Consider the following 72089-nt stretch of genomic DNA (forward strand, 5'->3'; position numbering starts at 1 on the left):
CAAAAATCGATCTACCTAAATTTTTTATTTAATTTAAAATTCAAAATTTATTCACATTTTAGTTTCAATCAAAATCAAATACGGGAAAATCTGACATGTTAGGAATTCAAGATCTAAGTTTCGGTGTTTGAAAAATTACCTAAGTCATCAATTGAAGAAGAAAAGGCAGAAGAAGCAAGGAGTAGATCAATTGAAGAAGCAGAAGCAGATGAAGCAAGTATCAGATCAATTGAAGATTAGCTCAACAACCAAGGAGCTTTTTGTGCTAAAAGACAAAAGGCATTAAAAGAAGATTTGAACGTTACTAGCAAAGAACCAGAAAGTCAAGATCTGAGAGCAAATTAAGGAAACTTGTCAGACACCTTAACGGATACTTTCTGAAGGCTATAAATACAAGAGACAAGCAAGAAAAGAATGAGAGAGCTACAGAAAGAGAAGAGAATACACGATCAGAAATATCGAGTTGTAAGATTACATTAGATCAGTTGAGTGTTCTGTAAAACACTACCTTTGTAACAAGAAACAGTCAAGGGCTGTGTTCTTGAGTGTCTAGGAGTTCTGAGATAGGCAGAGGTGTAAGTCCAATCTTGGATCGGATCTGTGCAAATTGTTTGTATAAGATCAAAGTCTTCTAGAAGAGAGTGAATCCTTCCGAGGTGGAAGAAGGGGTGACGTAGGAGATTGAGCTCCGAACATTCAGAAACAATTCACCGTGTTATTTCCCTTCTGCCTAACACGTTCACTCACTTCACAAATTTAACCAATCCATTTGAAGAGTGTTCGATCTGTTAGTCAATCTCTTCCGCACTGATTTAAGTTGGTTGATTAACATAGACACATGAGAAAGACAAGAGTTCATTTACTAACCCATCTGAACTCCATACAGTTGAGAAAGACATTTTCGATCCTAACAAGTGGTATCAGAGAGAGATTCTTTCTCGTCTCTGAATATATTCAAATGGCCGCTATCAGTGATATTGCTAAAAGCTTCTCTTACACCACTGTGGACAACTGCACTGCCAAAACTATTGAGACATGCTCCACTGCTAAGGATCTTTGGCAGCAGTTGATCAAGCTTGGAACAGATGAGGAAGCTGAGCAGATCAGGAGTCCAATGATTGAAGATCTTACAGAACTCTACTGCTCAGATAGTTCCAGATCAAATGATGAAGAGAGCACAAGTCAACCAATTCATCCATCTGACTTACTCGAACATTGCTCAATTGAATCAATCGCTTTTATTGAAGAATCTTGCCATTCAGTTAGCTCATCAAGATCTGATGATTAGGAAGATAGCTGCCTCATGGCAAAAAGTGACCAACCATCTATCAACAATCAATCATAATATCAACTCTTCTCCAGTAATCAGGTATTTGATTTCAACTCATATGAATTTACACGAGAAGATTTAGCAAATGCATTACATGACATGAGTAATGAGTATCAACGACTGTGCTTAGCATTTGAGGAAGTTAAGGCCAAGCAAAATGATCTGTCGGACTGCTCAACTGAACCCAATTGGGAAACATCAGTTGAGAAAATCAGTCTAGAAGCAGAAATTGCCAAGCTTAAGACTGAAAATAATAAGCTACAAGTGGAAAGTCAGCAGTTAAGATCAGAAAATTTAAGACTAACTGAGCTGACCACCACCTGGAATAAGTCATCAGCATTGTTAACTGAGATGCAAGAGTCACAAAAATCTTTTGGAGATAAAACAGGTCTTGGATTTAGTGACAAGGACTGCAAACAAGCTGAGCCAATTACTCAATCCTGTCTGGACAAAAACACTTCAAATTATGTGAAATTTGTCAAGTCCAGCACGATATATGAAAATATAGAACCTGATAATCATGTCAGTTCACCTATATCTCAACCAAAAACTCTTTACAATCGAGGATTGGGATATGTGGAACCTGTGAGACCTCGGTTCTAAACATCTAATTAAGGAGTAAACAATAATTAAGCAACCAAGATCTAAGAACTAAAAGCAAAGCAACGGAAAAAAAAAATTTTTTTTTAAAGAGGGCCGCGCTCAGGCGGCCGAAAACCGCCGCTCGAGCGCGCCCTGGACAGAGGCGCTACTGATCTCAGAGTGGGGTGCGCTCGGGCTGCTAAAAATTGCAGCTCGGGCGCCCCCTACAGCAGAAACAGAACAGCAGAAAAACATGCTTTGCAACTCCATCTAAAACTATTCCAATGCAATCCAAATCAACACATACATTATAAATGCAGTTCCTCCAATTAATACATGAAGTTCTAGAGTTTAACAACTACTCCAAAATAGAACATGCCCTGATAACAACACGGCAAAGCTTGCATGTCAATACAACATAATAACGAAGTTCGATATCTAAACATGTTCTAACAATACTAAGTAGACATGCTGACACGACTTCTAAACCGAGTCTCACTGCTACAACTTTCTCTCGGAGCTAACCATGCCTCTTCTGACTTGATCCTGCCCCACCTGTTGCCAAGTACACATACAAAACAAAGCAACAGCCGGATAACCGGTGAGAACGACATTCCCAGTAAAAGAAACATAACAATTTATACAACAATCAACATGATTTCAATACAACAATTAAATTAATAACAACGTAATGAATGCATGTCTTTTAAACCGGGATATCAATCTGATAAACGAGGGATTGCTGTTGTGCTTTTGGGATCCCGAGGATAAGATCACGTAACAACTCACCGACCCTCCCAATCGAGGTGGTGCCACGTATCCCACTCCTCTAGACTTTGAGCAACCATAATGAGTATGCTAGCACTAGGCGAAATACTACAACCTAGACCACTCAATCATAGTTCCCAAACGTCTAAACAAAAAGGGCGGTTCTGCCCGCTGAAAACAAGATTGGCTCAAGATGAATGCATAACATAAATATAACACATAAGTCATTTAACAAAAGCCAATACAATCAAACAAGACACAAGTTCCTCATGCTAGAACAAGTGTAAATGCAAGTATGTGATTTCAAAGGGAAAACTCGAGAACCACAGTCCCGAGTATGCTATCCCGCTACGATGACTGCTTTTACCTTTCAATGCAGTAGCTTCCAACTCTGGATACGCTACAAAAGAGACTGTATCAACAACTATACAATCTAACAATGACAAGGCAACGGTTCAAGGAAATGCTCTATACCGTTCTTTGTTCAAATCTCGGAAACGATCAAACAACTGCTAACTCTGGGCTTGATACCTCCAAACGAATTTGTACGGAGACAAAAGAATGATCAATAACCAAGATCAACTTATAAGCCCAGTTCCAACAACTAAAAAACGGTTCAAAATCCCCAAAACTCAAACCGACGACATAACGGCTATAAACTGAACAAACCGGCAATGCAGACAGCAGTTCAATACCGATATCAACTCAACTCAATGCTAATACAAAAACAACAAGACAAACCCAACAAATCTCAAAACCATGATTTTCGAAAATGGCTTCCAAAAATCATAACAATTCCGAACGTCGCTCTATTTCAAAACCGACAGATAATAAACGATCAGAACTCCGTCAAGAACAACATACTAGAATCTAAATCGATTCTAACAACCTCCGAAAATCAAAACACATCTGATCGGATAAATACTTACGGTATGATGGAGCTCTCACTGCTGTGATCACTAATCTGCCTTCAGAATTAATTTCTAACGGCCGGATCGAGCTCGGGAGGAAATCTGGAAGCTTGAAATCCAAAAGGGGCGCTTCAATGGAGTCTCTCGGTTGTTGTGGAGGAGGAGGAGGACTTTGGAAAACAATTTCAAGTGTAGATAATATATAAAAATCAATATTTGCATTTTAGTCCCTGAAATTTCCAAAATTTGCAAAAAAGGACCCTGATCAAAATCGAACCGGCTCGAGAACTCTGTAATCTCTGATTAACTCAAATAAACTCATTTAAGATAAAAACGGAGCTTTACAATTCTCCCCCACTAAGAAGAGATTTCGTCCTCGAAATCAACGATAACCACAACTCATAAGCTAGAATAAAGAACTAAAGACAGTAAGAAGAACTCACGTCAACTGAATAACTCTGGAAAACGCTGTCTCATGTCAGATTCTGTCTCCCAAGTCGCTTCCTTGACTCCGTGACGGCTCCACTGCACTTTCACTAACGGGATCGACTTGGTTCTGAGTTGTTTCTCCTTTCGATCAAGGATCTGAATCGGTCGCTCAAAGTAGCTCAGCGTCTCATCTAACTCGGCTTCGTCAGGCTGAAGAACATGAGAAGGATCTGGATGATACTTTCGCAGCATAGAGACGTGAAAAACGTCGTGAATACCAGATAAATACGGAGGAAGTGCAAGTCTGTAGGCAAGATCGCCTATCTTCTCGAGAATCTCGTACGGACCGATGAATCTCGGAGATAACTTCCCTCTCTTACCGAATCTGACAGTGCCTCTGAAAGGAGAAATCTTAAGGAAAACACGGTCTCCCTGCTAAAAACTCAGAGGTCGACGTCTGACATTCGCATACTTTGCCTGTCTATCTTGAGCTGTCTTCATTCTTGTCTGAATGATCTTAACCTGCTCTGCCATATCTCTAAGCATTTTCGGCCCCAAATCTGGTGACTCGGATAAATCATCCCAAAACAGCGGAGATCGGCACTTCTTGCCGTACAAAGCCTCGAAAGGCGCCATACCGATACTCACTTGGAAGCTGTTGTTGTAAGAAAACTCGACAAGAGGCAAAGAATCCTGCCAACTAGTGCCAAAGTCTAGCACCATCGCTCGCAGCATATCCTCTAACGTCTGGATAGTCCGCTCTGACTGTCCATCGGTCTGAGGATGATAAGCTGTACTCAGATGCAATCGAGTACCAAGTGCCCCCTGAAGACTGTGCCAGAAGTGAGAAGTGAATCTAGGATCTCTGTCTGAAACGATCGACTTCGGCACACCATGCAATCTCACAACATTGCTAACATACAACTCAGCCATCTGATCATGACAATACGTCATCTTGTACGGAATAAAACACGCAGACTTCGTCAATCGGTCGATCACTACCCAAATGACATCGCATCCTCGAACGGATCGTGGTAGCTTCGTGACGAAATCCATAGAAATGTGATCCCATTTCCATTCAGGAACAGATAAACTGTGCAACAGACCTCCTGGTCGCTTCCATTCTGCTTTCACCTGCTGACAGTTCAAACACCGAGATACAAACCTCGCTACGTCGCTCTTCATTCTCTTCCACCAGAACTGGTTCTTCAGATCGTTGTACATCTTACGACCTCCAGGATGAATACTGAACCGACTGCAATGAGCCTCTCGGAGAATACGCTGTCTCAACTCCGGAACATCAGGCACAACAAGACGGTTATTCACAAACAAGACTTCATCTCTAACCTGGAATTCAGACTGATGACCCGATCTGACTTTCTCTACTGAAATCTGGATGCTCGGCTCAGACTTCTGTGCTTCTCTGATTGCAACAAACAACTCCGGTTCGTCTTGAATAGCAAACACTCTGATAGTCTCCCTATCTGTTTCAAACTCTAAACCAGAAGTGCAACAATCATCGATCAACTGAGAAACACCAATAGTAGAAAGAGATAAAGAACAAAGCTTTTGGCTCAACGCATCTGCAACTGCATTCGACTTTCCCGGATAATACTTGATTTCACAGTCGAAATCCTTCAACAGGTCTAACCATCTTCTCTGTCTCATATTCAGCTCTGCCTGAGAAAACAAGTACTTAAGACTCTTATGATCCGAAAAGATCTCGAAGGACTCACCATAAAGATAGTGACGCCAGATCTTCAAAGCAAAGACGATCGCAGCTAGTTCAAGATCATGAACCGGATAACGAGTCTCGTGCGGTTTCAGCTGCCTCGATGCATACGCCACCACATGCTTATGCTGCATAAGAACACAACCCAAGCCTCGGTTAGAAGCATCACAATAGACTGTGAAACCTCCAGTACCCTTCGGAATAGAAAGAATTGGAGCACTGGTCAGTCTCCTCTTCAGATCAACAAAGCTAGCCTCACAATCTGGAGTCTAAACAAAAGGCGCATTCTTCTGAGTCAGCTGGGTAATTGGCTTGGCAATAGACGAGAAACCCTTGATGAAACGACGGTAATAACCAGCTAAACCCATGAAGCTTCGGATCTCCAGCACTGAAGTAGGTCTAGGCCAATTCATAACTGCTTCAATCTTGCTGGGATCGACAGAAATCCCATCTTCAGAAATAATATGACCGAGAAAGACAACTCGATCTAACCTGAATTCACACTTAGATAGCTTGGCAAACAACTGCTCAACTCGCAAAATCTGCAGTATGGTCCTCAAGTGCTCTGCATGGTCAGTACGGTTCTTCGAGTAGATAAGAATATCATCGATAAAGATAATGACGAACTCATCTAAATAACGCTGAAAGATACGGTTCATCAAACCCATAAAAACCGCTGGGGCATTAGTCAAACCGAACGGCATGACTATAAACTCAAAGTGACCATACCTCGTCCTGAATGCTGTCTTAGGAACGTCTTCCTCTCGCACTCTCAACTGGTGATAACCTGACCTCAGATCAATCTTAGAGTAGACAGAAGAACCCTGCAGTTGATCGAACAAATCATCTATTCGGGGTAAAGGATACCTATTCTTAACTGTAGCCTGATTCAATTGACGGTAGTCGATATAGAGCCGTATAGAACCATCCTTCTTCCGAACGAATAGAACAGGAGCACCCCAAGGCGATACACTAGGTCTGATGTATCCCTTGGCAATCAAATCCTCAAGTTGCTCCTTCAAATCTCTCAATTCAACAAGTGCCATACGATAAGGAGCTTTTGAAATAGGTTGAGTACCTGGCACTAAGTCAATACTGAATTCGACTTCTCGAATAGGCGGCAATCCGGGAACATCTTCCGGAAACACATCCGCAAAATCTCTAACCACTGGTATATCGACCAAAGCTGGGCTAGATTTCAGTACATCAACTGCATACACCAAAAATCCTTCTGCACCTTTCTGTAGCAAACGAGTCATAGATAACACTGAAATCAAAGGAATTCTAGATCGAGATCCCTTACCAAAGAATTTCCACTCGTCGGCCATTTCAGGTCTGAACCGGACAACCTTCAGAAAACAATCGACTGTTGCCCTGTACTTGGTCAAAGCATCTATACCGACAATACAATCAAAATCTGACAACCCAAGCACAATACAGTCGAATTCTAACAAATTCCCCTCAAAACAAAGTTCACAGTTCCTGACTAGTCTGACAGAAACAATTCCTCCACCCAAAGGTGAAGTAACAGCTACTACTGTAGGGAACAATTCAGTTGGCAAAGCATGCAATAATACGAATTTCTCAGAGATAAAGGAATGGGAAGCACCTGTATCAATCAAAACATGAGCAGAATAACCGAAAATCGAACAGTTACCTGCTATGACATCGTCAGGTGCTGCCTGAGCCTGATCCTCTGTCAATGCAAAGACTCGTGCTTGCTGTCTCGGAGGCTGATTTGCACTAGAGTTACCTCCCTATCGGTTCTGCTGCTGAGGCTGGAAAGAGTGCACTGCAGAAGACTGCCTCTCAGGCTGAGCTGCAGGTCTAGACGAACTCCCACTCTGAGCTCTATCTCTGTTACGTTGAGGGCACACCTTAGAGAAGTGTCCCGGTTGCTGACATGTGTTACAATTGCCGAAGACTCCCACACACTGATCCGGTGAGTGTCTTCCTCCACACTTGCTGTAGTACAAGGATGATGACCCAGTACTCGGTCCTGAACCGAATTGCTTCGAACCACTGGAACTGGACGAACTGTTTCCTTGCCTCTTGAACTGTTTACCTCTTGCTTTGTACTGATCCTTTTTGTTTCCCCCACTGTTACCACCTTCATACCTCTGTTGCTGGTTCTGATGCTGAGGTGGCTGATTCTGGTACTGAGATGGTTGGTTCTGATACTGCCTCTGCTGCTGAGGTGCCCCCTGATTACCTCTTTGCCTCCACAAGCCTGCTTCTGCTCCCTTTGTGTAATTCATGGCATCCGCAAAGTTGCTAGGCCTGTTGGTGTTAACCAACGTGAAGACATCGGGGTTCAACCCATTGATGAACTGATCTGCCTTAGCTTCTTCATCTCCGGCAATTAGCGGTGCAAAACGCAACAGACTATCGAACTTAGCCACATACTCTTCAATGTTCAGATTCCCTTGCTTCAGATTTGCAAACTCTGCTCCCTTATCCTTACGATACGAGATAGGGAAATACCGCTTATAAAACTCAGATTTAAAAAGAGTCCAAGTAACCTCTGTACCTCTACTCTCAAATGCTTACTTTGTCATGATCCACCAGCTCTTAGCACCACCACGCAGCTGATGAATTACTAACCTGATTCGGCGGTCATCTGTGTAGTCAATGGAATCAAACAACTGATCCATATCATCCAACCAACTTTCACAGTCAACTGGATTTTCTGAACCCATCAACAACGGCGGATTGAACGACTGAAACCTCTTCAGCAAGGTTTCCATAGGAGTCACTAAAGCATCCAACTGATCAACTTCAGTGCTAGCTTGCTCAGTCGCAGGGATAACTGACGGTGTGTTTCTGTTTATCACTCGACGAGAACCCATCTGATAATTAAAGGTTAGGACACGAGATATCTCAATCGCTACAATCAGTGCCCTTACAACCGCTTGGAATATCGGATACCAGTCGATAACAGAAACAGTTATATTTCAAGTAGATCATGCTTTATAAATTAAATCACAAAACCATGTAATTCAATAACTCTCAATAATAAAGCATGCTCGCATGGAATTAAGTACATAGTTAAAATAATTCAAACACATGCGAGGAGCCAATACACGCAGACTCGATCTACCCACTCACTCTAGTTCGACCAAGAATATTAACGCTCTGATACCACTTAATGTGAGACCTCGGTTCTAAACATCTAATTAAGGAGTAAACAATAATTAAGCAACCAAGATCTAAGAACTAAAAGCAAAGCAAAGGAAAAAATTTTTTTTTTAAAGAGGGCCGCGCTCGGGCGGCCGAAAACCGCCGCTCGAGCGCGCCCTGGACAGAGGCGCTACTGATCTCAGAGTGGGGTGCGCTCGGGCTGCTAAAAATTGCAGCTCGGGCGCCCCCTACAGCAGAAACAGAACAGCAGAAAAACATGCTTTGCAACTCCATCTAAAACTATTCCAATGCAATCCAAATCAACACATACATTATAAATGCAGTTCCTCCGATTAATACATGAAGTTCTAGAGTTAACAACTACTCCAAAATAGAACATGCCCTGATAACAACACGGCAAAGCTTGCATGTCAATACAACATAATAACGAAGTTCGATATCTAAACATGTTCTAACAATACTAAGTAGACATGCTGACACGACTTCTAAACCGAGTCTCACTGCTACAACTTTCTCTCGGAGCTAACCATGCCTCTTCTGACTTGATCCTGCCCCACCTGTTGCCAAGTACACATACAAAACAAAGCAACAGCCGGATAACCGGTGAGAACGACATTCCCAGTAAAAGAAACATAACAATTTATACAACAATCAACATGATTTCAATACAACAATTAAATTAATAACAATGTAATGAATGCATGTCTTTTAAACCGGGATATCAATCTGATAAACGAGGGATTGCTGTTGTGCTTTTGGGATCCCGAGGATAAGATCACGTAACAACTCACCGACCCTCCCAATCGAGGTGGTGCCACGTATCCCACTTCTCTAGACTTTGAGCAACCATAATGAGTATGCTAGCACTAGGCGAAATACTACAACCTAGGCCACTCAATCATAGTTCCCAAACGTCTAAACAAAAAGGGCGGTTCTGCACGCTGAAAACAAGATTGGCTCAAGATGAATGCATAACATAAATATAACACATAAGCCATTTAACAAAAGCCAATACAATCAAACAAGACACAAGTTCCTCATGCTAGAACAAGTGTAAATGCAAGTATGTGATTTCAAAGGGAAAACTCGAGAACCACAGTCCCGAGTATGCTATCCCGCTACGATGACTGCTTTTACCTTTCAATGCAGTAGCTTCCAACTCTGGATACGCTGCAAAAGAGACTGTATCAACAACTATACAATCTAACAATGACAAGGCAACGGTTCAAGGAAATGCTCTATACCGTTCTTTGTTCAAATCTCGGAAACGATCAAACAGCTGCTAACTCTGGGCTTGATACCTCCAAACGAATCTGTACGGAGACAAAAGAATGATCAATAACCAAGATCAACTTATAAGCCCAGTTCCAACAACTAAAAAACGGTTCAAAATCCCCAAAACTCAAACCGACGACATAACAGCTATAAACTGAACAAACCGGTAACGCAGACAGCAGTTCAATACCGTTATCAACTCAACTCAATGCTAATACAACAACAACAAGACAAACCCAACAAATCTCAAAACCATGATTTTCAAAAATGGCTTCCAAAAATCATAACAATTCCGAACGTCGCTCTATTTCAAAACCGACAGATAATAAACGATCAGAACTCCGTCAAGAACAACATACTAGAATCTAAATCGATTCTAACAACCTCCGAAAATCAAAACATATCTGATCGGAGAAATACTTACGGTATAATGGAGCTCTCACTGCTGTGATCACTAATCTGCCTTCAGAATTAATTTCTAACGGCCGGATCAAGCTCGGGAGGAAATCTGGAAGCTTGAAATCCAAAAGGGGCGCTTCAATGGAGTCTCTCGGTTGTTGTGGAGGAGGAGGAGGACTTTGGAAAACAATTTCAAGTGTAGATAATATATAAAAATTAATATTTGCATTTTAGTCCCTGAAATTTCCAAAATTTGCAAAAAGGACCCTAATCAAAATCGAACCGGCTCGAGAACTCTGTAATCTATGATTAACTCAAATAAACTCATTTAAGATAAAAACGGGGCTTTACAGAACCAGAGAGTTCTAACTCAAGCCGGATAAAAAATAGACCAGTTCGTTTTGGATATGGTCAAGCAAGACAAGACTCTATGAAGGTACAACATAGAACACCTTATTTCAAAAATAGATCCGTTCAAAAGATATATTGGAGGCCTAACTTGTACAATCAATCTAGACAGACATATCACCAGCACACACGACACAATATACAAACTTTATGAGACATTTTCAATGATCGACCTGTTAGATTAATCAAAGCTTGGGTTCCTAAAGGACTAATCCATCGAGGACCCACATAAGATATGGGTACCATAGCATATTTTATTTGTATTTGCAGGTGACAAGTACTGAGAAGAATTGAGAAAGGAATTATAGTACAACAAACTTCAGAAAATTACTGAGTATGTTAGAGAACAATATATCCCATCTTCACCGTTCATAATGAAGTTTAAGATGTTTTAAAGCTGCTGTCCAAATTTCAGCTTGATCCGATGGCTAGATTGTTAGATATGATTTTTTTGAAAATTGTCGCTCAGCAGAACAAGAAAGTAGCGCCCCTTGCTAGCGCGATAGCGCCCCTGGATAGCGCTTCTAGTGCCCCTCAATAGAGCGATAGCGCTACTAAAGCCCCATAGAAGCGCGATAGCGCTGCTAGCACTCCTTGGAAGCGCGATAGCGCTTCAGTAGCGCTCCTCCAAAGCGCGATAGCACTGTTGCTATGAAGAGCATGCGAGCCCGCACCAATCTTGGAGACTAGATGAAGAACTGTGAAAAATAAAAGCTCGATGGGATTTCATCTACATATAAAAGAGATTTTTAAGATCACAAGAACACGCCACACAACACAAAATATGGAGAGAAACGCAACAGATTGAGGGGGAATGAAGATTCTCTCTGGCATCTTAATTGAAGAAGAAAGCAGATCAGTCGAGAAGAAGAATAGAAAAACTGAGCAAAGCAGATCAATGTATCCAACAGGAACCAGATCAACTTGGAGGTAACATATCAACTCGAAGATATAGAGCAAGAGATAAGAATCCAGATAAGTTGGAGCAGATCAAATAACTTAAGCTGGCGCAGTTCAGTAAATCAATCATATCTCATAGCTTGGTGATCCAAATGACTTGAGGCTAAAACGGTTGGAAATATTACTCAAATATATAGAAGTCATATCTCAGGCCCGATGAGTTAATTCGGACGTTATCAAGGCGAAAAGTTGGTCGCAACATCGATCTGGATGCAAACCAGATCAAAGTTACAACAGCCAGATCAAACAGACCAGCTCTGGTATTTTGGCCATAACTTACAGCTCGCTTATTCAAACGGGATGATTAAGTATGCGTTACGAAGCTAAGACAATGATCTACAAATCATCTTGAATAAGTTTAATCTGAATCGGAGTGTAAGAAGCAGATAAAGCATGATGAAGTTTCAAGATCTGCACAGAAATTCTGCAGAACAGAATTTCTGACACAACTTAGTATTTCGAGTATATCTCTCACATACAAACTCAAAATCTAGCGATTCTTGATTCCGTGGAAAGCCAAGAGAAAGAGCTATAACTTTTATGTTTATCATTTTGCCCATAAATCAGTGAATCAAGAGCTATAAGCAAGTGAAAAGATCAGATCGAATCATAAACGAACCAGATCAATTGAAATGATGCAGATCAACTAAGAGGCTAGATCAACTATGAACCAGAACAGATCAAAGCTTTACCAGATCAAATTCGGACCAAACCAGATCAAATCTTGACCAGACCCGATGATTTTGACCATATCAACGTCAGATCAAATCAGATTGGACCAGACCAGACCAGACCAGACCAGACATATCAAACAACCAGATCAATCAATTCATCCAAATGAACACTTCATTTGGAATCACCTTTTAAGGGGGAACAAATTCAAAGAAAGTAAGAGCATATCAAAGAACGACTAAAAAGGAAAAGATCATTAGTTGATGTGATTGTCAAAAAGAGGGAAAATGACAGATAAATTGCTTACTTTTATCAAACACCAAAATGGGGAAATTGTTAGGAATTCAAGATCTAAGTTTCGATGTTTGAAAAATTACCTAAGTCATCAATTGAAGAAGAAAAGGCAGAAGAAGCAAGGAGCAGATCAATTGAAGAAGCAGAAGCAGAAGAAGCAAGTATCAGATCAATTGAAGATTAGCTCAACAACCAAGGAGCTTTTTGTGCTAAAAGACAAAAGGCATTAAAAGAAGATTTGAATGTTACTAAAAAAGAACCAGAAAGTCAAGATCTTAGAGCAAATTAAGGAGACTTGTCAGACACCTTAACGGATACTTTCTGAAGGCTATAAATACAATAGACAAGCAAGAAAAAAAATGAGAGAGCTACAGAAAGAGAAGAGAATACACGATCAGAAATATCGAGTTGTAAGATTATATCAGATCAGTTGAGTGTTCTGTAAAACACTACCTTTGTAACAAGAAACAGTCAAGGGCTGTGTTCTTGAGTGTCTAGGAGTTCTGAGATAGGCAGAGGTGTAAGTCCAATCTTGGATCGGATCTGTGCAAATTGCTTGTATAAGATCAAAGTCTTTTAGAAGAGAGTGAATCCTTCTCGAATAAAACAAACTTACTGGCGCAAACAATACGGAATGATTCCATAAGTTAAGATTGTCCTAAGTTCGGGAAAGATTTTCTAAGTGTTAGAAAAGGCTTCTCCGAAAACAACCCCGGCTGATGTAACTGCCGAAAGGTTGGCCGAACTAGAGAAATGGTTGGACCATGATCTCAAGGCCAAATGTTACATGCAAAATTGGACAAATCTAAACAAGTTTGCCATCACTGCAAGAAACCCGGTCATTGGAAACGTAGCTGCAAGGAATACCTCGAGCAGTTGCGAACTGCAAAGGGTATGTTTTACATTGAAATAAATGTTTTTCTTAATACTACTTCTTGGGTATTGGATACCAGATGTAGATCTCACATTTGCAATGAGTTGCAAATGATGACAAGAAGTAATAGGCTAAGGATGGATGAGACCCAGTCAAGGCTCGGGAATGGTTCCAGAGTTAAATCCATAGCTATGGGAAATATTTGTTTAATTTTGCAAACCAATTTTAAGTTGTATTATGAGAAAGATATTTTTTATTTGTGCCAAAGATTTCATTAAAACATTATTTCTATTTCTATGCTTGATAGAGATGGGTTTTCTTGTAATTTTGTGAATGGGATTTGCAATATTTACAAGAATGAATGTTTGATTTGAAGTGGACAATTTAAAACGATCTATATAACTTAAAATTAAAAGACGTTTCAATGAATTATGTCGATAAACCGGTAACAACAAATAAAAGGAAAAACGATAGTCAAAACCCGGCAAATCTTTGGCATGCTAGGCTAGGTCATATTTTCTCAAGGAGGATGAACAAGCTAGTGGGAGAGGGCATGTTTGATATGTCTGATATTAACTCTCTACCTACTTGTGAATCCTGCCTGAAAGGAAAAATGACTAAATCTCCATTCAATGGGAAACCTGAGCGTAGCCAAAATCTGTTGGATTTGATCCATACAGATGTTTGTGGTCCATTTAGAATTGGTACTCAATTTGGCCACACTTACTTCATTACCTTTACTGATGATTATTCAAGGTATGGTTCGATCCATGATGAGCTTCACTGAGCTCCCACCATCGTTTTGGGGCTACGCGCTTGAAACGGCGGTTTTGTTGTTGAACAACGTTCACACTAAAGCAGTAGATAAAACACCATACGAGTTATGGAATGGAAAAGCTCCTAAGTATTTGTACTTGAGGATTTGGGGATGTCCTGCTTACGTGAAGCAGACAGTGGGAGATAAGTTGGATAGTCGATCCATCTTATGTTATTTTGTGGGGTATCCGAAGAATTCAATCGGATATTATTTCTATCATCCTGCTGAAACAAAGGTGTTTGTTTCAAGGAATGCCACCTTCTTGGAGAAGGAATTCTTATTGGATAAGAAAGGCAAGATGATGGAACTCGAAGAAATTCGAGAAGAACCCGAAATACAAATTAACGATCCTACACCTCAAGAATCATCACAAGACACGCCTATTGCTAGAAGATCCGAGAGGACTTCTAGGCCTCCTGTTAGATATGGTCTTCTTCTTGAAGGGGATCAAAGTGAACCCGATATTGGATGTGATCCAAGAAACTTCAAGGAAGCAATTTCTGATGCGGATTCTAATTTATGGCTTGAAGCAATGCAGTCGGAAATAGACTCGATGCATTCAAACCAAGTTTGGTCTTTAGTAGATCCTCCTGATGGAATTGTTCCAATAGGATGTAAATGGATTTACAAAAGAAAACTTGGGCCTGATGGCAAGGTGTTGACCTACAAGGCACGATTGGTGGCGAAAGGTTATACTCAAGACAAGGAGTTGACTATGATGAAACCTTTTCACCAGTTGCAATGTTCAAGTCCATAAGAATCCTTATTGCCTTAGCTGCTTGGTATGACTATGAGATATGGCAAATGGATGTGAAGACTGCATTCCTTAATGGAAACATTAAGGAGGATATCTATATGATGCAGCATGAGGGATACACATCTGTGGGAAGCGAGCGTAAGGTATGCAAGCTTCAAAGATCAATTTATGGTCTCAAACAAGCATCAAGAAGTTGGAACCAAAAATTTGATGAAACAATAAAGGATTTTGGTTTCATCAAGAACCCGGAGGAACCATGCGTGTACAAGAAAGTAATTAAGGATGCTGTGACATTCTTAGTACTTTATGTTGATGACATCCTACTCATTGGGAATGATGTAGGGATGTTGCAGTCAACAAAGATATGGTTATCAGGTAGATTCTCGATGAAGGATTTAGGTGAGGCATCCTATATTCTAGGAATTCAGATCTATAGAGATAGATCTAAAAGAATGATAGGACTCACTCAATCAACTTACATCGAAACCATATTGAAAAGGTTTTCAATGGATGGGTCCAAGAGAGGACATCTACCTATGTGTCATGGAGTTTCTCTATCCAAGTCCATGTGTCCCAAGACTGATGAAGAGATAGAGAAAATGACACATGTACCATATGCGTCAGCCATAGGTAGTATCATGTATGGGATGATATCTATCAGACCGGATGTAGCATTTGCTCTGAGTGTCACGAGCAGATATCAAGCCAATCCCGGTCAAATGCATTGGAAAGCCGTGAAGGACATTCTTAAGTACTTACGAAGGACTAAGAATATGTTCATGGTATATGGAGGAAGAGAATTGAGATTGGAAGGCTACACCGACTCTAGCTTCCAAAGTGACGTGGATGACTCGAAGTCAACCTCTGGATTGGTGTTCATACTCAATGGCGGTGCTGTCTCTTGGAAGAGTTCTAAGCAGGACACCACAGCGGATTCCACCACTGAGGCAGAATACATTGCGGCATCAGCTGCTGCTAAAGAGGCCGTTTGGATGAGGAATTTCGTCCAAGAGTTGGGCGTTATTCCTGAAGCTGTTGGTCCAGTCCCGGTGTACTGTGACAACACGGGTGCCGTTGCTCAGGCAAAGGAACCAAGGTCTCATCAAAGATCTAAACACGTACTGAGGAAATACCACATCATCCGGGAGATCGTGGAAAGAGGAGACATCACTGTCGAGAGAGTGGCCTCTGCAGACAATATCGCTGATCCACTTACTAAGCCCTTGCCAGGACCATTATTTGACAAACATCGCGAAGCAATGGGACTACGTAGTATGACTAGTTGGCTTTAGGGCAAGTGGGAGATTGAAAGAGTGGCTAAGGGCTTTTATGACTCTATGTATAAACAATCTTTTGTTTAATATAATTTACACTTTTATAATGGCATTTACTTTATCTTTTATCATATTATTATGTTGTGACATACTATAAGATGTTTAGATGAAGACCTTGAATATACTATAGTGTATGTAAGATGTGGTGGCACATGGGGATGGCTATCATGAAACACATCTTATAGTCACTGTATATTCTAAACAGTTCCTAGTCGATTGAGCCGTCCGTTAATAAGGATAAGGATCGCTCGAGATTGAGACTAGAATTTGCGATGCCGAGTACCACGTTTCATTGGTATAGAACATAGAGATGTTCAAAGCATGCAAATGGATATTCATACGATGAATGATCGAACTACCCTATCCGGACTTTCCAAGTGGTTATCACTTATCGAGTGGATAAAGTCCGCGGTTTTGGTTGTACACCATTAGTCCTTACTACTTGAAACATCATTGAGACTCTATATGCTAGTACTGTACTTTGACTCGTTTACCGACTCTATTGGGGTCATCAGGTGTCGGGATTGGGTACAGTTACGACACATATAGGAGTCGATGCTTTGTTGTCAAGGATTCACCACATACTTGATAGTGTGGATATCCTATGCAATCTGAGGAGATATTAGTGTGACGAATCTCTGGCCAGAGTACATGATGTGTTTTTTAAGAAATGGTTTCTTAGTAGCACATGTGATGTCACTATTTGATCTTCAAGATGTATTGCATAGTTATCGAATCTCGAACGACTCTCGATTTACCAATGGTTGTTGATTCGATCGGGATATTTGGTTGAAGGGACCGTACTGTACGCTAACCAAAATCTATTGGTTCTTGCAGGCACTATCAGTGATACCTAGGGAATCATGGGGCGATGTTGCTAGGCGCTCTTACCATGATTCGATGGGCAAGTCGGAAATTGTTGTTCCGAGTCACAAGGAGTTGTGAGCCCACGGCTAGCTGTATCCTTGAACCATTGAGGGTCACACAAGTAATGGATTTCTAATTTCCGTTGAGATAGTTAAATTTAAAGAGTTAAATTTAATGAATAAAGAAGTGGGACTTCTTATATCAGAGTAGAAGAGTAAGATTTCCTAAAATGACATAGGGATGGGCATTTTTGGAAATCACTGAATTCGGATTCAGAAAATTTATCTTGACTTTAAAAGATGTAGAAATGGTTTCTGTGCACATTGGTGAAATTGGTTTATCAATCTGAGTCACGATGAATGTTATATTAATTTCTGAACATGCGGGCTTTGCTTGTCAGACTTGAACTTATGACTAATGGGCCCTAAGCTGTTAGCCGCCCACATTATAAATAAGTTATTGCAGTACAAAAATTACACAACAGAGGTCACAAAATTTTCGAAAACCCTAGCTGTTCTCTCTAGGTGTGGCCGCCCCCTCTCCTCTCTCTGTTCGAAAATTCCAGCCTGTGAATTTTGAATTTGCAGTCTGGTTTAACGGATCAAATTCGTTAATTCTCTTCGTAGAAACTTCTGATAGATTTTCTAGTGCAATCTATCAGAGGGATTCGAATTCTGTTCGTGGACCTGATTGAAGAATTGTTCGTCCATCAGTTTCTGGGATATACAACAAGAGCAGAGTTATCTGTTGGTGTCCATAATCTCGTTTCGAGATTCAAGGTAAAAATTTAATTGTTATTTAATTTTTACACGCACAATTTAATCGTAAAGTTTTGATACCCATGATATGGAATCGTTCCATATAAAATTTTAAAACTTCCGCTGCACCGGGTATCAATTCTGATTGATCTAAACACCGTTTTCCAACACATGCAACATTTCAAAGTGTTTATACGTTATTAAAATCTGAATTTAACATACATATCAGGATTTAAATAAACATTATGAATTATTAACTGGGAATTATTTGTTTTACGGAAAAATTTACGAGTGAAACTTATTTTTGTTTCCGAATATTAAAAAATGATGGATAATCTTTCAATAACAAAATATTTTTTTCGTTTGGAAGATTGTACAAATAACAACGTATATATTGATCATACGAAATGATCTATTAAATATGTTCAGAGAATATGTATTTATCGGTGGAAACATCGAATTTGTTTCAAAATACCAAAAAATTATAATCCAAGATGAAATAGATTTTATATCACAGATCTTTAAGAATATTTAGTCATCGAAAATTTAAATTTTTTATTTCAGAACAACGAAGCAGATTTGTACCAGCGAATATACATAGATCATTCTCTTGGTTTAACTTGAAGGTTGGAACTCCGGTTATGTTGCTGCGACACATAGATCATTCTCTTGGTTTATGCAATGACACTAGATTGATATTGACGAGGTTCGGAACCATGTTTTGGAAGGACAAATTTTGACTGAAAGTAATGAGGATCACAAATTATTTATTTCAAGAATGTCTTTGACACCTTCTGATCCAATTAATACTTCCTTTTAAATTTCAAAGAAAACGGTATCCTTTGATTGTATCATATGCAATGACAATCAACAAAAGTCAGGGTCAATCATTGTCTCATGTAGGACTTTTTTTGAGAAATCTCGTGTTTAGTCATGGTCAATTGTATGTCGCTGTATCTAGAGTTACCAATTCTAAGGGTCTCAAAATATTGATATGTGATAGCAAGACCAACCAGAAAAATTCAAAAACAAACGTTGTTTTTAAGAAAGTTTTCCAAAATTTATAAGATAATTTGTTTGTTTTCTAATTGTATGATATATAATCCATTTAGCTAATTTGAATTTCAACTATTTGTTCAAATGTTCGTTTTTACTATTTTTTTATCATTAATTATATAAAATAACATCATATACAACACACACGACATCTGTTTTATTTAAAGATTGTCTTTTATAGTTTTAAAATTATTTTCAGTAAAATTAAATTTGTTTATATTTTAATTTAAAACTCAAAAGTTTTCACATCATCCACCAATTTAATCATACAACACGCGAGATATAATCCGTACATCGCACAAGCACAAATAGAATACTAGTTCAATATAAAAAGATACTTGAGTTTTCTCATCATACGAATAGGCCGGTTATAACAAGTTACCAAAATCAACAAACACCAACCCTTTTATTTAATAAAATGTTCACTTTATTCAGCACACCATTCTTCTAGGGTCGGTGTCAGCACCTTAATTTTCTTCATGTCGAAGATATTTGCTGGAAGAGTAAATAAAAATATATTAGAAAATAAATTTTATCACATGCAATTGTCAGATCATTTAATCTGTAAATTGATTGATATCTAACAAACGTAGAAGTTTTTTTTTTCAAAACGAATAATGTTTAATCTCTGCTTATAGATACATCACCTTGGTGAATATCAGGCGTAGCAGCTGTCGTGGCGTCGACGATAACGGCAACGGTTGGATAGTCATAGCTCACTGCATCAAAAGTCATCTGCCGGATACAATTTGGAGTCTGTATGCCTGAATATGTAACCGAATTATCGAATTAAATTGCTGAATGTATAAATAAAATGGTACTTAATATAGGTTACATTAAAGAAAGCATTCGATCCTACTTATTTAGGTTGCATTTCTTTTTACGTCCGTCCCAATTATATAGTTCGGTTTTCATATGTAATGTACGCACTCTTTCCAACTCTTACCATTTGTTATACAAAATGCTTAAATTTGGAATATATATGGACACAACAAATATAATGCAATAAACCAAGCAGTGTCGTATAGGTATAGAACAATAAAGGAAAGCAGCATATTGCTAATTAAGAATATAAATAACGTGTATGTAACCTGTAAAAAATATGTAAATCGAACCGATGTCTGTGCAAGATACTGTGTCCTTAAAACATATTCGTCTTCTCCGATATGTACTTTAAGGATCAAGATGGACAAATGTTTTTCAAGATACAACGAGTAGATTTCCTATAGCGACTTAGACAAATCACGACACCAGCGAACCGAGACATAGTACCTGAACTTTATCATGAACTCAAAGCCAAAGCAGGGAAGACAACGATATAAAGAGGGAAAGTATGAGCAATGGTTGTTGTGGTGTGTTTGAATGACCGGAGACTGTCTCAATATATAGGCACTTGGAATCCATATTAACAGTCATAGGCTAGCCATCCAAAAGGCCAAAAGTTGAACAGATGAAAGCACAAAAAATTCACTAAAGCAGTAAAGTAGCAAAAGTCGGGTGAGTCTAGTTGGAAAATTTTCCTTAATCGGTTCAAAATTTGACGCACTCGGGTCGTGCACGCATGCTTAAACACAAATCAAGCATTTTACAGTGTAAATCGGACCCTTAATATGCACCCGTACGTGCACACGCGCGTAAGAGGACCTCTTGACCAACCAATCTTACACTTTCGTAAAGTGTAACAAACTCACTCATTTTCTCTCTTTTTTATTCAACGTTCGACACTCCCACATGTATGATATGGCAAGTCCAATTTCCATTGAAAAAGCCCAATATCATTAGTCCAACACAATTTACCCCTATTAAATTAATATATATCATTAACCACTTATACAATTTATTTTACTGATCTCATTAAAATATTCATTAAATAAAAATAAAATAAAAAATTACTTATAAAATTTACATTTCGAAGTATTTTGAAAATACACACAAAACCTAAGTAAGTGGAAACGGAAGGAGTACTGTACGTTACCTACAATGACAAAGCTGTCGACTCCGAGGCCTTTAAGATATGAATCAAGATTAGTGTTGAAAAATGCACTAAATCGTGTCTTCACTAGTTTATAGTCGCATTCCTGTACCACGAGTTCATCAAGAATCTCTGCACCGATGGTCCCCTTGCAAGCTGGTTTTTGTTTATCATCTGAGTACAAATGCCTGCGGAATAATTCCAGGTCTCTGCCCGAACAGTGGTGCTCACGTACAACCTTCATTAATTAATTAATATATATCCGTACAGCATCATTCATTTTATTATTTTATTATTATTTTTTTTGGTGGAATTATAAGGATCTATATATAGATCCGGTTACTTGGAGCATATATCAGATTCAATGGCGACCGTGATCTTCTAAAATCAAGTTCGAGATCACTTATAATAAATTTTTGCAAACATTACCTTATAAGTTATGTAATTTGAACAAGTGATTCTGGAATTTATTTATCCACCTCTTCGATTATTATAAAAAAAAATAAAATACCCAAATAATGTGAACTCCACGGCTCCGAGCAACCTCAACAGCCTTGACTACATTTGGCACAATAGCTTCAGCGCCTCTTAGATGTACAGGACTACTTGGAAATATAAAATCTTTCTGTAGTTTATAAAAATTATAAGGCATTATCGTTATAATAAATAATTGATAGATTAAGCTGATATATATAGGCAAGAAATAAATAAAGTGAAATGAATTTAAATTTAACTGCATGCCTATTACAAGAAGAGCGGTGCTCTTCCACTTGGATTCACTCATTTCGATACAGAAGATTAGATCTACGCACGCTCAAAGGTTAGGAAGAAAGCTGTAAATAATATATTTGGATAATTGTATATATAAACTGAAAACACGAGTGTGTAAATTTATTATTATTTTTTTTAAGAGAAAAAAAAATGTGCATCTTTTAATTTCGTCGTTTTCGATCGATTCTCCTCATGGATTTTCGTGAGAGGTAGCACCCCACGTGTCGAGTTAAGTATTCAAAAGAGGGGTGATTTTGTGTTATATCGGCAAAACACTTTCTATTTTTTTTTCTCATGTCATGCTTTCGCGAACATCACATTAAATAACAAAAAAAATTTACAAACATGATCTACATTATTTTTTTCAGTGTGAAGTTCGCGCGAATATTTCAACAAAAACACAAAAAGAATATATTTCACCCGATGTAAAATAGAATTGTTCAAAGTTGAGTCTTGTTAGTCGGATATGAAAGGAGGAACAAATATATTAGAAATAATATATTTAATTTCAACAATTAAATAAAATATATATTTAACTTCATAAATATAAAATAATCAGAAGAACAAGAAATATGGTAGGCTCCAGTGAATTAAACAAGTAGGTAATCGAGGCCTGTGAAGAACACAGTTTCCTTAAAAAAGATTTGCCTCCTCACCGACGGTGTTTTGAGGATCGTATAGACGTCTGTCTCCCAGGATACAACGGTACTACCAGTAGCAAATAAACACAAACTTGCTACTCCGGCGAACAAAAAGTATATCTGATTGTAATCACCTTTTGACACAAAATAAAATAAACTTAAAAGCACAAAAACAAGCTTTTAATTGTATATATGAGAGGATGTCTCTACGGAAGAAATTGAATGACAATATATAGAGTTTAGAACATGAAACACTCCATATTACATTCAATATCTACGGTTTCACTAAGGATAATAAATGCATTTAGTTTAACATGTAATGTATGTTAACTACACTTTCTTAATCTAAAGATTAACGCTTCAATTTATCCGAGAATATATAGTACTCCATATATCTCATTTGATTGACACGTGTCATGTGTTATTATTTTTTAAATTTCTATCTCTTGCTTTTTTATTTCTTTTACCAAGGTTCTTGTTTGGATTTTTTTTATATATATTTATGAATTTTTTATTCTCTTTTCTTATTGCTTTGGGATTTTCTGATTATCTCGTTCTTTCTTCTTATTTTCTTATTTTTATTTTTGAAAACATTTCTTATTTCTTATTTTCTTATGTATTTATTATTTTCCTTTTTCCCAACTGCTACTATTCCTATAAAACTGGAGAACTCAATTTTGGGTGATTCAATTAATATTTAAGACAATATATGATAAATTTTAAACATTATATATGATTCATGGGAAGTGTTAATTATACTCCAAAAGTTTTTAATAACACTCCACAATACATAAATAATATATTATTAGACATAGTTACCCTTATAATATCTTTCCTTATATAAAAAAATCTTGTTCTACCTTAAAAAAACACAAATACATTAATTTTATAATAAATAACTTAATTTTTTTATTAAAAAAAATCAACAACTTAAAGTTCAATATTTTTTCAAAGTTTTTCATAATATTTTATCATATATATATATATATATAATAACAAAAATATTTTATTTTGATCATAAAATATTTATAATTTATCTCAAATGCTTATGCAAAATATTAGACAAATTTTTTTCACGAAAATATAAGAAGGATGTAAAAAAATTTTATTTACCAAAATTTTATTTAAATTTGATATAATATACAAAGTATCTCAACATATAAGATAAAATTAAGATTTTTATGTTATTAATTATATAGTTTTTATTTTGTAATATATCCTTTGGTGATTAACAAGTTGACTTTATAGTATAAAGATATCATTTGAATTTTATTTACGTAATATAGATAAATAATAAATATTAATATTATGTTTATTTTTATTTTGTAAACTTTTAAATACACAAATATATTAACTATGAATATGATTATGCTGTAATCTTTTAATATTGTGTTATTTGGGAATCACATTTTATTATATTAATATTTTGTTCACATACATGAATGAAAATAATAATATAGAAAAGAAAATAAAGGAAAATAACATTCATATTAGAAATAACGAAATAAAATACATTAGAAAAAATTTACCTTTCGTTAAAAAATTACTAATGCAAAAACGTATGAACTTTGGGTTGGGTATTGGAATAACATAGAACACTTGTCAATACTCCTCCTGGAAGAGCATTGATTCTCCCCCAAAAGGGAGTCCATATATATATGCATTTCACGTAGTACTACCATGAGTAACACATCCGTTCGACCAATATCATATGCAAACTTTGAATCTAAATTATAAATATGATGCAAAAAATTAGAGAATTTATATAATACAAATTAAGAATTCAATATAAAGAGAGACTTGAGTTTTCTCACTCATCATATGAATAGGCCAGTTATAACAAGCTACCAAAATCAACAAACACCAACGCTTTTTTTAATAAAATGTTAACTTTATTCAGCACACCATTCTTCTAGTGTAGGTGTCGCCACCTTAATTTTCTTCATGTCGAAAATATTTGCTGGATAAGTAAATAACAGGATATTAGGAAGACAAAAAAAATTTCACATGCAATTGTCAGACCATTTAATATGTAAATTGATTGATATCCTTTTTTTTTTTTTTTAAGAAAAATTGATTGATATCTAACAAACGTAGATGTTTTTTTTTGGAAAACGAATAATGTTTAATATCTGCTTATAGATATATACCTTGGTGAATATCAAGCGTGGCTGCTGCCGTGGCGTCGATGATAACGGCAACGATTGGATAGTCGTAGCACACCGCATCAAAAGTCGTCTGCCGGATACAATTTGGAGTCTGTATGCCTGAATATGTAACCAAATTATCGAATTAAATTGCTGAATGTATAAATAAAATGCTATTTAATGTAGGTTACATTAAAGAAAGCAGTCGATCCCACTTATTTAGGTTGCATTTCTTTTACGTCCGTCCCAATTATAAAGTTCGGTTTCCATATGTAATGTGCGTACTCTTTCCAACTCTTTTACCATTTGTTATCCAAAATGCTTAAATTTGGAATATATATGGATACAACAGATATAATGCAATAAACGCAAGCAGTGTCGTATATGTGACGCTCGGGGTTGATAAGAGGGCGGGGAGTGATCGTCGGTGCCAAGAGGTTGCACGAACAATGAGCGGCTTCTGGCAGGCTTCTAGGCGAAGGGAGACATGAATGAACCGATATCGTGTCGGAATGAGAGAGATTCTGAGACTGTGTAGGTATGAGACTGCACAGTTGAGGAGGGCTTAAAAGATTTGATAGGTACTCATATCAAGAAGGTGCATCTTTTTTTCGGGAGCTCATCATATAAGAACTCCAAAGTTAAGCATGCTTGACTTGGGCAATTATAGGATAGGTGATCCCCAAGGAAGTTTCTCAGGTTGCGTGTGAGTGGGGACATAAACACGCTGGAAAGACCCGTCTTGATACAGTGAGGATAGTCGTCAAATCTGGGGTGTCTCAGTTGGTATCAGAGCCAATCTCTCTTAGTACGGTATGATTCGGGGACGAACCAGGCGGAAGCTGGTGGACATGTGATGCCCGGGACTGATAAGAGGGCGGGGAGTGATCGCCGGTGCCAAGATGTTGCACGAACAATGAGCGGCTCTTGGTAGGCTTCTTGGCGAAGGGAGACATGAATGAACCAATATCGTGTCGAAATGAGTGGGATTCTGAGTTTGTATAGGTATGGGACTATACAGTTGAGGAGGACTTAAAAATATTTGATAGGTACTACTCATATCAAGAAGGTGCATCTTCTTTTCGGGAGCTCATCATATAAGAACTTCAAAGTTAAGCGTGTTTGACTTGGGGCAATTATAGGATGGGTGACCCCCTAGGAAGTTTCTCAGGGTGCGTGTGAGTGAGGATATAAACACGCTGGAAAGACCCGTCTTGATACAGTGAGGATAATCGTCGAATCTGGGGTGTCTCAGTTGGTATCAGAGCCGACCTCTCTTAGTACGGTATGGTTCGGGGATAAACCAGGCGGAAGCTGGTGGGCATGTGACGCCCAAGGCTGATAAGAGGCTGGGGAGTGATCGCCGGTGCCAAGAGGTTGCACGGACAATGAGCGGCTTTTGGCAGACTTCTAGGCGAAGGGAGACATAAATGAACCGATATCGTGCCAGAATGAGTGGGTAGGAATGGCAGCGGGTCGGGTTCGGGGCGGGTTTGGGCAAACCCGAAACCCTCCCCGCCTCCCCTTGGACCCGACCCGACCCGTGAACCCGGCAGGTCCAATCCGGGTTAGACCCGTTGGACCCGCCAAATTTTAGATAATTTAAATTTTATTAAATAAAAAATTTAAATAAGTTTAAAAAATAATAAAAAATCATTAAATTTATTTTTCAAATTTATATTAACACTATTTAGGACAAAAAATATTCTCACAAGTTAAAATGTATTATTTTTTATTTAATTAATAATTAAAAACTAAAGAAATTTTATAATAATATATTTTTTTATTAAAAATATCATGATATATTAAAATTATTTCAACCCAAAAATATTATAAAGTCAAATTATGAATAAAGTATTGATTATTTAATATAAAAATATAATTATATATTATTAATATATATATATATACATATATATTTTATATTTATATATTAATATATATTTTTGGCGGGGCGGGTCCGGCCAAACCCGAGATCCGCCCCGGACCCGCATATGGACCCGCTTGGCCGGGTCTAGACCCGCCCCGTCGGGCCGGGTTCGATGCGGGGCCGGGTTTAGACCCGACCCATTGTCATCCCTATGAGTCGGATTCTGAGACTGTGTAGGCATGAGACTGCATAGTTGAGGATGGTTTAAAAGATTTGATATGTAATACTCATATCAAGAAGGTGTATCTTTTTTTCGGGAGTTCATCATATAAGAACTCCAAAGTTAAGCGTGCTTGACTTGGGGCAATTATAGGAATTAGGATGGATGATCCCTAGAAAGTTTTTCAGGGTGCGTGTGAGTAAGGACATAAACACGCTGAAAAAACCCGTCTTGATACAGTGAAGATAGTAGTCGAATCTGGGACGTTTCAGTATACGTAACACTAAATGAAAGCAGCATATTGCTAAGAATATAAATAATTAGTATGTAGAAACTGTAAGAACTATGTAAACCAAACCGATGCCTATACAAGATATAGTGTCCTTAAAACATATTCGTCTCATCCGATATGTACTTTTAGGATCAAGATGGATGAATGTTTCTCAAGATACAACGAGTAGATCACCTATAGCGACTTAGACAAATCACTACACCGACGAACCAAGATATAGTACCTGAACTTTATCACGAACTCAAGGCCAAAGCAGGGAAGACAACGATAGAAAGAGGGAAAGTATGAGCAACGGTCATTGTGGTGTGTTTGAAGGACTGTAGACTGCCTCTATATATAGGCACTTGGGTTCCATTTGAACAGTGATAAACTAGCCATCCAAAAGGCCAAAAGTTGAACAGATGAAAGCACAAAAAATTCAGTTATTGTAAAGTAGCAAAATTTGGGTGAGTTTAGCTGGAAAATTTTGCCTTGATCGGTCTGACATTCGATGCACGCATATCGTACACGCATGCTTGCGCACAAATCAAGCCTTTTTCAGTGCAATTCGGGGCCCTTGATTAAATTGCAACTCTGCATATGCACGCAAGAGAACTTCTTAACCAATCAATCTTACATTTTCATAAAGTATAACAAGCTCACTCATTTTCCCTTTCCTATTCAACGTGAGACACTCCCACATGTCTAATATGACGAACCCAATTTTCATTCACAAATGGAAAAGCCTAGTATATCTTTAGTCCAAAGTCCAACATATTTTATTTATATTAAATTAATATCCTTAACTACTTTTATAATTTTTTTTATCTTATTAAAATATGTATTAAATAAGGACAAAATAAAAAAATACTTTTCAAAACATTTTTTTTAAAAATTTGTATAAAAACATACACAAATATAAGATAGTGAGACGGAGGGTTACCGATGATGACCAAGTTGTCGACTCCGAGGCCTTTAAGATATGAATCAAGATTAGTGTTGAAAAATGCACTAAATCGTGTCTTGACAAGTTTATAGTCGCATTCCTGTACCACGAGTTCATCAAGAATCTCTGCACCGATGGTCCCCTTGCAAACTGGTTTTGGTTTATCATCTGAGTACAAATGCCTGCGGAATAATTCCGCGTCTCTGCCTGAAGAGTCGTGCTCACGTACAACCTTCATTCATTTATCCACACCCTCATTCATTAATAATTTCAACGTTCTATATAGATCCGGTTAATTACTCGGAACATCAGATTTAATGATCGATATCCGGTCACCTAGCGATCTTCTAAAATCAAGATTTCTGAAAGTTTTGCATTAAAATAGTGTAATTTCTACGCTTAACATTCATCTCTAACTCATTTATTTCAAGTTTTACACCAAAAAAATTTATGTATTCTTGGAATATTCCTTTTCTTTTACGTATATTAATTCTTATTTATCTTTTATTCAACTCCAAAAAAAAAAATTCTTCTCTTTTATTTAATTAAATCAAACCATTCTTTAGTTATTTATAATTAATTTTAATAAATAAATATTTAAATAAAATAAATAATTAAACATCTTGTTATAAATTTAATTGAATAATTATAATTACATTTTTTTGTTTGAATATTTAATTATTAAAACAATAAAAAAAAATAGCGCCCCCATTAGAGGCTCAATTTGAGCACCGAAACTTTCACTCAATTAATTTTGGTGCTCGATTGGAGATGGTCTTAGTTACAATGCAATCTGAGCCGGACTTCTATTTTGAGTGAAGTAATATGAGAGCGAACATTTCATAAAGTTTAAGAACATTTAAAATAAACTTTTGTAAACATTACTTGAGCTATGTATATAATTTGAATAACGATTTTGTTGATTTATCCACTTCTTCAATTATTATACCCAAAAAAAAAAAAATAGTAGCAGTAGTAGGAAATTATATACCCAAATGATGTGAACTCCACGGCTTCGAGCAACCTCAACAGCCTTGACTACATTTGGCACAATAGCTTCAGCACCTCTTAAATGTACAGGACTACTTGGAAGTATAAAATCTTTCTGTTTATTATAAAAATTACAAAACATTATCTTTATAATAAATCATTGATATATATATATATATATATATGCAAGAAATAAATAACGTGAAATGAATTAAATTTACCTGCATGCCTATAACAAGAAGAGCGGTGCTCTTCCACTTGGTTTCAGCGTCATTCATTTGGATATAGAGTAGAATATCTACGCTCAAAGGTTAGGAAGAATGCTGTCATTTAATAAGATATATATGGTAATCCATCCATCTATTATTGTAAATTATTATTTTTTAAATATATTCTGTGATAATATTATTGTATCAACGTCCCACCACCAACAAATGAAGTCACGGGTTTGAATAAAACTAAAACTACAGATGAAACTTGGCTACATTATTGAAACAATAATATATTATTATTGTCCCATGGCCTGAAATCTAGGGACACTCTGTTCCATATTGGGATTATTTAATTATTGTATATGTGAGTATACATTTATCAACTTAAAAAAAATAAAAATAGTATACATTTATCATTATCGAATATCATATATTTTTTTGTCATTATGGTGGTCAAAACATCTTATACGACCAAACATTTTAACAGCTTGCCAAGAAAAGTTGATGTTGCATCAACTCCCATACTACCGTATTCTAAAATAAGAAATACATTGAAATTAACATGCCTGTTATAAATTTAGTAGAGAAAGATGAGAGAATAAAAGACAAGAGAAAATATAATAGAAGAAGATGAGTGTTTAATATATGGACTAAACACCTCTATTTATAGGATAGAGGGATTAGTGTAGAAAAGGTAAATTACAATCAAATCAATCAACTATATTACATCTATATATAACACTCCCCCTTAGATGATTGATAGAGAGTCCAATGTTGCCTCGTTAAAACCTTGTCAATAAAACCCAGTGAAAAAAACCTGAACGAAGGAAAAAGAGTACAACAATTGATACTCCCCTGATTTCAATCACCGAATATCTTTTAATTGATGCATCCCTATCTTTTGCACCAATTTCTTGAATATTGATGTCGGTAATGCCTTTGTGAATAAATCAGCTACATTGTCACTTGAACGGATTTGTTGGACATCAATATCACCTTTTTGTTGAAGTTCGTGCGTGTAGAAAAACTTTGGTGAAATGTATTTCGTTCGATCGCCTTTGATATACCCTCCTTTTAGTTGTGCAATGCAAGCAGTATTATCTTCAAAAATAGTCGTCGGACTATCTTTCGTTGTTGGTAGTCCGCATGATTCTTGAATATGTTGAGTTATAGATCTCAACCATATGCATTCTCGACTTGCTTCATGCATTGTAATGATTTCAGAGTGATTTGATGATGTAGCTGTCAAAGTTTGCTTTGTTGACTTCCATGAAATAGCGGTGTCCCCTCGTGTAAACACATAACCCGTTTGGAATTTGGCTTTATGCGGATCTGAAAGATAGCCTGCATCTGCATATCTTATTAAAGAGAAATTTGATTTTTTCGAATAAAATAATCCCATGTCAGTTGTACCACGAAGGTAATGAAATATATGTTTTACACCATTCCAATGTCTTCGGGTTGGAGAAGAACTATATCTTGCTAAAAGGTTGACAGAAAATGCTATATCTGGTCGAGTACAATTTGCAAGGTATGACAATGCACCAATTGCACTAAGATATGGTACTTCAGGACCAATGATATTTTCTCCATCTTCAAGTGGACGAAAAGGATCTTTATTAGTGTCAAGTGATCGTACGACCATTGGTGATGCTAATGGATGTGATTTGTCCATGTAAAAGCATTTTAATATTTTCTCTGTGTATGAAGATTGATGAACAAATATTCCTTCTGATAAATGTTCGATTTGCAATCCGAGACAAAACTTTGTTTTTCCCAAATCTTTCATCTCAAATTCACTTTTTAAATAATTGGCAGTTTTAGTGAGCTCTTCGGGAGTTCCTATAAGATTTAGATCATCTACATATACTACCACGATTGCAAAACCCTCATCCGTCTTTTTTGCAAAAACTCATGGGCAAATAGCATTATTTGTGTAACCTTCTTGTAGTAAATATTTGCTAAGGCGATTGTACCACATTCGCCCAGATTGTTTTAATCCATATAATGATTTTTGCAATTTAATTGAGAACATGGTCTTGGGATTTGTATCACTTGATTCTGATGGTTTAAATCCTTCAGGGATTTTCATGTATATGTCGCTATCAAGTGAACCATATAAATATGCAGTGACCACATCCATAAGTCGCATATCCAAATTTTCTGATACAGCCAAACTAATCAAGAATCGAAAAGTGGTGGTATCCATCACAGGTAAATATGTTTCCTCGTAATCGATTCCAGGTCTTTGAGAAAAACCTTGAGCTACAAGTCTGGCTTTGTATCTTACAATTTCGCCATTTTCATTTTTTTTTCGCACAAACACCCATTTGTATCCTACGGGGATTACATTTTTGGGTGTTTGAACTACGGGTCCAAACACTTTACGTTTTTCTAGAGAATCTAATTCAGCTTATACAGCTTTCTTCCATTTTGGCCAATCATTTCTTTGTTGACAATCTTTAACAGATTGTGGTTCGGGATCATCAATACCTTGCATGATATCAAGAGCCATGTTAAGTGCGAACACATTATCGATGTTCGTATTTCTGCGATCCCATATTTTACGAGATATCAAAGAATTTGTTGAAGTCTCAATATTTTCATGTGGTTGTGATTCTTCATGGATCACGTTATCCACATCTGTTTTATTTTGATGTAAGGTTTCTTCTTCTAGAGTTTTCAAACCTTTTTTTTCTTGTACATTTTTTTTCTGGGTACTGTATCCTTTGAACCAATCGGTCGGCCACGCTTCTGGCGTATTTTAGATTCATTTGCGGTTAAAGTATTATATGGTCCTGCAGGGACATCGATCTTCACTGGGGTATTTTCTACTTGTATGTGTGACTTTGTTACATTTTTTGTATTAACAAAGGCATCAGGTAATTGATTTGCAATTCTTTGCAAGTGAATGATTCTTTCAACTTCTTGCTCACATTGATTGTTTCTGGGATCGTAATGAGATAATGTTTTCTCATTCCAAAAGATTTTTTGTTGTTCTTCAGGATACAATTTTTCTCCACCCAATGTTGGAAAATTTGTTTCATCAAAATGGCAATCTGCAAATCTTGCATTAAACAAGTCGCCTGTTAAGGGTTCCAAATATCTAATGATAGACGGTGACTCATACCCCACATAAATTCCAAGTCTACGTTGGGGACCCATTTTGGTTTGTTGTGTAGGTGGGATAGGTACTTGTACCGCACAACCAAATACTCTAATGTGAGAAACTTTAGGTTCTTGACCATATGCAAGTTGCAATGGTGAATATTGGTGGTAATTAGTTGGTCTTACACGAATTAACGATGCAGCGTGTATGATAGCATGACCCCAGGCTGAAGATGGCAGTTTTGTTTTCATGAGTAGCGGTCTTGCAATTAATTGCAGTCGCTTAATAAAGGATTTTGTAAGACCATTTTGTGTATGGACATGGGCTACTGAATGCTCGACCGAAGTCCCTATTGACATACAAAAGTCATCAAATGCTTGTGATTTAAATTCAGCAGCATTATCAAGGCGAATTGCCTTAATTGAGTGGTCAGGGAATTGAGCTCGTAGTTTAATCATTTGCCCAAGTAGCTTTGCAAAAATTATATTTCGAGTTGCAAGCAAACTAACATGTGACCACCTAGTTGATGCATCAATCAATATCATAAAGTATAGAAATGGACCACATGATGGGTGTATAGGCCCACAAATATCCCCATGAATTCTTTCCAAGAATGTTGGAATTTCAACATCAATCTTTGTTGGAGAAGGCCTTATAATTAGTATACATTGTGAACAAGCCACACATGAAAAGTCACCATTTAGGAGAACCTTTTGATTCTTTAAGGGATGTCCACGCGAATTATCTATTATTCTTCGCATCATTGAACTCCCAGGGTGACCAAGTCGGTCGTGCCATAATATGAAAGTTTTCTTGTCAACAAACTTCTTGTTTGTGACTGTATTTGCCTCAATTGCCTTTATTATTGTGCAATACATCCCAGAAGAGAGTGCACATAATTTTTCTTTTATATGTTTTATACCACATATCATAGATGTAATACAAAGGTATTCAACCTTGTTTACATTCAATGTTTCAATATGATATCCATTTCTGCGGATATCTTTAAAGCTAAGCAAATTTCTACTGAATTTGCTAGCGTAGAGTGCATTTTCAATATATAGAATTGTCTCATTTGGCAGAATGATTTTTGCCTTTCCATGACCTTCAATAATTTTTTATGCACCTGATATTGTTATAACATTATTTTCAGCTAATGTTATTTCCAAAAAATACCTTTTACTTTGAAGGATGGTGTGAGTTGTACCACTATCGGCTAGACATATGTCTTGGTACTCTCCCATTAATCTAAAAAAAATGCATAATAGATTAAGTTACAACTTTAATATTCATAAGAAGAAAATTATATTAAATAAAGTTCTCAAAACATTAACCACCATTACAACTGAAATAAAATTGTACTAAATAAAACCAAAACCAAAAAGATAAATCTGACTATTATAGAAAAAACATAGATATCCAAAAGCACTAATCTTAGGGAAATGAAAGCATTAAAGGCAGAACTTGATCATTCTATATTTTCTAGCACACCACCCCCAATCAAATGATCAATATTCCCGTCTGGTTGTGCAAAGAAATTAGAGACATCCAAGTGAGTTATATCAACAGGGCCATCATCATCAGCAAAATTTGTCTTTATTTTTCCCTTTTCTTTGATCGAATTTTGGTAGAGATCCACAAGATGCTTTGGAGTATGGCAGGTACGAGACCAATGCCCTTTCGTTCCGCATTTGAAACACTTATCTTCATACTCTTTCATGTTTCTCCCTTTTTCTTCTTCATTATTCGGTTTCCACTGCTGGTGGTTTGTTTTCTGTCTCTTTTCATCATGTTGCTGGTAATTTTTGTTTTGACCATGGCCACGCCCACGCCCACGCCCACGCCCACGCCCACGCCCATGACCACGCCCACGTCCTCTTCTAATATGGGGATTTTGAGTTGAGTTGGCATTCACTTCAGGGAATGATATTTCATTTGCTTCAGGAAATGGTGTAGAGCCAGTTGAGCGTAATTGATGATTTTTCAATAGTAATTCATTGTTCTGTTCAGCAACTAGTAGACAGGAAATAAGCTCAGAGTACTTTTTAAATCCACGCTCACGATATTGCTGCTGCAGGAGCACATTTGAAGCATGAAAGGTGGAGAAAGTTTTTTCAAGTAAATCTTGATCAGAAATATTTTCTCCACAAAGTTTGTGCTTTGAACAAATCTTGAATAATGCGGAGTTATAATCGCTTACAGATTTGAAATCTTGTAGGCGAAGATAGATCCACTCATAACGAGCTCTTGGGAGAACTACACTCCTCTGATGGTCAAACCTTTCTTTAAGATTTTTCCAAAGTTCTTGTGGGTTCTTCACAGTGAGATACTCGGCTTTCAATCCATCATCGAGATGGTGGCGAAGAAAAATAAGAGATTTTGCAAGATCCTGCAGGGATTCATTATTTTCTTCTTTTATTGTGTTTCCAAGATCCTTAGAAACAAGATGAACCTCAGCATCCAAAATCCATTACAAATAGTTTTTTCCACTGATGTCAAGAGCTTCAAATTCAAGTTTTGTAATGTTTGTCATTGCGACTGTTAAAAAAAAAACGAATTTAAGGATAATAATAAATTTTATATATATATATATATATATATATATAATAGATTGAATATATACGTGTAAAAAAATGTACAAAATAAATAATTATGTTATTTACTAATTTATTGAACAATGTTATAAAATTAGTTAACAAATAATTATATATACGTGCAATATATATATATATATAATTATGTTAACAAGCATCTAATCACAATTATGGAATCATATTTATTAACTTTCCTAAGAATGATAAATCTTCACATAAACAAATATCAATTAATATCGAGTAAAAATAAATGCATAAAAAAAATATAATATCCCAATATAAGACACAAGCATAAAAGTGTATAAAAGTCAATATTCTTCGGGAATATTGATAAACTTAAGATTTTGGATAATATTCTTCAGGAATATTGAAAATCTTATATATTTATATTGTATCCATAGATCTATCGAGATTTTCAATAAAAATATGTTGTGTTACTTCAAGAACATCAACATAAAATTAAAATTAATGCTTCTTCAGGAGCATAATATGAACATAAAATATGAGATACTTTGAGAGCATCAATATTAACTTTTAATATTGTGCTACTACTGGATCATTGAAACTATTGGCAAAAAAAATAAAATAAAAAATAATAATAATAATATTTGTGCTATTTCGAGAGCATCAATATGAAAGTTACATATTGTGCTTTATCGAGAGCATCCACACAAAGATTACGAATGAAAATTATTTATGAGTTCTACCTTGAAGCTAGAGCACTCGTGCTGATAACGTGTTATAAATTTAGTAGAGAAAGATGAGAGAATAAAAGACAAGAAAAAATATAATAGAAGAAGATGAGTGTTTAATATATGGACTAAACACCTCTATTTATAGGGTAGAGGGATTAGTGTAGAAAAGGTAAATTACAATCAAATCAATCAACTATATTACATCTATATATAACATAACTAATTAATTAACCCAAATTATTGTTGAACTTTTTAGGATAATTGGGCTTTCATTATGTGAATGAAAATTGGTTAAGCTATTGGGCTTTCATTATGTGAATGAAATTTTGAACAAGCAATTGAGCTTGTTATGTGGATGTGTAAGTGGGAAAAAAGTAAGTGTCCCACATTGGAAAAAAAACTTGGCATGGGTGTGTTTATATTGTGTTACACTTTGTAAAAATGTAAGAATGATTGGTCAAGAGGCTGTTTCTCGCGCGCGCCTGCGCAAGGGGATGCAAATAAGGGGCCCGATTTGCACTGAAACAGGCATGAGTTGCGTACGAGCGCGACCTGGGTGCGTCGAATGTCGGACCGATCAAGGCAAAATTGCCTAACAAGTGTTGTTGGCCACCTTTTGCTATTTTATTTTTCGATTTTGACCTTCCACATGCCCTGAGAAGCTTCTGGATGAGACCCTTCCATCTGCCCAGCCCGATGCCTATATATAGAGGCAAACTCTAGTCCTTCTAAATTAATCTCACAAACAAACAAATCTCACGAAATCCTCTCAGTTGCACTCTGCTTTCGCTGTTCCTCGGCTCAGCTGCGTTCTGCTCTCGCTGTACCTCTGTTCCTGTTCTTCTCTTCCGTCGTGATACTGCTCAGGTACATTCTCGGTTCGCCATTGTAGTTCCTTCGTGCTAGGTTTCTACAAGGTTTTTCCGTTGTGTTCTGGGAGACAGACGTCCGTGTAATCCTCAAAGCACACACAGGAGAGGACGAATCTGTTTTAAGGAAACTGTACTAGTTACAGGTCTCGGTTTGCTTAACTGTTTCCTTACTCATTCTGTTTATACTTTACAGTAATTACATGCTCAATATACTACTGAATTGTTATACGATCTTACTTCGTTCTGTAATCCTCAAAGCACACACAGGAGAGAACGAATCTGTTTTAAGGAAACTGTACTAGTTACAGGTCTCGGTTTGCTTAATTGTTTCCTTACTCATTCTGTTTATACTTTACAGTAATTACATGCTCAATATACTACTGAATTGTTATACGATCTTACTTCGTTCTTAGTATATACTTTCTGTTATATTCGCATTTTGAGTTTACATATTTTGGATAACAAATATCTGGATTAAAAATATTATTTCACCTTTCCTTATATACAAATAATATTACAAAGATGGAACATAATTGTTCCAAACATCAGGTAGAAATGGTGCCTAGTCACTTGATACATCTGATCAGTATATTTAATAATGTAACATCAAATGTTGCAATATACTTGTTTGAGAATGTTAAGAGATTCGAATCGGATGAATGTAAACTCTCCTGTCGCCGCATCAAAATATAGTGTGAGATTGCTTATTGGACTTTCGAATCTGAATCTTCATTTGTAACACGTTGAACTTTCATCTTTTTCGTTCGCTTCAGTTGCTTCACAACGTCGAGCCGATCATCCGAATAGGGAGAGGGAATCTAATCCACGGCAAGACTGTAAAAAATGAAAGGGAAAAAACTGCAAGAAATTTCTTATATAGAAAGGAGAAATATTGCTTACAAGAGATGGTGTATATTTCCTGATTGCTGCTAACATGGCGGCATGACCGACTGGAGAAACCTGACGAACGACGACGTTAAATATGATATGAACCAAGACCTAAGTTCTGACTTCCAAGAAACCAAATGAACCACCATATATCGAGCTAATTGGTCAGCCACAAAGAAGAACCAAACATTGGGAGTAACTTCGCAAATCACGACTTTGAAATTCTTAAAATTATGATGCATCTTTGATATTATTTTACTATCGCATAAGTAAAGGAAAAAATCTCTACCTGTATAAGTGTTAATATTGCAATCTACACTAAGATAAAATGATTGAGATTAGCCCAATGGCTATTGTGTCATGCAGGTAGTAGGCCTCAGTAGCCTAACTAGGAAAATCATGTATTACATCAAGTGCTCTCTTCACCATAGTTAGTCTACTCCAAAATTCAGCAGATCGCATCAAAACTGAACTTACTGGAATTAGCATTAAAATTGTTATTGGGACAAGAGTAACAACGTCGGTGGCTGCTCTCTGCATTTTTCTCCTCTCCCGCTTTGTAACTTTATGGCCGCATAATTTCTTGGCCAGAAGCCTTAGGGAATCCAATATATCTATAAACAGCAGCTGAGTACCCATACAAATATCCTATATCGAGTAATCCAGAATGCATAATTAGCAAGGACAAGAAAAACACAAAAAAAGAAAAAAAGAGACAGATATGTATAAAGGATAAATAGACTCACTACACTCGTAGCAATTAAATATGCGGTTGTCTTTCTGAAAAAACACTGTTGAATGGACGTTGTAGTATGCCCCGAATCATCTGCGGTTCCAGCCTGGTTTGAACTGGGGTCCTGTTTTTCTTATAGGCCATTTATAATTGTTTCAAAGAACTTAAGCACGCATGAAGGACAGGGAGAAGAAGCTAAGGACATCAAACATTTAATCCATTTTACATTTCAAGAATCACGTTCTTCTGGAAGGAAAAATGAGTTTAATCTTTTAAATTTAATAAACTTAATACAATTGCTTGCAGAATCAATGTGAGGCCCGTAATAGAGAGTTCGTAGATTTGATCAACATTGCCCCAATAATTTATCAAGAAATGTTGGTTTTATTCCCATTCTTATCTTGCTGTGCATTTAGAACCTCGTGTTACCCATTATATACTTGTAGAAGAAGGCGAATTAGAAGTTAATTTCAGAAATCACTCTTCCTATAAAAAATAAACCAGTACTTAAGAGATGTGTTTGGTTCAAGAACAAACAAATTCGGTAAAGTAAAAATGTTACAGCAGTTCTCAGACATTTATCCATCAGCCATATGGCGCATACCTCAGTTTGAGTTGACCTGTTCCGTTGTCTCTCTCTCGTTTTCAATTCTGCCGAAATCTGCATAGCATCCATAACCAAAGATGGATTTTTTGCGCCATTAATAAGAAAAGATTGTGCTGAATCAGGTTCATTTCTTTCACCTATTTTCTGAAGGTCGCTGCTTGAGAAAGTTGACAGACAAGTAAATTGATACTATAATATTACTCATTGTCTCATTTTAACAGGGGTATATATCTCATTTTTCTTCTTATGCAACTCAAAATTTTGAAGTATTTAATAACACAGGACCTCGTTTCAAGTGCTATACCAAATTGGCAATCAGGTGACAATATGCCAATTGTGGCTCCCCAACATTTTATGACGAACAGAAATGTTATTATATGAACTGCAAAAAATGTTTCCCAGTTATCCACCCGGCAAACTTACCTTGATACATCATAAGCAGCCCAGTATTCCTCCAGACATGATGACAGCAGGCCCTGACTAAGGACATAAAAATAGCTCAGACCTCTGATGCTTACTTAAAATCCCGTTAAATGGTAATGACGGAGTTTGATCACACCTCTGAAGCAAGAATTCTAACAAATCAGAATCTAACGTTTGCTGTATTGAACTGCTGTAGTGAGCGAATCCCGAAACTACATCATAGCATACGGTAAAAACAGAGTACAAAATAATCTCCTTCTCTGCCTGAATTGGATTTTTGGATCTTCTCCTTTCTTGGTATAGCTGGCAGTTATATGCAGCATAAAAGTCGAGCCATCCGATTTCATCGACAATTACCTGTTTAACACCAACTATTATGCTTTGATGTCTTCAATGCCAATTAAATGTTACAAACAAACTGACCTCCATTAGATGCTGATACACTGATAGGGTCGAAAACTCGGGATATATGAAGAGGATACCACATTCCAAGTAACTGCAAAGGTCTTTTATCGCCTCGTCAAGGTCCTTCACATTGTGTCTTGACAAAAATAATCTTGTTTCTCTTCCTAGATAAGCAAAAAGACCCAGAATGGGCAAACTATTTTCTTGAAACTGCTGGCACCAGAAAAACCGTATAGATGGCATTTGATTAAACAATGGAAAAGAAAAAGAAATGCAAATAATTACGAGAAATTACACTCAAGATTTGAGAGGTTTTTTTACTTTCAGAAGTATGCACATATTAAATGAAGAATCTTAACAACGTAGCTTTACTATATATCTGATGTTTCTGTGGGACAGAACTAGTATTTTTTGAAATACAATTATACAAAACAGCAAATTCAACCACCACCACAGGCACACTCACTTTCTAACACAAGTTTATACATAGTTTATCTGCCATGAAATTTGTGTAGCTGGAACTCATGCTATATAATTTTTGCAGTGTAACAGATATGATGAAATTTGGTGAAGAATGAGCAAACCTTATTGGAAAGAATATGCTTGCCTTTAGTAACACTCTCTCTTCGGAACGCCGTAAAAAGTTTTCTCTGAACCAATCCAATCCAAAATTCTAGATCTTCAACATTCTTACTTGGAAGAATTTTACCTCCGAAATGAGACAAGAAGTCCTCTTCAAATCCAGCCTTGGTAGCTAAGTGGTACAATTTATCAACAGAAACAAGATCATGTGTAGTGGTAATGAGCTCGATCAATGCATTTTCAATTGATTTTGAAAACAAGGAACAATAAATTCTCCAACTCAATTTTCCCACAGCTGCACAACAAGTGATTGCCACAATTGTTCCTGCAACACCACTGAATTCTTTGTTTTCTAAGAGTTCCTGCACGACTTGTCTTTGATATATATATATATATATATATATTTTAAAAACTCTTGTTTCATCGTTTAGTTTACAAACCTGCCAGCATAATCCATGGACCATTTCTTGAACATGGGCATAAACAATCCAGCAATCCGTGGAACTTCCACCGTTCTAAACCAATGCACGAAAGTGGGATTCCTCACGCATAATTGGTTCTCTATGTGTTCTCCAAGAAAGTTTACCTTTGAAGACAGTCTGGAACGCGACAAAAGAAGAAAATGTCATGACACAATCACCAATCAATCATCAATATTTAGCTGTTTTATGATCAACATATATAACCTGATGTGGTGGTACGCAGAAGTAATGAAGTATCATTGTTCCATTATATAATTATCAAATCTTATGCATCCAATAAATACAAGTTTCCAGGCACGTGCACGTACATTTGATGAACACGAGAAGTGTTGTTACTGCGTTTGTGGGAGAGAAGCACTTCCACTTCAAGTACTGCTATCAGTAATGCATACACTGGAACCTGCACAGATTTGTAACATTCATCTGTTTATTAAAATTATTGCTGAAAACTGTTTCTCCCGTTTGTACATTGAGTACATTTTTTTCCTTTTTCTTTTTTCTTTTTTCCTTTTTCACATCACCATTCTCTGTGAGTCAGTAGACACGAAGACCAGTACAATTTTATACCTGATATGCAATGTGTTTATGCCAGGCATGCACATCTACCCCGTTCCATGCCATTGCAACTGGTGGACCAGTTCTAACCATTTCAAGTTTTTGCATTGAAAGAGATAAACTTCTAGCAGATTCATGCAACACCCACACAAGACAATCAACCCGATTGAATTCCATTTCACAATACTGGTTATCCTCCAACACGCTTGGACCATAGTAGGGAGAGGATGCCATTGATGATAGAGCCCTAGCAGGAATCCTTTTCGATGACAATATTGTAGATGCATTTGCGAGGATAAATTCTTTTGGATGGGACTTCTTCACAAAGGCATGCCTTTCTTGCTCCTTTGCATTAAACTTTGCCAGGCATGGTGCGTTATTTCCATAATTTAGTCTATCCTCACTCGGAACAAGGTTTCTGATCCAACCAAATAAAAAATGGTGAGGGTTCCCAGTGTCATGGAATTTATGCCAGTGATACTCAGCACAATTTATTCGATCAATAACGTTTTTCCCCGAAGGGTCCGGTGCAGTTATATTTAGCAATTATTATCTCTGCCCTTTCAAATCCTCGGTAAACCGAAATCAAAAATCTCCATCAGATGTTGCAAAAAAATAGGAAATTGGGGACGGCCCAATAAATCTTGAACCAAATAGCATCTATAATCAGTAAAGAACAACTCATCTAATTTCACCCCCTCGCCAAGATTCGAAATTCCGAGACTCCAAAAGAGAGAGGGGGGGAAAAAGAAAAGAAAAGGGAAAGCAGCTTAAATGAGAACGAAACCAAGTCCAAGAACACTGACCCAAAAATTGAAAAAAACTAAACGTAAAATTGAAAAGAGCATACCGATTGCAGAAGCCGGAGGATCCTATTGAGAAGTTGGAAGCCATGAGAACAGAGAAGCAAACGAAGAGCTATTGTATGCAAAAATGGAGAAGAGTTGAAAAAAAAGACAGGAAATTTCAACATCAAAAGGTCTTCGTAATTTGCTCCCGCCAACATATACTTGCATCAACTATTATCCAAATTTCTTGTTTCTCTTACAGCCTCAATCCTATCTTCACACACTAATTTCTAATTAACAACCACCGCCATAATAATAAACTAACTAACAAATTTGAGACGAGGTGGTTATTTTATTTACTAGCAACTAATATAGGCGGTAACTTGGGTGCATCAATTTTTAATACTAGCATCTCGGACTCGTACAATCATAATTTTATTTTTTAATTTAATTTTTTTCTAAATATTTGTAATTAATCATAAAATAAAAAATTTGTAAACAAAAGTCAACAAAAATTTAGAAAACAAAAAAAACTAATTACAGTTATTATTGAAATATTAAAAAAATCTCATCAAAATGTAATTTTATTAAAAAATAGACCACTCAATATTACGTATGAAAGGTAAGTTGGGACAAGGAAAAAAAAAAAGCATAGCCATAATTTTTTTTAAAAAAAGCCCCTCAATATTACGGTTGAAGGGTACGTTGGGAAAAACAAAAAAAAAAACTCACCAAATTATGGTTAGTAAGCAGTCCTAGCAACAACATGAGATATTTCATTCGCCTTAGAATTTAATAAAATAGGTCCTAAGACAATTTTTTATTGATTTAGAAAAAATGATAATTTTGTCTATTTAAAATCCTAAAATTCAAAATATATATCAAGGTTTCAAAATCAAGTTCCCAACTAGTAAACAAATTTGATCCTAGGTTGAATGATGGTCGACGACGATGAGGAATGAAAAAACGAATGGATGGAGAAAAATAGCTAAGATAATTATTTTAAGAGATTGACGTCATATAATCACAATATCATATTCTAATAAAATGAAAATATTTAATATAGGTTTTTTTTTTTAAAAAAAAAAAAAACTAAACATATAAAATTTAGTGCATATTGTGTTAATTAATTTTTTATTATTAATTTATAGAAAACACCACCCAAACCAGGAGTTAATTAGCAAAAACTCTTCGGATAGTTAGGGCTCCTTCTCGGCTCGTATCAGCCGCCGCATTCCGTCGCCTAGCGACGAATAACCGCCATGAACCGGCGGTGGAAGAAACAGAAACTGACACCGGAAGCACAGTTTCGCGCCACCCTCGACCACTGCTCCAGAACCAAAAACCTCAACGAGGCCATCTCCCTTTATGAATCCTCAGGCGCCCCCACCCTCTCCTTAAACAACCTCAATTCCCTCCTGTACATCTGCTCTAACTCCGTGTCTGACCCGGAAACTCGGAAACCCGCTGTTGAATTCGGATTCAAGCTATTCCACCAGAATAATGGAAACTTGAAGCCGAATGAGGCCACGATCACGGCTGTATCAAGGTTGGCGGCAGCTAAAGGCGATGGGGATTACGCGTTTGATTTAGCGAAGAGAGTAAAGGACCATGGAGTTGCGCCTAAGCTCAGGACTTTTTCGCCGGCGTTGATTTGTTTTTGTGAGGATGGGATGGCGGATAAGGCGTATGAAGTGGAGGAGCACGTGCAAGCTGCGGGGCTTCAATTGGAGGAACCCGAACTTGTGGCATTGCTAAAGGTGAGAGCTTTTTTCTTCAAGAATGGGATTTTGTTTCCACGGTTGTAACTTTGTAAGGATAAGGTCCAATGATCAATTCTTGCGCCTGTTTCACCTTAGCGACTGTGAATTGTTATGCTATTAGCATTTGCGAGCTGTGGCAACCTTGCCATGTGGTTAAGAGAAGTCTTGATATATTTTGGGACTTTGAAAAAGATTCACCCGATATCTTTGAAAAGTTACATGTGAAATTTGATTTTTTTTTTTCAAAGATTTTAGGAAAACACCTTTTAAAATTGAACGTGCATAAAACTTTCAATCTGTTCGTTTAATTAATCCCTATTATTTTTTGTCCATTCATTTAACACATTAGTATATGTCATTGCGAAGTCTAATTTTAACTATTGGAAAATTATTGGACATAATCTTTGTTGACTGAAGCTTATATTGCTAAGATGATTGTTGAAAGCCCTGGCATTTTCACCCCAAGTTTGGTTGTCTTAACCTTGAGTTTAGCGATAGCGAGTTCCTCATTATTGGTGGGAATTTGTAGCATTGACGGTCTAATTCATATTTCTGAAGGTTAGCATGGAGGCAAGCAGGTTGGAAAAGGTTTATGAGTACTTCCATAAGCTGAGAGTGGCACTAAGAGGGATTAACCAGCCGGCCATGGCACTCATAGAGAATTGGTTTCGTGAGAATCATGCAACTGAGGTGGGTTCAATTAGTTTGGATCAGAATCAGTTGAAGGAAGCTCTTTTAAAGAATGGAGGTGGGTGGCATGGACTTGGCTGGCTTGGAAAGGGCGGTTGGATTGTACAAAGATCGAATGTAGCCTCAGATGGGAAGTGTTCTGTCTGTGGTGAGCAGTTGGTCTGTGTTGATATTGATAGAGCAGAGACTCTGAAGTTTGAGCAATCAATTGCTTCTTTTGCTATGGAAAGAGAAGTCCAATCAAATTTTAAAGAATTTCAGGTCTTAAAATATTCTTTTAGTAAATGATGATTGAATTTTCTCTGTTCTTTTTTCTTGATCACGAATCAATTGTGGAAACTGATAAAAACAAATTTGTTTCAACATTGTAAAGGATTGGCTGGAACAACATTCTGACTATGAGACTGTGATAGATGGAGCTAATATTGGATTGTACCAGCAGAACTTTGCAGAGGGAGGCTTTAGCATTGAACAGGTTGTGTATTTTGGCGTTGTCGTTTGTTGTATGTACTTTTTCCCGATATTAAATTGGTTAAAAATTGATGGCTCATTTTGCTACCTTCCCAAATTTCAATAGAGCAGCTTGATGCTGTTGTCAAAGAAGTGCATAACAGCAGCAAGAAGTGGCCCCTGGTTGTGTTGCATAAAAAGCGTGTGAGATCGCTGCTTGAGGATGCTTCTAAAAGAGAGCTGATTGAGGAGTGGATCGACAAAGGCATTCTCTATGGAACACCATATGGATCTAATGATGATTGGTAAAGATTAATGTACATCTGGAGATTTCCCTTCTCAAATGAAAAGTAATTTCAAATTTTGTTTTTTATGACTCTAAGCATGTGACCTTTGTTCCCTCCACCCACAGAAAAAGAAAAGGAAACATATTAAATTGCCTCCTTCAACAAAATTCCTTTCTTTTCTTGTTGACTGTGAGGACAGTTGGTGCTGGTTTTTCCTTCATCTTGTCCATGCTTGCATTTACTTACTTTTTTATGGTTCAAGAAGAATTTCCAATACCTAAAGCATATAATTATACTTGCTCATCTTTATTGAAGTATCGACTCTCCTGTGCATCCTGTCGTAAGTTGTGACATATGGGTATGTGATTCAGGTATTGGCTTTACGCCACCGTGAAACTTAAGTGCTTGTTAGTGACAAATGATGAAATGAGAGATCACATTTTTGCACTTCTTGGTAGCAACTTTTTCTTCAGATGGAAAGAAAGACATCAGGTTGGTTTATCTATGTTCCAGTTCCTCAATAAACTTAGTAGTTTATGTTTACATTAGTTAAAAGTTCCTTTGCATAAAAAAATGTGACTTGGATCCCATTGACAAAAACTGCATGCAATAGGATGCAACACAAAAAATTATGTTAATATGGATGGATAAATCAAGTGATATCTTGAAGTCAACATGATGGGTTTTTTTATTTCCTTTGATTTGTTTCCTTCCATTGAGGTAAGATAATGATTAGGACCTTGTTGGCCACTCGACAGAACATGTGTTTTGTCAGGGTCGGGTGGATAAGACTTAAGAGCCGTAATAAGGTAGTGTGATGATTTCTCGATGATGTTGAACATCCCAAGGCAGATGAGAGCCATGTTTTCTGTGTTTTTAAACGATGCTTCACATTTGACTGAACTAAACAAGCATGTTGTTTTGTAGGTCAGATATACATTCGTGAAAGGCAATCTGAAGCTTTTGATGCCACCTTTATATTCTGTTGTTATCCAGGTATTATCTGAACCCTCGTCTTTTCACTGTTTAAAATCTTTACTTTGAACACTATAAACCTATGTCTTGAGCTGAACAATTGTTCTCCATTTCGATTTCATCTTAAAAAAAATTTCATCTATTTCAGGAATCTGACAAGGGATCATGGCATATACCCTCGGCAGAAGAAGCCAGTGATGAGCGCTTCAGAACCTGGCTCTGCGTCACACGATCAGGTTCCCATGAAGCTGAAGAAGTTTCCTGCAGCAATCATATTTCAAACAACAGTTCCAGAAACGGTGGTGACGTTTTCTAGAGTTTTTGAGCGTGAAATTGATTATGCAAACGACAAAGGGATATCGATCAAAGTTTGAAGTGGTTGGAAAGCTTCAGTTTCTCATGGAAGATGGCTAAGACGCTGACTCCCCACTCAGCAATTCCATTCGAAAATTTAGGCTCTGTGACGCCTAAGATTTTCAGCTTCATTTCTATCTTCAAATTTTGGCAGTTTTGTTGCTTGGTTAATTTTAAAAAAGGGTCCCCAGATTCGGGCTTCATTTATAATAATATAAATCGTTTCAAATTTGGTCCCATCCAAAGCCCCACCCAAGAATTTCTCCCCATCAAATGAATACTGCACAAAAACAGTTACGAACTAAAATTCCACAATAAACCGTTATAAAATCCTAAACACAACTGCATTGAATGGTTCACAAAATTAAAATACAATGATAAGAACATAAAGTAAATTAAACAGCCTTAAGAACATTAAATTATTGACCTAGAACGTAGCATTTATCCTTCAAACTTTTACATGACAGTAACGGCGACAGAAACAACATAAAAGAGAACGACTTCTGTCACGACAGGGAATGTTCCTGCGCCGGAATACGGCGAAGGTGCCGGAGAAGCGTCCATGTTTCTCGGGTTCACCGATATCACTTCCACCATCAGTCTTTGCCCGCTTTTGCAGTGATCCGGGTCGGCGCTCACAATGTAAAGTGGGCCGGATCGATCCAGATTGATCAAGGTGTGCCCATCATTGAACACCGAAATTGGACGAGTTGAGTTGCAGTGATAGTATCCCCACTTGTCCACTATCTGGACGGTATCGCTCTTGTACTCAAAACCTGTACATATTATTCAAGAAATGAAACGAGACGAAACATTTTTTTGTAAATATTATTTAAATGCCAATATATACTAATCTCCTCTCATGCATTCCTGTATTAATTCATCATGTGTCAAATATCATACACAATGGTGGCAGCAGAAGAAACAAGCAACGAGTCAATGCATGAATTATTTACTAAACTATTTCAACGCAAATTCATTGATTGCCCTGTATCATACATCATTGTTTTGAAACAAACAATCGAGAAGATGAAATGAAGCATATATAAAAACATATCAACTTACGCAGTGAATCTCCGACGTGGAATCTCTTGGTTGCAGCCCATCTGTAGTACATATCAGTTTCATTGGCGGAAGGCTGCCGCCATCCCTCATCTCCGCCCACTTTGAACTCCTCCGCCGCCGTGGCAGGAGCATAACCGACGACAGACAGAACTATCAAAACAGAGAAGCCAAAACCCAAGAAAGTCTCCATTTTATGGGGCTTCATTGCATCTGAATTCTTTATTATTTGTTTAGAAATGAAGTAGATAGATAAAGAGAAATTGGAATTTTAATTGTGAATTGGATATATAGAATGGTGGTGAGGAGGGATTTTTTGAAAATTCGAGAGTAACCGCCGGAGGAGTGGTGGATCGTGGCGGTTGACGGCAGTTATGTACCTTCATGGGTCGAAATCCTTTATGGCGTTGGGCCACACACAGCCCAGCCATACATGTGTTTTTGGGCTATACAAACATTTTGGGCTTACAAACTGCTGTTAAATAACTTAAATGCCCAGTTTTGCCCATATAACAAGTCCGCCCCTGAATTGGTTTTACATTCACAGAAAAATTGTGACACATTTTATTATCTTCCATATATATATATATATATATATCTGGAACAAAATATTAAATTTCTGGTTATGCATGTAAGATATAATATTAAATGCTCGCATGATATACTAAATACAATTTATATTAATTAATTCAAAATTATAAAAACAAACTTGTAGCTAGCAAATTAAAAGATTTCACTTAAATTAGTCATCGATCGGATCCCATACAAACAACATATATAAATATATAAACTAAACAACATAATAATGGACGAATACATTATTCTTGCAAGTACATACATAATCGATCCACATTCAGGTTCGAAACCACGAGAAATTGAAACCGGAAACGAAATGAAATTACTCGAATCGATCGGTACTACTCGGATAGCCACACAAAAAACAACCAGCAAGAAACCGCTTGAAAAGGTCAAGCCTATGGCCACAGCAACGCGATCACACAAATTAGAAGGCAAGGGCTTGCAGAAACACGACTACTTTCCTTGATTTTTAGGCACACGTATATGGGCACGATTTATAATTATATAGTATACATTTACAAAAAAAAAAAAAAATGATACGAGTTACAAATCAAAAAGAATGATTAAATATAAATTTTAAAAGTTGGTTTGATTTAATATTACACATAATTATAAAATCATTTCTTCACTTGAAAAAAAAAAGTCTCTTTCAAAAATTCATTAAGAGCAGTTATACGGACCAATCATTTTAATTAATTTACGTAATGTCGTAAACATATTTGGCACACGTCACTCCATCTATTTAAAGGCAAAAGCTAGCTGGAAATAAAATGTACTATATAAGTTTATAATTACCCTTTCACTTCATTATTCATTTCAAACCAAACAAACAACGAAAGAAAGAAAAGAAAGGTGAGAGATGACGAGTAATGTATCCAGAGATGATGTGGTCCTTGAGACGACGGAGACCAGGGCGAACGGTGGGCTGAGGAACGACGGCCAGGAGGTGGCTGGGTATCGGAAAGCTGACGTCATCCAAGTGTGCATCCGATTGTTGTGTACGTTGAGCAGCTTGGGAGGTATGTTTCTGATGATGACGGTGAAGCAGGATAGCTTCGGCACTTCCGTCTACTCGCCGTAAGTTTTTTTTTTTTTTTACAAAATAATTCCAAACATTTTTCATTAATTTCAACATTAACATCACACACCTTAATTAATTTAGTACCAAAATGCTGACCCTTTACTTTTTGATGAGCAAATAAATTAACATAATGGTATCATTAAAAAAAATATTCATATGCTAGATTGAAATCTACCAAAAATAAGATTAAGATACCAATATATTACCTTAATTATACAAACACGTCAATTTCGTATTTATTACGACTTTTCTACTTTTATCACTCCCAAGTCCCGTGCATGAAATGAACGGTTTAGTACATGCCGCCCGCAGGGCACTACTATGCGGGTGACGTGTAACCTCATGATTGGTTAAAATTAGTGGGTTCTATGTGGGGCCCATTGATTTTAACCAATCATGAGCCGACACGTCACCCGTAGGGCACTACCCTGCGGGTAGCATCTACTCAACCGAAATGAACCCATGACCGATATTATTCACCCAGTGCTCAAAATTATTTCACAACTGGACTTTTCTGTTTGTTTTTCTTTTTCCCAAAGTGTGCAATTGTAATATGTTAATGTTGAAGTTAATGAAAAATGTTTGGAATTATTTTGTAAAAAAAAAAAAAAAAAACTTACGGCGAGTAGACGGGAGTGTCGAAGCCATCCTGCTTCACCGTCATCATCAGAAACATACCTCCCATGCTGCTCAACGTACACAACAAACGGATGCACACTTTGGACACATTACTCGTCATCTCTCACCTTTCTTTTCTTTCTTTCGTTGTTTGTTTGGTTTGAAATGAAAAATGAAGTGAAATGGTAATTATTAACTTATATAATACATTTCATTTCCAGCTAGCTTTTGCCTTTAAACAGGAGTGAACGTGAATTAATTAAAATGATGGGTCCGTATAACTGCTTTTAATGAATTTTTGAAAGAGATTTTTTTTTTTAAAGTGAAGAAATGATTTTATAATTATGTGTAATATTAAATCAAACCCAACTTTTAAAATTTATATTTAATCATTCTTTTTGATTTGTAACTCGTATCATTTTTATTTTTTTTTGTAAATGTATACTGTATAATTATAAATCGTGCCCATATACGTGTGCCTAAAAATCAAGGAAAGTAGTCGTGTTTCAAATTGATACACACACAACATATTAAGCAAGAGCGTGTTGAATTTCTATTTAGTTTTTCAATGTTATTAAACTTTTGATCGAGTCTTTAGTCTTTTGAAGTCATTAGTTGAGTTGTTGGAGTCGTGGGCCTTGTGGCTTTATTGGCTACAAAAAATGTTGGGTTGTTGCTTAATTTTAGAAATACAACTATAAGTTTTTTTGTTTTTTTTTTTGAGAGTATAAGTATGAGTTGTAATGCTATATAGGTGACTATTTATCTTATTAATATATTCAATTTTTTTCTTTTCCTCAGACATAATAGCCTTATCTTCTGACTTCAATTTTGTAAGCTTCCGCCTTTAATTCATTTGTGATCAGAGCCTCTCACAATAACCAATGTTGGTTTGGCAGACAGTAATTTTTCCTCATCATAATATCATTAATTATTTTCAACAACAAATTAACATTTGATATTAAAATATAATAATAATGTACATGCATTGCGTGGGAGGCTTTACTAGCTAGTAATAGTATATAAAATACCTGATCAACAGCAAAAATGAGCCATGCCTGATTCCTATAAGGAATGATTGGAGGTTTGCTCAACATTCCCCGCAATTTTCCGCCCCATTGAATCGATGAATGAATTGTTGCCACGCCACATACTCCGACCAGAGAATTGATTATTATTATTATTATTATTATTATTTCAACACAAAATTTACATTACTCAACCATTCTTTTCATCCATTTCTTGTTGCGTTTTCTCTTTAGTTTGCAACATATTTAATTTTTAAAGATTTCAAGTTTAACAAGCTGGTACACTTCAATAATGAATCATATATATATATACTAGCGCCTAGCTAGAATTATGTGTTTAATTTATATGGCTATTTGTTCTGAAGGAGAATATATATGGAATTTCAAAAGATAATTAAAGTGGTCCACGGGTTCTTGTTTTTATACACTCTGGTGTATGGCATTAAGAAAGAGGGCCCTTTCCAGACTTCTGTCTCCATTAATATAATATCGTTTTGAGGGAGGTTAATTATAACAAGGACAAAACCAAAATTCCCATAAAAGATGACATTACAGAGTCATGATAAGCAAATAATCATTAAAAGAAAATTAAGGTAATATATTGATGTCTTAATCCTATTTTCTTTCAATGATACCATTATGTCAATTTATTTGCTCGTCATGAATTTATAATGTCATGCATCTTTTATTGATAAAACTAAAAAAGTCGTAATAAATACGAAGTTGATGTATTTGTATAATTAGACATAGTTTGGTACATATGATAGGATAAATATATGATATATAATATAAGGATAAATTTAGGATAAGTAAAATGATAGGATACTATAGTGAATTTTTGGTATGATAAATTTAGGATAAGTAAAATGATAGGATACTATAGTGAATTTTTGGTATGATTTTAATAAGAGTTATTAAATTTATATATTCGATTTTAATGAAAAAATTAACCCTACCGTAATGTAGAGGAGAATGAGGCGTGTTTAAAGTTTAGATGTTTTTATATGTGGAGGGTAATCATGTATTTTTGTAGTATTTTTTAGTTGTATTAAATTTATCACACCAAATCAAAGGGATACGTAGTTCCCTTGTCAAAACATTTATCAAGGGTCGTTGACTTATCATGGGCTTTTTAAAAATGTACCAAGCATGAGATGGAGAATGATAATTTATTAATCACTCCCTTATCATGTGTACCAAACTAAGTCTAAATGTATTATATTGATGTCTTAATCCTATTTTCATTCAATGATACCATTTTTGTCAATTTATTTGCTCATCATGAATTTATAATGCCATACATATAAATGAGCAAATTAAGGAAAAAACCCAACATGAAATGGATGAAAATGAGTGGTTGAGTAATGTAAATTTTTTGTTGAAAAAATAATAATATTAGTAATTATCATCATCATCATCAGGTTTCTGGTAGTAATGTGCGGCATGATGGCAATTCATTCATTTTGTCAAATGTGCATAAAATTGGGGGGAATGTTGAGCTAACCTCCCATCATTCCTTGTAGGAAAGATGGATGGGTCCTTTTTTCTGCAGATCTGGTATGGTAAATCCTCCCACACAATGCACATGTACATGATTATATTTTAATATCAAATGTTTGTTGTTTTTTTTATTCTATACATTTACATTTAAAAAATAATAATACGAGTAATTTAACGTATGTGTATATATATAAATAAATTCATGGCTGCAGATAAATACACTCGCTTTGACGAGTGCGGGATTAAGTACTACATCACGTCTCCTTCCGGATTTGTGCAAGCTATTCTTTCTGTGATCTTGTTGTTGTGGCCGTATAGACTTAACCTTTATAAGCTGTTTCTTGCTGGCTAGCTAGCTATCTATTTGTTTTGAAAGATAATTAATTAAAGAGCTGTACGTCTTTTCAGACTTGTGTCTCCATTATATTATTATACAACCGTTTGAGGGGGGTTAATTATGACAAGGACGTACAAAAGCAAAATTCCCATAAAAGATGACATTACAGAGTCATGATAAGCAAATAAATTGACATAATGCAGGTATCATTAAAAGAAAATAGAATTAAGAAAGAAATATATTACCTTAATTGTATAGACACATATCAATTTCGTATTTATTAGGTACGACTTTTCTACTTTTATCACTCCCAAGTCCAGTGCATGAATGAACCAATATTGATCACCGGCCACAAGTGATTGGTTCATCACCGGCCACCAGTGCTCAAAATATTTCTTCATACTGGACTTTCCCAAATTCGATCATGGAAACAAATAACATTGACGAAAATATTTACACACGAACTCAAAAATGTCACGCCTCGAGACCGAGACGTGCCACCGGCGTTGTTTCAAATTCACACAAATTATAAAACAACCAGCCTCGTAGTACAGTATAAACCAAACCAGTCTATTATCATAAATAAACTTCAAAACATTATCTTTACAACTCGATAAATCCAAAATAATGAAACGATTGCGGAAGCGTCTAAAAACTTAATAACAAAATATTAAAGCAAAAATCCCAGTAATAAAAATAACGAAATTTAGTCTTATTATTTCTCTATCACCATCCCCAAAACATATCTTGTTCACGATCCTCTAAATCGCCATCTTCATCATCTGGAAGGGAAAAAGTAAGGGGGGTGAGTGTTTTGGAAAACACTCAGCAAGTGGGAGCCGATCGATCATATCAAATATATACATATATATATTTATCTCAAAACTTGTAATATATTCCATAACAAAACATTTCTTTCATGTCCCAACAAAGCATAACAAAGCATAATATCATCATAACAAAATAGACATTATTTACATACTTTGGCCAGACACTGAAATTCCTCTCATTAATCGTGGCTAACTGATCAGTTCCCCTATATGTAATCCCTCTAAGGGGTGAGGTCATGGAACGGTTATTATTACCCACCGCATCAGGGCCATAACATAACATGGTTCGGAAATTCCTTTTCCACTCTTAATTTGAGTCATAACAGTGCCAAAACATACTTATAACAAATTCATCAAGAATATCAATTACATAGCAAAATTCGAAAGAATATCATGAACGATCGAAATTTTAAATCATACATAAGGTTTTAAAACAAAAGCCCACTTACCGTAGATGTGTACAGAAATCAATAACCTTGCAAATCCTGGACCAAAACTTCAATGAAAATTCGGAAGTACTTCTCGAAACACACTAATCTGTGAACCAACCAAAGCAAGCCCTTTTCTTTCTTTAATTTATTCCCAATTCACGAAAGTGATCTGACAAACCTTGAGAAATTTTACTCTCTCAAATCCCTAGGATAACTCAACGTGTAACTAGGGAAAAGTGGTTGGAAAATCCCTTAGGCCACTTGCAACCAAAAGTTGACTAAACCAACCGAAAGAAAATAAGGAGAAAAGTGGACAGAAATTAACTCTATTGCTTAGGTTGCTACACGAAAATATGGAGATTAAAAGAGAGAATGAGTGATTTTCCTTAAGCTTTGAACCTCTATTTATAGGCACACAATAGGAGTTTGAGATTGACTAGGATAGTGACTTTCAAAATTTGAATTCAAATCTATCTCCCAAGATTTGACCACACCTAGATCTTGATCACCTATTTTAATAATATTTTATCAAGATACCCAAAATTATATTCTATCTCCAACACTATCTCGATGAAATAAAATATACTAATATTAATTATCATAAATTAACTATTATCACAAATAAATAATTAAATAATAAAAGATCCTAAACGTAATTTAGAAAAATTACGGTTTTCACATTCTCCCCACCTTAAAAGAAGTTTCGTCCTCGAAACTTTGATTAACTTACTAGTAAGGGTCGCTAAGCTAAATGGTTCGATCGGTTACTCAGGTATAAGCTCCAACATCTTACGAACCTCTTAGATGTAAACAAATGGGTGGCGCCAAAATCGAACGAAACAGATAAAGAAACGTTGCTGATTAGAATGGTACCTTCCACGACTTTGTTTGCACCACCTGCTTCTTCTTAAGTAACTGCATAGACACGAGCATTGGGTTTATTTTTATTTGGTTGGCCTTGGGTAGTAGTACTAGTATGTGGTCCTGTCCTTGCCTTCATGGTTTCGGGACATTGAGCAATTCGGTGTCCGAATTTTCCACAGTTGAAATAGGCACCAGTGTTTCGACGACATTTCCCTTCATGTCGGAGGTTGCAGGTGGGGCATAGCTTGATCTGTGGACAGTTTGGAGCAGCATAAGTTTCCTTGAAGGATTCATCAGAATTGTTCGAATGCTTGGAAGTCAGAGGTCGTTTGTTGTGGAAGTCATTCTCACGACGCTTGATGTCCGATTCAGCTCGGATGGCCGCTCCCATCAAATCCGCGAAGTTGGCAGGCTGATAAACTGCTAATGCTGACTGTATATGACTATTCAACCCCTTCTTGAAACGATGCAACTTCAGATCATCGTCTCCCATAATTGTTGGGGCATAGGACCCAAGCTCATTAAACTTGGAAGTGTATTCCACCACTGTCATGTCTGGTGTTTGCGTAAGATTCTCAAAATCGTTCAGCTTCTGCATTTTAACTTCAGCTGGAAAGTACTGCTTCAAAAATGCGGTACGGAACTGTTGCCATGTGATTGCTCCCACAGCTAGCATAGCAGGTGAAACGGCTTCCCACCACTTCCTTGCTTTGTCCTCCAGCAAAGGAATCGTCACCTCTACTTTCAGTGCTTCAGGAATTTCAAGTAAACGAAGTTGGTCCTCCATCTTCTTCATCCAATTTCGTCCCACTTCTAGATCGGCATCCCCTTTGAACATTTCAGTTCGGTTCTTGCGAAGAGCCTCGTAATGGAATTTGACTCCATTCTGGGCAGGTGGTGGAGGTGGCGGATTGCCATTACCATTTCCGTTAATGTTTCCCATCCCTTGTATAGTTGTTGCCACTATTGCTGCAATAGCCGCAAGGTCTTCTCTACTAAGGTTGATTCTTGGAGGTGGGTTCGAATTATCCCCCTGGTGGTTGTTGTTGTTGTTGTTGTTGTTGTTGTTGCGAGTTCTAGGGGGTGCTCCGGCCATTTCCTACAGTAAAGGAGTTCTAAGAGTTTGTCGAAACATGACACTTTAAGAAGAAAGGAAATAGCGGAATAAATAAATCAATAAATAATCCAAAGGATAAAAATTATTTTATTGATTCCCAAAATTTCATGAAGGTAAAAAAAACAAGTCAAGTCTCAAAACACCAAGATATCAGAACCATGCTGAATAAAAATAGTGCTGAATAAAAGGAATAAGCTAGGTGATAGTCTAATCTATGATTTCTCCATCGCCCGCGGCTTCATCTTCTGCCGGAACGTCTTCTGGGTCCTCATTTCCCACAAGGGATGCCATAAGGAGCTGATCAATGTACTGGAGTGCGGTTAAGTTTTGTGCCTCTAAGTTGTGCACAGTGTGTTGCAGTTCTTGCACTTGATTTTGTAAACCTTGGATATGGATTCCCGACTCTTGACTCCGTAGAGCCTCTTTGCGTGCCTCCTCAAGGAGTATGGCTTGAAGTTCCTTCACGTTAGCTAGGGCAGATGCTAGTTTCTTCTTTGTTTCCTCGTGTTCCTTCTCTTCCTTATTGAGGTAATATGCAAACCTTTCAACATCGGATTCAAGGTGGTCCTGATGCTCCTCCATCTCGCTCTTGTTAGCCTTTAGCATTTTCATGTTTTCAATCATTTCCTCTTTCTCGTATTGCTCCACGTATAGAGAAGACCTCAATGATTTGATAACTTGATCCTTGCTTCGCACAACGCTTTTGCGAGCCGTAAATTTTTGGTGCGAGCCATCTTCCTAAAATAAATAGGAATGGGTTCAAGTTAAAATTCAAATTGATGAAACTTCAGGCAGAATTGATATAGAACAAGATTTTTAGGCGAATTTTCCAAAAATGGAAATTTTCGAGATATTTCCAAGGATCGAAACTACTGATCACAAGGAGTATGAGACAATCGACAGAAACAAATTTTGAGTTTCCCACGAAAAGTTATAGGCAAAACAAACATTTCCAAAAATAGCAAAAACGCAAATTTGCGGGTTCAAACGAACGAAAAACATCACTGATCCTACAAAGTATGAGTTTGACTCAGAGGAACGGTTCGGGTTAGGATACGCTAGGCTTGAGTCGAAATTTGACAACGTCAAATTTTTCGGTACGGATTCCCATCCGGATTTATGAACCTGGCGGGCTTTGATACCACTAAATGTCACGCCTCGAGACCGAGACGTGCCACCGGCGTTGTTTCAAATTATAAAACAACCAGCCTCGTAGTACATTATAAAAAAAACCAGTCTATTATCATAAATAAACTTCAAAACATTGTCCTTACAACTCGATAAATCCAAAATAATGAAACGATTGTGAAAGCGTCTAAAAACTTAATAACAAAATATTAAAGCAAAAATCCCAATAATAAAAATAACGAAATTTAGTCTTATTATTCCTCTATCACCATCCCCAAAACATATCTTGTTCACGATCCTTTAAATCGCCATCTTCATCATCTGGAAGGGGAAAAGTAAGGGGGGGGTGAGTGTTTTGGAAAACACTCAGCAAGTGAGGGTCGATCGATCATATCAAATATATACATATATATATTTATCTCAAAACTTGTAATATATTCCATAACAAAACATTTCTTTCATGTCCCAACAAAGCATAACAAAGCATAATATCATCATAACAAAATAGACATGATTTACATACTTTGGTCAGACACTGAAATTCCTCTCATTAATCGTGGCTAACTGATCAGTCCCCTATATATAATCCCTCTAAGGGGTGAGGTCATGGAACGGTTATTATTACCCACCGCATCAGGGCCATAACATAAAATGGTTCGGAAATTCTCTTTCCACTCTTAATTTGAGTCATAACAGTGCCAAAACATACTTATACCAAATTCATCAAGAATATCAATTATATAGCAAAATTCGAAAGAATATCATGAACGATCGAAATTTTAAATCATACATAAGGTTTTAAAACAAAAGCCCACTTACCGTAGATGTGTACAGAAATCAATAACCTTGCAAATTCTGGACCAAAACTTCAATGAAAATTCGGAAGTACTTCTCGAAACACACTAATCTGTGAACCAACCAAAACAAGCCCTTTTCTTTCTTTAATTTATTCCCAATTCACGAAAGTGATCTGACAAATTAACCTTGAGAAATTTTACTCTCTCAAATCCCTAGGATAACTCAACGTGTAACTAGGGAAAAGTGGTTGGAAAATCCCTTAGGCCACTTGCAACCAAAAGTTGACTAAACCAACCGAAAGAAAATAAGGAGAAAAGTGGACAGAAATTGACTCTATTGTTTAGGCTGCTACACGAAAATATGGAGATTAAAAGAGAGAATGAGTGATTTTCCTTAAGCTTTGAACCTCTATTTATAGGCACACAATAGGAGTTTGAGATTAACTAGGATAGTGACTTTCAAAATTTGAATTCAAATCTATCTCCCAAGATTTGACCATACATAGATCTTGATCACCTATCTTAATAATATTTTATCAAGATACCCAAAATTATATTCTATCTCCAACACTATCTCGATGACATAAAATATACTAATATTAATTATCATAAATTAACTATTATCACAAATAAATAATTAAATAATAAAATATCCTAAACGTAATTTAGAAAAATTACTGTTTTCACAAAAAATCCTCAAACTCGTTGTATTTATGTGGGTTTTTTTTTTTGTTAAAAAAAAAACACTCAAATTGTAATATATATAAAACTTAAACCAAACACTACAGGATCATGCATGGTAATTAAGGCCAGCCTTTTCGAGTGATAAGTTTGATGCGGCCCAAAGGGAAAAAATAAATAAATAAATATACTGGAATTAATTAAGGAGTCGGAGAAAGAGGTACGTACCATTGGGAGTCATAACCGCGGGAAATGGTGGAAGCCTGCAGCTTCGCTGTCATCATCACTAACACGCCTGTTAAGCTGGTCCACGTACATGACGTCAGCTTTCCGGTACCCAGCCACCTCCTGGCCGCCGTCCTCCGCCCACCGTCCGCCCTCGTCTCCGTCAGCTCAATCCCTCACCTTTTCTTTCTTTCTTAGTTTCTTTGGTTTGAATGAAAAATGAAGGGTTATAAACTTATATATAGTACATTTTCGGCTAGCTTTTGGCATTAAACAGAGGGTGACACGTGGCAAATATGGGAATGGGTTTTCTTTTTTTTTTTTTTTTACAACATTACGTGAAATTAGTATCATGTCATGGGTACGTATAACTATTCTTTATGAATTTTTGAAAGAGTTACTTTTTTTTTTCAAGTGAAAAAATGATTTTATAATTATGTGTAATATTATAAAGAGTAATGATATTCATTTACTCTATAAGAATTCCGTTTATTTTTATAAATAAATCACGTATTCTATTTGAAAAATCATATACATATCACTTACATGAACGTATGTATAGAATGGAAAGCAGATTTGAATTGCATTGTGCCTGCAGGCAGTCCAAATATGACAAAAACTTCAAGTTATGCAGTCCATAGTTTAATTGGGCCGAACCCACATAAAGATCTGTTGGTCATGAGTAGATGATGAGAAGTCGTGAGCTCAAAATTCCCTCACACGGATCCCATTACCCATATACTCGACTCATATGGTGCCTGTACTCAACATCACTAGGCCCAGACGCGCATTTAGACATTTAAGTTCGATTCTTCGTTATATAAAACATAAGCAGTTATACTATGACAATGTTTGGTACAAGAGATGGGATTATCAAATGATTAGTAAATGAATGATAAAAGATATGTTTTTTACTATCTATTTTTATTTTCTATTTTTAACCAAGTTTTGTGATTCAAAAAGGGGGAGATTGTTACGCCTTAAACGCATATAAATCTCGATTGTGAGATTAATGTTTTTAATGCATTAACAAGGCCCTTTTGTCTATGTTTTGATGATTAACAATACTAGGTTAAAATGTTACTAATGTTTACAATGAGCTTATTACAGAGTTAAAATTTCCAATGCTCAATTGCGTACAAGTTTATTCAAGATCAGAAACAAATTTCAAAGACTTATACTGCTACAAGTTCGGAAGATCCGATTGGAGTTCGGAACCTCCGATCAGGATCAGAAGGACCTTCAGAAGCTAAGGGACGATCGGACGTTCCGATCAAGGTTCGGAAGCTTCGATCTATTTTCAAGGAATTTTATATTGTTCGGAAGCAGAACGGAAGCTATGAAGTGACGAGATCGGAAGTTCCGATCTGCAACGGCGGCCTGATAATCTTGTCCCAAAGACTTTTGCCCGACAACATATTTAATGTGCCGATCGGAAGCTCCGAAGTGGGATCGGAAGTTCCGATCCTGTACAAACCGCGTGATTCAGAATTCAAATTTCGGAAGCTCCGATGCTGGGAACGGAAGTTCCGATCGATGCCGAATTTTCAGCTATAAATAGAGGCATTCCGAGACCATTTCAAGCATCCCAACATCTTCAAGTCTCTCAATCCTCTTAAGCATTATTTGAGCTATTTGTTGAGCAATTTGTAGCCCCTTTGAGCTTTCAAAATATATTCATATATCGAGTTGTATCCGGGGTTGTGAAAATCGTTGGTGTAAACACTTGAGTGTGAAGTCAAGTGTTGTGTGATTGTTGAGGCTATCCTTGGAGCCCTTAAGGCCAAGTGTTGAGTTGTATCGGCGCGGTGATCGTGTTGAGTTGTACAGCTATCCTTGGAGCCATCAAGGCCAAGACGTTGAAGTGCTAGTGGATCCTTGGTTAATCGATCTTAACCAAGAAGGGGAGACGTAGACGATTTATCGTCGAACTTCCATAAACATCTCTTATCCCTTTTACTGCTTTATTTACATTACGCATTTATTTACTGCACTTATATTTGATTGCTTTAAGTCTTTCACTTGCGTATTTGCATAATCGCTTTAAATTGCTAAAGTTGCCAATAGAACCTAAATTCTCCCCCCCCCCCATTAGGTTCTAACAAGTGGTATCAGAGCCACCTTTTTACAAAATATTTTCAAAAAGGTTTTTATGGCAAATCTAGCGAGCGACTGTGCTCAAGGGCAATCAACAAATCGTCTTCCTCTTTTCAATGGCATAAACTACGGATATTGGAAAAATCGAATGTCCCTATATATCCAATCCGTAGACTATGACCTTTGGAAGGTTACTGTGAAAGGTCCCTACATACCTACTAAAGAGGTTGAGGGTGTCAAAATTCCTAAAGGAATGGACGACTTTTCTAAGGAGGATATGAAACTTATATCTCAAAATGCTAAAGTCATGAATATTCTTCATTGTTCCTTAGATATGAACGAGTACAACCGGATCTCAATGTGCTCATCCGCTAAAGAGATATGGGACAAGTTGGAAATATGCCATGAAGGGACTAATCAAGTCAAAGAAACAAAGATCGATCTACTCCAACTCAAATACGAAACATTTGAGATGGAAGACAATGATGATATTGACACAATGTTCCGAAGGCTTACTCAAATTATCAATGAGCTAGCCCAACTTGGGAAACAATATCCAACCAAACAAGTGTGGAGGAGAGCTCTACGCGCCTTACCCAAGGAGTGGGATGCCAAGAGGACGGCTATCATAGAATCCAACAAAGGCGACACCGCTTCCTATGACCTTGATCAACTTCATGGGACTCTAAAAACCCATGAGTTGGAACTGTCAACAAGGAAGGAAATAAAGAAAGAAGATATCAAGGCAAAGGGGATTGCTCTATCTAGCCAATCCAAAGAAGATGAAGATGACGATGACACTCTTTGCAAGAAAATTCAAAAGATTTATGCGAGGAAACAACTTCAAAAAGAAGACGGAAAAATAAGTTACCTGCTACAACTGTCAACAAAAAACCACTATACAAATGAGTGTCCTCTCAAGAAGAAAGTTGACAAGGGAAAGAAGAAAGCACTCATAGCCACTTGGAGTGATAGCGACGATGACGAGGAGGAAGCAAACATCTGTCTCATGGCTAAAAGTGATAACATCGTCTCCGACGACGATGACGAGGTACCTTCCTATGACGAACTACTACATGCATATAAAAACATGTTTGATATGGCTAAATCTCTTAGAAAAGAAAATAGAAAGCTCAAACATAAATTAGAGACTAAGGAGCATGAAAACCTAAGATTAAAGGATGACATAGCTCACTTAGAAAAATCTTTTGATAAGTTCAATGTTAGTAGTAATAATTTGAATAATTTACTTAGCATGCAGAAATGTAGTTTTGATAAGGGTGGACTAGGGTATGGTAAGAAATCAATTGACTTTACTAGCCTAATTGCTAAGGCACAAATGAAATTACCCCCTACATGTTCTTATTGTTGTAAAATAGGTCATGTTAGACATAAATGTAGATCTTTAAAATTTCAATATGATCAAAAGAGCTATATGAAATGGAGGCCTAAGAGTACTTAACAACTCATTAGTCGGCATTATGAGATCATGATCCAAGGGAGTTCATCATAGACCGGTTTAAACTGCCTTGACTTGCGACTGGTCTTCCTGATGAACGCTACTCTGTCCAAGGAAATAGGTTTTTAAAGAGGCCATAGCCCTACCTACTACTGGGAGCACTCTTGGAAAGTGGCGATGATGTCGCTATGAGAGACTGAACTCTTAGAAATCTATTTTGTATTTCTCTTTTCTAACTCTGTGGACCCAAAAGAACTAAAGGGTACCAAAATAAATTTTTGCAGGAAAATAGAAAAGCTGTTCTTCCAAGCATATGGTATCTAGACAGTGGATGTTCTAGACATATGACCGGGAACAAAGAGCTACTCCAATCCATCAAACCAAAGGAGAAAATAACTGTCACATTTGGAGACAACAGCAAAGGAGTTATCGAAGGAATCGGCTCAATAGGTATATCTGAATCCTGCTTGATTGATGATGTACTCCTAGTGAAAGGGCTTAAGCATAACTTACTAAGCATAAGTCAATTATGCGATAGAGGTTATGAAGTCAAATTCACTCCCCAACACTGCACTATATCACTCACGACTGACAAATCCATAAATTTCAAAGGATATAGAAGTGAAAATGTATACAAGGTTTCTTTAAACAATTTATCTTTATCAAATATTAAAAGCCTTGTATCCTTGAATGTTGATGATAACATTCTTTGACATAGACGACTAGGTCATGTTAGTCCTAGTACCATAGAAAAACTTTTTAAACTTGATTTAGTTGTTGGTATGTCAAAACTCAATTTAAAATTAGATTCTATTTGTGATGCGTGTCAACTTGGCAAACATACAAGAGAATCTTTTAAAAGCAAAAATTTTGTATCTACTTCTATGCCCCTTGAACTTCTTCACCTAGATCTATGTGGTCCCTCGAGGAACGCTAGCCTAGGAGGGAAGCTTTATGCATTTGTCATTGTGGATGATTTTTTACGTTGCACGTGGACATTGTTTTTAGCCCACAAAAATGATGTCTTTGATTATTTTAAAACTTTTGTCAAATGAGTTGAGAATGAGAAAAATCTTTCAATAAAATAGATCCGTAGTGACCACGGAACTGAATTTCAAAATGAGAGTTTTACAATTTTTTGTGAAGAGAAAGGCATCGATCATAATTTTTCTTGTCCTAGGACTCCTCAACAAAACGGGGTCGTTGAGAGGAAAAATAGGACACTTGTGGAGATTGCGAGGACCATGATATGTGAGCATTCTCTACCAAAATATTTTTGGGCTGAAGCAATGAACACTGCTTGTTACATCATTAATCGTGTATCAATAAGGCCAATTCTCAAGAAAACTCCATATGAATTATGGAGAGGGAGAAAGCCTAACATTTTATACTTTCGGGCTTTCGGTTCCAAATGCTATATACATAATAACGGTAAGGACAACCTTGGCAAATTTGATGTCAAATCCGACAAAGGTATTTTTCTTGGGTATTCCACAACAAGTAAGACTTTTAGAGTTTTTAATAAACGTACTTTACTTGTTGAAGAATCTATGCATGTTGTATTTGATGAATCTATGTCAATAGTCTCTCGCACTAACAATGATGATGTAGAATTACTCGAAGAAGAGATGGCTTCATCAAGTCTAAATGATTTAGATGTTTCTGTTGAGGAAACACTACTTCCAAAGGATTGGATACTTCACAAAGATCATCCTATAGATCTTATCATTGGAAGTCCTTCGAAGGGAGTAACCACTCGTTCTTCTCTTAATAATATTTGCAATCATCTTGCTTTTGTTTCACATGTTGAACCTAAGTGCATTGATGATGCTTTATTAGATGATTCTTAGATTATTGCTATGCAAGATGAATTGAATGAGTTTAAACGTAATGATGTTTGGAATCTTGTTCCTAGGCCGCATGATAGATCTATTATTGGCACTAAATGGGTCTTTAGGAATAAACTTGATGAGCATGGTACTATCACTAGAAATAAAGCTAGGCTTGTAGCTAAAGGATATAGTCAAGAAGAAGGCATTGATTATGATGAAACTTATGCGCCTGTTGCTAGACTAGAATCTATTCGCATGCTGCTTGCTTTTGCTTGCTCTAGAAATTTTAAGTTATTTCAAATGGATGTTAAGAGTGCTTTCCTGAATGGTGAATTGAAAGAAGAAGTTTATATTGAACAACCTGATGGCTTTGTTGATGCTTTACTACCTGATCATGTGTATAGATTAAACAAAGCTTTGTATGGATTGAAACAAGCTCCTAAAGCTTGGTATGATAAACTGTCTACTTTCTTGCTTTCAAATGGTTTTTCAAGAGGAAAGATCGACATTACTTTATTCACCAAGAATGTCAAAAATGATCTTTTGATTGTGCAAATTTATGTTGATGATATAATATTTGGTTCTACTGACGAATCTCTTTGTCAAGATTTCTCCAAGCTTATGTAGGAACACTTTGAGAAGAGCATGATGGGGGAACTTAACTATTTCATCGGATTGCAAATCAAACAGTGCAAGGATGGGTTCTTTGTGAACCAAAGCAAATACATCAAGGAGATTCTAAAGAAGTTTGGGATGGAGAACACAAAATCATCATTCACACCAATGAGCACAACAATCAGACTCGACAAGGATGAAAATGGTAAAACTGTAGATCAATCTTCCTTTCGTAGTATGATTGGCTCCTTATTATATGCTACTGCTAGTAGACCGGACATTATGTTTAGTATTTGTTTGTGTGCACGATTTCAATCATGTCCAAAGGAATCACATTTGTTCGCCTTAAAACGCATTTTCAAGTATCTTTCAAATACTCCAAATCTCGGCTTGTGGTATTCGAAAAATTCTTTCTTTGATTTAAAAGCCTACTGTGATGCCGACTTTGGTGGATATAAGGTGGACAATAAAAGCACTAGTGGAACCTGTTTCTTTTTAAGAAACTGTTTAGTTTCTTGGTTTTCAAAGAAACAAAATTGTGTTGCGTTGTCAACGACCGAAGCCGAATATATGGCTGCCGGTAGTTGTTGTGCGCAAATTCTTTGGATGAAGCATCAATTGCTTGACTATGATGTATCTTTTTCAAAAATCCATATTTTTTGTGACAACACTAGCGCCATATGTCTTACAAAGAATTCGATTCAACATTCGCACACCAAACATATTGACATTCGTCATCATTTTATTCGTGACCACATCGAACAAAATGAAGTTGAACTTCAATATGTTGACACATCAAATCAAATTGCTGATATTTTTACTAAACCACTAGATGAAAATACTTTTATTCATTTGCGTGGTGAACTTGGCATGATTGAGTTGTAATCGCTTGTAGACATAAGTTAAAATTAATGTCATATTAAGAAGGAGCTTAATATTAAAATTCGAGCAAATTAATGTTGGATAATACAAATTAATTGTATTTTTCAATATTATAAAGCTCACATTTTTATATGGTTTATCTGTTTAAGAATTAATTTGCAAAATTTAAAATTAAAGAGTCAAAAATCGCAATTTTACCTCAGGTGGATCGGAACCACCGATTCCGGATCGAAAACACCGATTGAGAATCGGAATTTCCAATCCCTATCCCGCCATTTCCTATTCTGCGCGGTAATTTTTCCCTCCAAGACATAGATCGGAACCTCTGATCATAAATCGGAACTTCCGATCCGCATCTTATCCGGCTTTTTGAATTATTTTCACCTCCTTAAAATTTAATTACCGCTTCAGGATCGGAACGTCCGAAGAACGTTCGGAGCTTCCGATCGACACGTGTCTTGATTTAAGTCGACCGCACGATCGGAACGTCCGATCGCCGATCGGAGCTTCCGATCGATTCCGTCCCTATAAATATCAGATCGCTCATTTCGATTTTTCACACCTAGAAATCATCTTCTTTTCTCCCTTTAATCCGATCCAAACCTCTCTAAATGGCATCCAAACGCCGTCGTGCTTTAGCCACTACAAGACAAGCCCAATCCCATGATCCGACCCAGCCTGCCATCTCTAGGCCCATTCCCGAAGACTATTAGGGCCGTACTATTCATCCTGGTCGTATCTTAGATTCCGCCTATTTGGCCCAGTATCATCTCCTTCTGTTGGACCTTATCAAGGCTCAACAGTGGGAATCTTTCTTTCTTCCATCTGTCCCTGACTCCATCTACATTTCTCTCATTCACGAGTTCTATGCCAATCTTGAACTCGAATTAGGTCATGGTGAGATCACCATTGCCACGATTGTTCAAGGCAGGCATATTCGTTTTTCTTCTGCTGATTTGTCCTCCTGGTTTGATCTTCCTAGGAATGGACCCGGTGAATACTTCTCGCAAAACTGGCCTCAAAATGATCCTACTTTTGATCGCGAGTTGTTACTTTCTACCATTCTTGGTCGTCCAGCTACTGCTGCTGATGATCTTATCCACCTCAAGAGTCTTTGTCCTGATTTTCAAATCATTCAAAAACTCATTACCACTTCTATCATTCCTCGCAGTGGAGACCTCTCCACTTGCAAATATTTAGATTTATACATTCTATTTCATATCATTTCATCTCGACCTTTTTACCTTCTGCGCCTTGTTATGCAGACTATGCATCACACGGCAAAGACGGTGAAAAAGGTTTCTTTTCCTTATGCCCGGTTTATCAACCGGATTTTGAGTCGTTTCGATGTTGAATTTGAGGGGATACCTTCTATTGAAATCCCACCAAGTCACATCTTTAACCATCAGTCTATCATCAGGATGGATTTATCCTGGAATCCTGTGTACTCTCGTGGGTTGAAGATCGAGGAAGAGTATTTTCTAGATTTTCACCTATTTTTGTCTTTCATTTACCATATTCCACTCTTCCCCACTCTATCCAAATCAAAGGTTTTCCGACTGGTCCTCCTAACTCTGATATTCCATCCTCTTCCGGTTTTGAGGCCTTTGCGGCCAACCTTGAAGATGTTCCTTTCCAAACTCCTGAGGTCCCTGCAACCCCAGCAAACCAATTCCCTAGCGACAGTCTATTCGAGACACTTCATCGTATGGAGACGAGCATGCACACTCACTTTTCCGAGTTGACTGCTAGAGTTGCTTCTTGGGAGACCCGATTTGATGAGTTCACCTCTCGCTATCCTCCGCCGACTCACGATGATGACTCTTAGATTTTTATTTTGCATTTTAAGTTGTATTTGGTCTTATGTAAAATTTAAATTCTATTGGAATAAAATAGTTTATATTCATTCTCTTTTATTCACTTATTATTACTTTTTTGCTTATCACAAAAAGGGGAAGAATTAATTGGTTAATCAGTTAAATTGAGTAAAAACTATTTATTTGTTAAAAACTTTGTTGCTTATTTCAGGGGGAGTTTTTAAATGCAATTTAAATACTTATATGCTTTTTACTGTCTATTTTTATTTTCTATTTTTAACCAAGTTTTGTGATCATCAAAATGGGGGAGATTGTTACGCCTTAAACGCATATAAATCTCGATTGTGAGATTAATATTTTTAATGCATTAACAAGGCCCTTTTGTCTATGTTTTGATGATTAACAATACTAGGTTAAAATATTACTAATGTTTACAATGAGCTTATTACAGAGTTAAAATTTTCAATGCTCAATTGCGTACAAGTTTATTCAAGATCAGAAACAAATTTCAAAGACTTATACTGCTACGAGTTTGGAAGCTCCGATTGGAGTTCGGAACCTCCGATCAGGATCAGAAGGACCTTCGGAAGCTAAGGGACGATCGGACGTTCCGATCAAGGTTCGGAAGCTCCGATTTATTTTCAAGGAATTTTATATTTTTTGGAAGCAGAACGGAAGCTACGAAGTGACGAGATCGGAAGCACCGATCATAGATCGGAAGTTCCGATCTGCAACGGCGGCCTGATAATCTTGTCCGGAAGACTTTTGCCCGACAACATATTTAATGCGCCGATCGAAAGCTCCGAAGTGGGATCGGAAGTTCCGATCCTGTACAAACCGCTTGACTCAGAATTCAAATTTCGGAAGCTCCGATGCTGGGAACGGAAGTTCCGATCGATGCCGAATTTTCAGCTATAAATAGAGGCATTCCGAGACCATTTTAAGCATCCCAACATCTTCAAGTCTCTTAATCCTCTTAAGCATTATTTGAGCTATTTGTTGAGCAATTTGTAGCCCCTTTGAGCTTTCAAAATATATTCATATATCGAGTTGTATCCGTGATTGTGAAAATCGTTGGTGTAAACACTTGAGTGTGAAGCCAAGTGTTGTGTGATTGTTGAGGCTATCCTTGGAGCCCTTAAGGCCAAGTGTTGAGTTGTATCGGCGTGGTGATCGTGTTGAGTTGTACGGCTGTCCTTGGAGCCATCAAGGCCAAGACGTTGAAGTGCTAGTGGATCCTTGGTTAATCGATCTTAACCAAGAAGGGGAGACGTAGACGATTTATCGTCGAACTTCCATAAACATCTCTTATCCCTTTTACTGCTTTATTTACATTACGCATTTATTTACTGCACTTATATTTGATTGCTTTAAGTCTTCCGCTTGCATATTTGCATAATCGCTTTAAATTGCTAGAGTTTCCAATAGAACCTAAAGTTACTACACTCGTTAGCTAGACGAGCTAAACGCTGGGTCTTTGAATCAGACATCTGAGCATCTCGAATCCGCGAATACAAAGATGGCTCAGATAACATCGCAAATATCTGGATACTATGCATACCTTTCTTATGCTTGAAGGTATATCCTGAAGTACAACAGTCACTGATCGCACTAGACATCGAACAAGTCTGAAGTGCGGATAGTCGCACCTTGCGACTCAAAGTATCAGCGGTGAGATTAGCAGCTCTCGGATGGTACTTAATCTCATAATCATAGTCCTTAAGCAAGTCCATCCAACGTCTCTGCCTCATGTTCAACTCCGCCTGAGTGAACAAATACTTGAGACTCTTATGGTCGGTGAAGATCTCAAATTTCTCGTCATACAGATAATGACGCCAAATCTTCAAAGCGAACACAATGGCTGCTAACTCCAAATCATGGACTGGGTAGTTGTCCTCGTGAAGCTTCAGCTGTCTAGAAGTGTATGCAATCACATGCCCATTCTGAGTCAGGACACAACCTAACCCCTGAAGAGAAGCATCAGTGTATACCACATACCCTCCAGATCCTGACGGTAATGCCAACACTGGCACAAAAGTCAACCGCCGTCGAAGCTCACAAAAATTCTCCTCACACTCGGAGGACCACTCGAAATCCACACCCTTGCAGGTAAGCTGCGTCAAAGGTCGAGCTAGTTGAGAGAAGTTCATGATGAAATGACGATAATACCTGCTAGACCCAGAAAACTATGGATCTCATCAACTGTCGTCGGACGCGACCAATTAAGCACCGCCTCAATCTTGCTTGGATCAACAGAAATCCCCTCCCTGGATATGATATGGCCAAGAAAGACCACTCGATCCATCCAGAACTCACACTTGCTCAGCTTGGCGTACAACTGCTCATCTCGAAGAGTATGCAGTACCAACCGCAAGTGAGAAACATGCTCTTCCGTATTACGCAAATACACCAAGATGTCGTCAATGAAGACCACGACAAACTTGTCCAAATACTCCCTGAAGACACGGTTCATCAGATCCATGAACATAGCCGGCGCATTAGTCAAACCAAATGGCATCACTAGGAACTCGTAATGCCCATAGCGAGTAAGAAATGCAGTCTTGGCTACGTCCTGATCACGGACTCTCAACTGATGATACCCAGATCTCAAGTCAATCTTGGAGTAAACTGACGTGCCCTGCAGCTGATCAAACAAGTCATCAATACGAGGCAACAGATACTTGTTCTTCACAGTGACTCGATTCAGCTGCCGATAGTCAATGCACAGCCGCATCGACCCATCCTTATTCTTTACAAAAAGAACAGGAGCTCCCCAAGGAGATACACTAGGATGAATATACCCCTTGTCCAAAAGATCCTGTAGCTGATTCTTCAATTCACGCATCTCTGACAGAGCCAGACGATACGGTGCTCGAGAAATAGGTGAAGTACCCGGCATCAACTCTATGCCAAACTCGACTTCCCTAGCAGGAGAAAAACCCGGAATCTCATCAGGAAAAACATCTGGGAATTCATCTATAATAGGAATACTCTCTATCTCAATGCTCTCAGCGGACAAATCAACTGCATAGATAAGGTAGCCTTTCCCGCCAGACTCTAGAGCTCGACAGGCTCTCAAAGCTGATACCAAAGGCATCGGGGGTTGCGCTCCCTCTCCATAGAAAAACCAGCTCTCAATCCCCTCTGGATGAAAGCTTACTAATCTCTGATAGCAGTCCACTGAAGCTCGATAGGTAGTCAACATATCTATTCCCAAAATGCAATCAAAGTCGTCCATCGCCAGGATCATGAGATTTGCTAACAGAATGTTCCCTTCGAACTCTAAAGGGCAACCCATCACTAGACGCTTAGCCAAAGCATATTGGCCCGTCGGAGTAGAAACAGACATCACTACGTCTAGTGCAATGCATGGTAACTTATGCTATTGGAGAACGGCGATCAGATCAATCAGAATTGATACCCGGTGCAGCGGAAGTTTAAAAATTTTATATGGAACGATTCCATAATGGGTATCAAAACTTTACGATTAAATTGTGCGTGTAAAAATTAAATAACAATTATAAATTTTTACCTTCAATCTCGAATCGAGATTATGGACACCAACAGATTGCTCTGCTCTTGTTGTATATCCCTGGAACTGATGGACGAACTGTTCTTCAATCAGGTCCACGAACAGAGATTTAATCCCTCTGATAGATTGCACTAGAAAATCTATCAGAAGTTTCTACGAAGAGAATTAACGAATTTGATCCGTTAAACCAGACTGTAATTCAAAATTCACAGGCTGGATTTTCCCGAGTAGAGAGGGAGGGGGGCGGCCACTTTTGAGAGAAAATAACTAGGTTTTCGAAAATTGTGACCTGTTGTGTGTAATTTCTGTACTGCAATAACTTATTTATAATGTAGGCCGCTAACAGCTTAGGGCCCATTAGTCATAAGTTCAAGCCCGACAAGCAAAGCCCGCATGTTCAGAAATTAATATAAAATTCATCATGACTCCGATTGATAAACCGATTTCACCAATGTGCACAAAAACCATTTCTGCACCTTTTAAAGTCAAGATAAATTTTTCTGAATCCGAATTCAGTGATTTCCAAAAATGTCCATCCCTATGTCATTTTAGGAAATCTTACTCCTCTACTCTTAAATAAGAAGTCCAACTTCTTTGTTCATTAAATTTAACTCTTTAAATTTAACTATCTCAACGGGAATTAAAAATCCATTACTCTGTGTGACCCTCAATGGTTCAGGGATACAGCTAGCCGTGGGCTCACAACTCCTTGTGACTCGGAACAACAATTTCCGACTTGCCCATCGAATCATGGTAAGAGCGCCTAGAAACATCGCCCCATGATTCCCTAGGTATCACTGATAGTGCCTGCAAGAACCAATAGATTTTGGTTAGCGTACAGTATGGTCCCTTCATCCAAATATCCCGATCGAATCAACAACCATTGGTAAATCGAGAGTCGTTCGAGATTCGATAACTATG

General features: G+C 37.0%; 6 protein-coding genes and 2 long non-coding RNA genes across 9 annotated transcripts; 2 read left to right on the top strand and 6 right to left on the bottom strand.

Moving 5' to 3' along the window:
• Window positions 1-19647: 19647 nt before the first annotated feature.
• LOC140874744 (probable inactive nicotinamidase At3g16190) lies at window positions 19648-22919 on the bottom strand. Its single transcript, XM_073278115.1, has 6 exons — window positions 22764-22919; window positions 22070-22140; window positions 21848-21961; window positions 21340-21574; window positions 20012-20128; window positions 19648-19859 (listed from the first exon to the last, which is right to left on the bottom strand). The coding sequence occupies exons 2-6, from the start codon at window positions 22118-22120 to the stop codon at window positions 19792-19794; spliced, it is 585 nt and encodes a 194-aa protein (XP_073134216.1). The 5' UTR covers window positions 22121-22140; window positions 22764-22919; the 3' UTR covers window positions 19648-19791.
• A 1658-nt stretch (window positions 22920-24577) lies between these two features.
• LOC140874743 (probable inactive nicotinamidase At3g16190) lies at window positions 24578-29501 on the bottom strand. Its single transcript, XM_073278114.1, has 5 exons — window positions 29414-29501; window positions 29194-29307; window positions 28200-28434; window positions 24899-25015; window positions 24578-24708 (listed from the first exon to the last, which is right to left on the bottom strand). The coding sequence occupies exons 1-5, from the start codon at window positions 29468-29470 to the stop codon at window positions 24641-24643; spliced, it is 591 nt and encodes a 196-aa protein (XP_073134215.1). The 5' UTR covers window positions 29471-29501; the 3' UTR covers window positions 24578-24640.
• Window positions 29502-33981: 4480 nt separating this feature from the next.
• Window positions 33982-36486, bottom strand: LOC140868905 (uncharacterized). Its single transcript, XM_073272942.1, has 2 exons — window positions 36445-36486; window positions 33982-34947 (listed from the first exon to the last, which is right to left on the bottom strand). Exons 1-2 carry the CDS (start codon window positions 36484-36486, stop codon window positions 33982-33984), a joined length of 1008 nt encoding a protein of 335 aa, XP_073129043.1.
• A 738-nt stretch (window positions 36487-37224) lies between these two features.
• LOC140888695 (uncharacterized) lies at window positions 37225-42430 on the bottom strand. Its single transcript, XM_073296395.1, has 13 exons — window positions 42200-42430; window positions 41362-41767; window positions 41103-41194; window positions 40753-40911; window positions 40315-40648; window positions 39749-39940; window positions 39462-39682; window positions 39326-39382; window positions 38900-39056; window positions 38309-38419; window positions 38040-38210; window positions 37575-37634; window positions 37225-37492 (listed from the first exon to the last, which is right to left on the bottom strand). The coding sequence occupies exons 1-13, from the start codon at window positions 42241-42243 to the stop codon at window positions 37379-37381; spliced, it is 2118 nt and encodes a 705-aa protein (XP_073152496.1). The 5' UTR covers window positions 42244-42430; the 3' UTR covers window positions 37225-37378.
• An 887-nt stretch (window positions 42431-43317) lies between these two features.
• LOC140893057 (proteinaceous RNase P 2-like) lies at window positions 43318-46873 on the top strand. 2 transcript variants are annotated; one of them, XM_073302135.1, is made up of 7 exons: window positions 43318-43897; window positions 44459-44851; window positions 44964-45065; window positions 45173-45345; window positions 45699-45819; window positions 46255-46323; window positions 46451-46873. In XM_073302135.1, exons 1-7 carry the CDS (start codon window positions 43400-43402, stop codon window positions 46616-46618), a joined length of 1524 nt encoding a protein of 507 aa, XP_073158236.1. In that variant the 5' UTR covers window positions 43318-43399; the 3' UTR covers window positions 46619-46873. The 2 variants fall into 2 exon arrangements, with proteins under 2 accessions (XP_073158236.1, XP_073158243.1); XM_073302142.1 differs by having other exon boundaries at window positions 46260-46323; window positions 46451-46599.
• Window positions 46874-47104: 231 nt separating this feature from the next.
• Window positions 47105-48064, bottom strand: LOC140876484 (early nodulin-like protein 7). Its single transcript, XM_073280458.1, has 2 exons — window positions 47722-48064; window positions 47105-47432 (listed from the first exon to the last, which is right to left on the bottom strand). The coding sequence occupies exons 1-2, from the start codon at window positions 47924-47926 to the stop codon at window positions 47113-47115; spliced, it is 525 nt and encodes a 174-aa protein (XP_073136559.1). The 5' UTR covers window positions 47927-48064; the 3' UTR covers window positions 47105-47112.
• A 980-nt stretch (window positions 48065-49044) lies between these two features.
• On the top strand, window positions 49045-52908 carry LOC140875704 (uncharacterized). The gene is made up of 3 exons (XR_012148568.1): window positions 49045-49374; window positions 52548-52581; window positions 52737-52908. It is a non-coding gene; the product is annotated as an uncharacterized lncRNA (long non-coding RNA).
• Window positions 52909-53417: 509 nt separating this feature from the next.
• LOC140876078 (uncharacterized) lies at window positions 53418-59203 on the bottom strand. The gene is made up of 2 exons (XR_012148656.1): window positions 58938-59203; window positions 53418-53643 (listed from the first exon to the last, which is right to left on the bottom strand). It is a non-coding gene; the product is annotated as an uncharacterized lncRNA (long non-coding RNA).
• Between the last annotated feature and the right edge of the window lie 12886 nt (window positions 59204-72089).

The sequence above is a fragment of the Henckelia pumila genome, chromosome 1 (assembly GCF_033568475.1).
Source record: "Henckelia pumila isolate YLH828 chromosome 1, ASM3356847v2, whole genome shotgun sequence".
Lineage (NCBI taxonomy): Eukaryota > Viridiplantae > Streptophyta > Magnoliopsida > Lamiales > Gesneriaceae > Henckelia > Henckelia pumila.

Coding starts and splice junctions, on each gene's coding strand:
- LOC140876484 (XM_073280458.1), bottom strand. CDS start 47,926: ATGAAGCCCCATAAAATGGAGACTTTCTTGGGTTTTGGCTTCTCTGTT. Junction 47,433..47,721: donor CCACGTCGGAGATTCACTGC/GTAAGTTGATAT, acceptor TAATATGTACAG/GTTTTGAGTACAAGAGCGAT.
- LOC140893057 (XM_073302135.1), top strand. CDS start 43,400: ATGAACCGGCGGTGGAAGAAACAGAAACTGACACCGGAAGCACAGTTT. Junction 45,066..45,172: donor GAGGCTTTAGCATTGAACAG/GTTGTGTATTTT, acceptor TCAATAGAGCAG/CTTGATGCTGTTGTCAAAGA. Junction 45,346..45,698: donor TATGGATCTAATGATGATTG/GTAAAGATTAAT, acceptor TATGTGATTCAG/GTATTGGCTTTACGCCACCG.
- LOC140874743 (XM_073278114.1), bottom strand. CDS start 29,470: ATGAATGACGCTGAAACCAAGTGGAAGAGCACCGCTCTTCTTGTTATA. Junction 28,435..29,193: donor GTGGAGTTCACATCATTTGG/GTATATAATTTC, acceptor AAATGAATGAAG/GTTGTACGTGAGCACGACTC. Junction 25,016..28,199: donor CGACAACTTGGTCATCATCG/GTAACCCTCCGT, acceptor TTACATATTCAG/GCATACAGACTCCAAATTGT.
- LOC140868905 (XM_073272942.1), bottom strand. CDS start 36,486: ATGGAAGGGTCTCATCCAGAAGCTTCTCAGGGCATGTGGAAG. Junction 34,948..36,444: donor CTTCTCAGGGCATGTGGAAG/GTCAAAATCGAA, acceptor CTTGTTTCTAAG/GATCTTGGAAACACAATAAA.
- LOC140874744 (XM_073278115.1), bottom strand. CDS start 22,120: ATGAGTGAATCCAAGTGGAAGAGCACCGCTCTTCTTGTAATAGGCATG. Junction 21,962..22,069: donor TTCTTGTAATAGGCATGCAG/TTAAATTTAAAT, acceptor TATAAACTACAG/AAAGATTTTATATTTCCAAG. Junction 20,129..21,339: donor CGACAGCTTTGTCATTGTAG/GTAACGTACAGT, acceptor TTACATATTCAG/GCATACAGACTCCAAATTGT.
- LOC140888695 (XM_073296395.1), bottom strand. CDS start 42,243: ATGGCTTCCAACTTCTCAATAGGATCCTCCGGCTTCTGCAATCG. Junction 41,195..41,361: donor ATAAACACATTGCATATCAG/GTATAAAATTGT, acceptor AAATCTGTGCAG/GTTCCAGTGTATGCATTACT. Junction 40,649..40,752: donor TCCATGGATTATGCTGGCAG/GTTTGTAAACTA, acceptor CAAAGAATTCAG/TGGTGTTGCAGGAACAATTG.